This window comes from Hemicordylus capensis, chromosome 10 (genome assembly GCF_027244095.1).
Source record: "Hemicordylus capensis ecotype Gifberg chromosome 10, rHemCap1.1.pri, whole genome shotgun sequence".
Classification (NCBI taxonomy): Eukaryota; Metazoa; Chordata; class Lepidosauria; order Squamata; family Cordylidae; genus Hemicordylus; species Hemicordylus capensis.
The window spans coordinates 5232444-5304140 of record NC_069666.1 but is presented as its reverse complement, the minus strand read 5'-3'; the positions used below and the strand labels follow the sequence as shown (position 1 = coordinate 5304140).

Genomic DNA, 71697 nt, shown 5'->3' with positions numbered 1-71697 from the left:
TGTGTGGGCTGGTCACTCATCCTGATGAATGAGCAGCTTCAGTTAAAAGTCAGGGCTTTGCTCTTCTCAGTTAGTGTCTCACCAAAGTCAAACTTCGCCTAGGGCACCAAAATCTCTAGGGCTGGCCCTGACTGCACAACTGTCAGGGACATGTTTTCAGGTGTGTAGCAATCTGGCCCTTCCTTACCCTAAAGAGTTAACTGGAAGTGAACCATGTCCTGTTTGTCAGGCAGTGACCGCTAGAGATCAACCACTCAGCATACAGTGACCTAGAGGAACCTTGAGGCAGGAAGTGAAGAGGTTCTTTGTTCTTGTTCAGTTGGAGCCAGACAGGGGAAGCAACAGGTTGTCTGGTCAAACCATGGCAGCAACCAGGAACTCTACCATGGTTTTGGTGGGTTCAGGGAAGAAGCCAGGGCTTGGCTTCGGAGAAAGGTTTAGTCAGGGAACCATGTGTTAGGTAGCTGGCGTCAGATTTCTTTATTTGAGTGCTTTGCAAGTCCTTACAACTGGTTTATTGTGTTTTTATCTGTAATGCAACAAGCTAAGAGCAATACTAGCCTGAACCCTTTCTTTCCAACACGGGGGCTTTTGAATGTTCTTGCATTTATGTTCTATGTAACTGAGTAACCATGATTTTTAAAGTGTGCCACTCCAAAGAAACCAGCCAGAGTGCATTTTGGAAGTAATCTAGTAAAGTACTGAGTGTTTCTTTTTCCTGTAACAGAAGCTGCTAGAGCCTCAGACTGAAGGAGTCTGTAGTCTTTTGAATATTTTTTTCTCTTTTTATGCTTTGTAATTTCACCTGCCTCTGAGTGGATTTTTAACCCAGGAAAAAGGGGTTTTACTTTGGTGCAGACACGCCTGATGGTTAATTGTTCAGCACCCTACCAAGTTTTCTCACCATGTGTAGGTTGCACGTGGGAGGTTTTTGTATTTTTCCATTTGGTAAAAGAAAGAGTTTTCCTGGAATTTTTCCCACACCAGGGAGGGCTTAAACTCTGTTAAAAAGTGGGCATGGTGGCAGCGATACCAGAGGAACAACCATTGTTGAGTAAACAGGGAGGGAAAGAATCAGCACTTTTCTTCCCTCCACGTGGGTGGCTTTGAGACAAAGGCTGGGCTTAAATCCATTACAAGGTGGCACAGAGGGCTTCCTGGGGAAGAGGGACACATCAAAGTCTGCACTGCACAGGTGCCAGGGGTATAGGGACCATGGGCACCAGGGTCTGGGCCCCCATGTTGAGGCACCAATAAGTCCGCCATTTTTTATCCCCCCCCCCGTAACTGGCCCCAGACTGGCCTGGAGGATTCAGCTCAACCTCGAGCTGAACCAGGCCTGGTCTGGCTCAAGGGTGAGCCCTCAAGCTGGGCCAGTTTGAGTGCGAGCCGGCTTGACTTCGAGCCGGCTTGCATCTCCCTAGGGCCTATCAGCCACTGCTGAGCTTCCCTTCCCCGGTCAATGGTATGTTGACTCGCGAACTGGGAGCTCCTTTCCTTGCCTCCTCAAGACTTCACCCTCCAGCCGTGGCCAAGCTCCCTATGCCCCTGACCAGTGCAGTTAGTTATAAAGTTCTGTTGGGCTGCCCTTTTGCTGCACTGGTGGAACCCCTCTCAGTCTGACAGCCATCATTTTTTGAGGCCTCGTGCTTTCCAAGAGCAGGTACGAGTTTCCAGGGGCAGATTAGAAATCTGAATATTTGAATGTTCCCACTCCCCTCCTTCCCCCCTTTGCAGATAATAAGTCTCTGATGGATTTTGCTCCCAGACACTCTGCATCGTGGGATAAGTTGTGCCTGAAGTTGTGTATAATGGACCACACACTGGGATCTATAGTTCAGTGAAGCTGTCTGAGAATATAGAAAGGCTTAAAACAGCCAGCAGAAAAGATGGGTCCCCCCCCCCACCGCCTGCTCCTTTGTCCTTTTACAACTATGCAAAAACTCAAGAGGATTGGAAATGGAAAAATTCGAGCCCTCCCGTGCAAGGATTTCTTATGCCAAACAGACTTCCCCTACAAAATAGCTCTTCCCCACGGCGTCTCCTCTGTCATTATGACATGCCAATCACTCGGGGATTGGGGGGGTGGGCACAGTAATGCCAGTGCCTTGTGTCTCGTTCTAATCTTTTCCTTTTCTTGTGACGGGCATCGCGTTACCATTTCGATTTCCAAAGTGCCATCCGTGCGGTTCAATTTGGAGTTTATTGATGGAGCGGTTGGTTCCCATCAGCGGGTGCCATTGTAGGCTGGCATGCCGCTTCTGTCTAATGCAGCAGAAGAGAATAACTAGCATCCCTGCTCAGAAAAATGTAAGAAACTCATTTTCGTCCAGGTGGCTTGTTCCAGACTAATAGCATCACGGCAGAAGTGTGTCATTGCTGCAATGAGGGGCCCCTGGGGGCAATGAAAGGTCTTCCTCCAGGAGAGAGATGGCCAGCATCAAGCGAATGTGGACAATGCCAGGAGAGGAAGGCTTAGAAGAGCTAATAGGGTGTTGGCTCGAGAGCAGGAGGCAGAATGCAAGCAGGGGAAGCGTGAGTGAGGAGATCGGGTCTTGTGGTAGTGAGCATGAATGTTCCCCCTTGCTAAGCAGGGTCTGCCTCGGTTTGCATTTGGATGGGAGACTACATGTGAGTGCTGTAAGATCTTCCCCTTACGAGATGGGGCCAAAGCTCAGTGGTAGAGCGTCTGCATGTGTGCATACAGAAGGTCCCGGACTCACTCCAGGTAGGGCCGGGAAAGACTCTTTCCTGAGATCTTGGAGAACTGCTGCCAGTCAGTGTAGACAAGGCTGAGCTAGATGGCCCAATGGTCTGACTTGGTATACAGCAGCATCCTATGTTCCTATGAGTGCCCGAAATCAGGGCCCAAGGGGATCCTCTGATACCTATAGAATGAATCCACCTAGAATTTGGACCAAAGCAAGCTCCATTATAAGTGCTTGTTACTCAGGAAATGTTCCAGCCTGACCTGGCAGTATTTGTAGCCCTACTGGGCAAGCAAAAGGCTGCCTGGGTGGGCGGAGTCACACCAGCACTTGGAAGCACAGTGCCATCAGAGAACCTTCTGGCTCGCCATATGGGAGAGCATGAGGAGGCAGCTCTAAAACAACCAGCATCCAGCCTCAAGGGCCCCTTGCATGCGGATTCTGACCTGCTTTCTTTCCACCCTCCATGGTGTGGGGTACAAAGTGTGTTGTCGCTCAACAACATCTGGGGCTCTAAGACTGGAAATCCCTGCTGGATCTGAGTGGAAAGGCAAGCTGGGGATGAATGTATGAATTCCAAGGCAGAGGTGGTGAATCAGAGAACAAGACTCATCTGTCCGATAGGGGTGTGCATGGAACCAGCTGGTCCGGTTCGAGTCCGAACTGGACCCAAACGGGACCAGGCCAGTTTGGTCCGGCACCCCCTCGAACACCCCACCGGTCTGATCCGAGGTTTTTTTAAAATTAATTTATTTTCAAACTTAACCCCTCTGGGGGAGTTGTCTGAGGCGGGGTGGTGGTGTCCGCATCACCACCTCACCCCTCTACTGCGAGCCTTAGTAAAAAAATCGGCTGTTTGGCCATTCTTCGGCCGGTTTTTGGCCTCTCCCCCCCCAGCATGGTGGCCATTTTGGAGGCAGCTGCACCTGCACAATCAGCCTCTGTGTGACCTGGGCCTCTGCGTTTGACGTCAAACCTGTTTGCACATCCCTGCGGTCCGAAGGCCCCTGCCTTGAAACCCGCTGTGAGAGATGGCGGCCCCACACCCAGTTGAACACTGATGTTCTGCTTTTTGGAGCTGTAGCTTGTCTCTTTCGGAAGAGTGCTACAGAACATTTGTGTGTCCTCTTGTGGTGACATTGTGATGGCACTGTTGCTTCTACGACTGCTATTTAGAGACCGCTTTCCCACAAAATGTTATCAAAGTGGTTTACATCAAAAAGGATCATCGGGAGAACACAGGTCCCTGTTCCCCAAAGGGCTCTCAATCTAAGGAAACACGAAGTATTCACTAGCAAGAGGGTGCTGTGCTGGGGCTGGATAGGGCCCGTTGCTCTCCCCTGGCTAAATATAAAGAGTAACGCCACTTTCAACTGTGCTCCATTCCCCAGTTTTCTACGCTGGGGTATTGCAGAGAGAAGCCTATCTTCAAGAAGAGGTGGGCAGCCTTTCTGAAAGCAAGGAACATTTTGTGCATACAGTCATACAATTACGACAAATATTTATATACCGCTTTTCAACAAAAGTTCCCAAAGTGCTTTACTTAGATATAAATTAAATTAAATTAAATGGCTCCCTGTCCCCAAAGGGCTCACAATCTAAAAAAGAAACCCAAGATGAACAGCAGCAACAGCCACTGGAGGGGTGCTGTGCTGGGGATGGATAGGGCCAGTTGCTCTCCCCCCTGCTCAGTAAAGAGAAGCACCACTTTAAAAAGGTGCCTCTTTTGTTCAGTGAGCAGTTCCTTTGGCTGACTTCTTTCGAAGCTCTTCTGAGCATGAATCCTCTTTGGAACCTCGGTTGGAATGCGCAGCTTTCGTGAGCCTTCTGTGCAGGTCACTGGACTTCCTAGTGGGAATGCATGGCGATCCGTCCAAAACGCAGGCCAAGACAGAAAACAGGGACAGCTGGCCACAGCCATGGAATGGATCTGCCCTGGATTCCCCAGCCGGCAAACTTGGCCAACGAGTTCCTCTAGCAGATGTTTGTCCTAAGGCAACGAGAGCTCGCTGGACACAGCTTCTCCGCGCCCCTCCAGAACCGATGCCAGCGCAAGGGAAACGGCAGAGACGCTCGCTGGTCAACATAAAGGCGCATTGACCTGTTCATCAATTCCAGGATGCAAACTTGGACTGGCAAAAGAAGAGTGCCTAATGGCTTTTCATTCACCGGGGAGCTGAAATGAAAAAGGACAGTCTATAAGAAGCATTCAGATAATATTTGTCAGTGCTCGTTAGACACAGTGCCTCGACCCCCCCCTCCTTTTTGCAGTGTTTTGATCTTCTCCGGCATTTATGATCTGAACATTATTTTGTCTCGATAGCGTGCATTCTCATTTTTACAATTAGATATGCAAAGGGGAACAATGTGCTTGGGAGGGGATTGTGTGTGTGTGTGTGTATGTGTGTTTGCATCCGCGCATGTGTGTGTCCATGCACGCACATGGGATTGGGGAGGTGTGGGGCAGGGGAGCCTTATCAAGGGAGAAAATAATTATTGTTACACCTTGAAGTGCGTTAATGAATCCATTAATAATTGATCAGCTGTTGTGTTTGCTCCTAATACTCATCAAAATCTCTCTCAATCGGAGGTACCCGCGCAACATCTCATTACGACGTTTGCTCAAAAGCAAAGGGAGGGAGGGGGAAAAAAATCAATGCATTTCTAACTTATTTGTGTCAAAACTCATTTATTTCCACAATAACGTAGACTGTCAAACCCTGACACCCTGTTAATAACATCCAGCCCATTTGCATATTATTCAAATCTATCCCCTTTCTTTTATGAAATGGAGAGATTTTCTTGTTCTCTGTTAAAGCTCATCCCAGCTTGCATACTGGGCCACCCATCTTCTCACATTACCTCCGTGCGCACAGTTAGAGAAGGGTTACCTGTAGCAACTAATTATGCAGTACTTTATGCATATTAATTAGCTTGGTGAGCAGCCTTCGGTCTAGTCTTTTGGGGGAGAGTGAGGGGAGAATACCACGATGAGAGATCTATTATTGGCAAAAAGCAGACAAGGGGGAGATGGAAATATTTCAACCTCCTCTCTTTGATTTGCCCTAGGCCTCAAAAGCAGCCAATCCTAGGTGGGTAACCCCCCCCCCCATTTTATTTGGTTTGAAGTCAGGGGTTTTTTTGGTATGTAAAATAATCGTCCACTGCTGGCATCAGATAGCACTGATTTAATTATTCATATTTATTCACAATCTTGTTTCCCTCTTTCAGAGGGAAGATTTTGTTTTGTTTTTTCCATTATTGCTCTTGCAGAAGATGTCTTGTTTTAGGAAGGAAGCTGCCTTCTACTGAGTCCAACCATCGGTCCATCTATCTCAATATTGTCTACCCAGACTGGCAGTGGCTTCTCCAAGGTTGCAGGCAGGAGTCTTTCCCAGCCTTACCTAGAGGCTTTACATACAGGGCTTCTATCCTGAATCTGCTTCAGAGGAGAGTGTGTGCATTCACACACCAGCCAAACTTACCCGGATGTCCCTTCAAGATCCTTGGACCCACTCCACACACAAATCAGGCTGTGTGATGTGAATTCTAGCTTATCTCGATGTATTTCCAGATTTTTAAAATGCTGGTTTTAAGCTACTTTTTCTGAAAACATCGGAGCAAATAGGGAGAGGCACTGACATAGAATCATTAGCATGATAAGAGGGATGTCCTCCTCAGAAATTCAGATATCGCTCTTTTGGAAGCTCTCTCTCCCCCTCGCCCTCCATTGGCTAGAAGGAAAACATGGAGCATGCCATGTGAACTTGTTTCAGAACAAAATCCGAGAGCAGAGGGGAGGGGCTGCTTCCCTCAATGCCGCGAGTGTAGTTCAAAGTGGCTTTGCTCAACATTTACCCCGCAGTATGAAGCCAGGTGTGAATAACTCCCGAGATGTCAGGGAAGGAACTTGGAGCCTTCCGCATGCAAGCATGCAGGTGCTTTTCCACTGAGGAATGGTCCCATCCCTTAAGGGGAATATCTTACAGTCCTCACATGTAGTCTTCCATTCAAATGCAAACCATGGCAAACCGACAGACCTGGTTTGCCCACTGAAGGTCCCAGGTTCAATTCTTGGTATCAGAGGCGCTCTTACCCCTGGACTTCGGGGCCAAGGTCCAGGGCCTCTACACCCCCCTGACCAATCATCTTTAGTCTGTCCTGGTTGGTGTGGTTTGTGCCCTAAAGTGCCTACGTGTTAAAAACTGATGCTTAACTTGCATGGGGGGGGGCCCTCCAAAGGCCTTTAGGTCCAGGCTCCAAAATTAGCTAGGTGCACCTCTGCTTGGTATCTCCAACTAGGGTTGGGAGCCTGCCTGAAACCTTGGAGAGCTGCTGTGAGTCACAGGGCCTGACACGGTATTCAGCAGCTTCATTTGACCATTGTTTAGAGCAAGAACACATTCTTTGCATGCAGTAGGACTGGAGTTCAATCCCAACCACCACAAGATTAAAAAATAAAATAAAATAAAAGATCATGCTGGGGGACCCTGGACTTCTGATACAACTGCTCAATGTTATTTATATACTGCCTAGCTGGGCTTCACCGAGGCTGTCAAAGACGGCTTATTCCATATCACAAGGGTGAAAGTGGAGAACCTTGGGTTTTAAAAAATACTTCTTGCAGCTGGCCCTGTTCAGAGGGGAAGAATTTCTTTTGCATGTAAATCAGCAGGAGGTGTTTAGCTTTTTTTTTTTTTTTTTTTTGCTCTGCCTGCTTCAGAATGTAACCCTGCAAACTCCCACAATGCTTCAACCCACAATAGGAAGCAGGTCAGTTATGATGGCAAGAAATGATGGGGTTCCACCCCGGGGAGCTCCTGAGCTGTTTTCCAGCCATTATAAAAGCCAGATTATCAGCTGATAACAATAGAAGACACACACAGAGAAAAGGGGAAGATTGGATTTTTCTTTAAATGGAAGAGCAGATGTCCCTTAAGCAGTAACCACAGTGTCAAATAGAGAGACTAATCATATTTCAGATCTCCGATTAAAATTCAGCGAGACAATTCTTTGGCTCATAAAATGCAGCAGTCATCAGAAAGAGGGGAGAGGAAAAAAAAGAACGCACCATAATTAATGCAATTAAGACAGCCCTTTTATCTCGCTCTCTTTCTCTTCCTCCTCTTATTTTTGAAACCGTCACTGGATTGAACTTTGGATCCAGACGTGGAATTGTAAAAACCTTAGAGCTCATTCAGAAGAAATCTCTGGGATTGACTCCTGACACTCCGAAATAACTATGGGTGGTGGGGATGCCGCCTTGATTTGTAGATTTACTGCTTCAAGGATGAGGCCCCAAATTCCGAAATGACAGCAAACCCTATGGCACCTTAAAGACATAGAACCAAGCTATGGATTATGGTGGCAGATCTTTTTTTTTTTTTAATTTTAATATATAGTTCTGCCCCAGTCATCTATGCAGTGTGTGTGTGTGTGGGGCTGATTTGTGGTTCCAACTCAAATTACCCCCTCCCTGAAGCTATTACTGTATTTATCTGAATCCAAGACCAGGTTTTCCCCTTTAATGTTAGAAATGTGTGTGCGTGTGTGTGTGGGGGTCATCATACATTCAGATGCCTCTTCCTTTCAGGTAAATACAGGTATAACCTGTATTTAGTAAGGATCTCCACATGAACAGTGTGGAGAGAGCCTAAAGGGGGTTTGTGGCTGTCCCTGCAGATGAGCGGGGAGCACTCCCTGGGCAGCTGGATCGGCCACACAGACAAGTACCAGCTCCACCTCGGAGCTAAGTATAGTACCTTTGGAGAGAAAATTGAATTTGCCTGGAAGTTTCTCCCCTTCACAACTACCAGCAGTCAGGGTGGTCCTTCTGTGAGGCAAGGGGAGGTGGTCACCTCAAATTAGGCGAGGCTCTTCACTTAGGGCAGAGTGGGCGGTGCCCACCCCCAAATTTGCCCAAGTCAGCAGCTGCATGCGCCATTGACTCTGCTCTGCCCTGTCCCCTGCTTGTAGCCTGCCTGCTGCAATGCCTCTCCCATTAGCAGAGCAAATCCAGTTTGGGGAGAATTCAGTCAAGCAAGAGGCCTGGAGGTAGTTCTTTAAGTTTGAAGAACAACAAGGATTTGTTTAGAAGTTACAAAAGGATAGGAAAGCTGAGCTTAAGGCTGAAAGGGGAGAGAGACGAAACAAACAGCCACCTCTGGAGAGACAAAATTCAGACTACAATGGGAAGAACCAAAAAGGGAGGAGTCCAGTACTTTTATCCATTACCCTAACTCCTCCCCCCAGTGGTCACTATGAGACATTGCAGCTGAGACCCGATCCTGCCAGGGTCCTAGCTCCAATAGGTAGCACCATACTGAAACGCCACATGTTTCATTGGGCTCAAATTAGGCGAGGCTCTTCACTTGGGCTCTTCATTGGGCTCATTTAAATATTCACGAGACAGCAGTCAGTTCTCTGCATCTTCTCTCTAAGAGGCAAGGAAGAGGACTGACTCACTACAGGAAGTGTCTCACTCACTCAGTGACTTTCACTGAGTCAAAGCAGGTCATAAAGTAAGATGCAAGCAGAGACAGGTAAGGAGACCCTCACGAACTGCCTTAACTCCCCATGCCCCTAGTGATCATTAGGACAGTTGGTGCAAAAGGTCGGTGCACTGGAACTCCATCTCCAACAATTGCCTTGCATCTTGAGAGGTATACATTATTATTGCCTTTGTTCACTCATTTATGTGGATCAAACCAGTTGACCAATTTAAGAAAACCCATATAAATGAACATAAAAGCAAGATCAGGACAGGCAATCTGGAGACCCCCATTGACTGCACGTTTTCGGGAGTTCAGTCACAGTGTGGATGAGCTAAAGTTTTGTTTGCTTTTTTTTTTTTACACATCAAGTAAGAAAGGTATAAGCCACCTAATGGCACAGTGGGGAAGTAACTTGCCTAGCGAGCAAGAGGTTGCTGGTTCAAATCCCCGCCAGTATGTTTTCCAGCAATATAGGAAGATGCTGAAAGGCATCATCTCATACTGCATGGGAGATGGCCATGGCAAACCCCTCCTGTATTCTACCAAAGAAAACCACATGGCTCTTTGGTTGCCAGGAGTCGACACCAATTTGATGGCACAACTTCACCTTTAAGAAAGGTGTAGATCAAAATCAAATTACTTCAACACACAGACTTTTGAATTTTTTATTTGAATACTGTAGTTGCACATGGACTCAATGAGAGATTGAATTTTTCATCTTTTTGTAAGAACATATTGTGTTGTTGCATATATAATCACAATACATGGCTGCAGATGTCCTTGAAACATCACTTAGCATTGGGTAATACATCCCAAGCATTCTTCCTACAGCCATCTTAGTATATTCCAGCTGGCAATTGGCATACACGTTTCATATCTTGATTTTTTAAATTCACACATGCCAGTCCTATATGGACCTTTTGAAAAACTTGTTCATCATTATGGTGACAATTTCCTGGGTTCTGGTATATGTCCAGCATTGTAAAGCCAATGTTTTCAACAATTGTAAATTCTTTCAGGATTAGCAACTATCATTGGCAGTACACCTTCAATCTTGCAATCACAACTGATTGTCAGTGGGTATATAAGCTGAGTTTGAGATGGCTGATGCATGAGTAAGCTTTGTACCTGCTTGTTCAAGAGAATTTGCTAGAAATAGTTGAAGAGGTGGCATAAGCACTACACACGCTGTTGGCTTGATTTATTGGGATAGTTTTTCAGAAGGTTCTGATTCTGATGATGTTTTGTGCTTATATTTATTATTGAGTGTTTGTGTAGTTCAGAAATCTCTTTACCTTCTGGGAATGAGATAGGGGCATGTTTTCACTACACCTCACAATACTAGCAGTTTATACTGTATATTGTAAGGTTTGCACAAACGTTCTGTTTTGTTCATTACTATGTTTGGTTTATGGTATCCCTTGCTGGGGTATATTGGGGAGGTATACTCTCTGATGTATGTTTGAAGTTTATATAGTAACTGAGTTGTATCTCTCAGAAGATCAGGACACTGGAGCATGTTGGCCAATGTTTGACAAGATCAACTTCCACTTCCACGTGGCAAAGAGACATCTTGAAATGGAGGTCACTGTAGTGCACTCTTTCATTTATAATTCTACTTCATCTGCAGGAGAAAGCCCAGCAGCAGCTGGGCTTCTATTTCTTTCTTTCTTTCTTTTTAGGTAGGAAGGGTTTTAGCCATGTCCTACTTGCAGTCTAGGAGTCAACAGCCACCACTGCCTCAAGTGGTGGATTCTTGAAGGACAGGTGGGGTGGCAAAATGACCCTCCCCACACTTGCCTTGGCTGCCTCTCTCTGCTGGTTTCCAACCTTGGACCAGTTTTTTGCGACCAGTGGCACAGTCATCGCTGAAAGAGCCACTCTGAGATAAGCTTCACCTCTCCTCCTCCTGCCTTAGAATGAAGCCTCCCCTCCCTTCTACTGGACTTTTTATAAAAATGGTGGGAGGGGGGAGCTGAAGAGAAAATGAGGAATAACAGTAGAGTACTGGCAGTGCTCTATAAAGAGTCACCAGCACTCTAATGCCCTTTGCTAATTTCCCCTTCCTCTCCCTTTTCATAACCAGTCCGGTGGTGAGCGAGGAGGGAGGCAGGGGAGGGTGCATGCAGCAGTGCCACACAGGAAGAGGTGGCAGAGGTGTGTGTATACACATGGCATTTGGTGGGGCAGGAGAGTGTGCTGAAGGGAGTGGCAACATTAAGTTGTTGGCAGCTTTTGGCAGGCAGGGAGATTTAAGTCTGGAATCAGTGTGGAACAAGCCCCTGCTCGAGCCATAGCCTGATTCAAATTGGCCCACCCCATGGCCACTTCTTCCAAAAAGAGAGAATGATGTTGGGAGTTCCAGTAGCAGAACACCCATGTTGTGTCTTCACTGGCCATGAATCTCATGCTAATTTAAACATCATTTCTAGGGTTCCAAAGTCCTTACGGCCCACATTGGGTGTTTGGTTTCTTAAATACATCTCTCAAAATGTCTGTCAATCTGCTCCCGTATTAGCATAATGCAGACACATGGTGGGAAGATCAGCCAATGTATCAGTGCGTGCTGAGTGATTGAGAACAGAAGTGACATTTCCTGAATGAGAGATGGAAATGGGATTGGCCTCTAAAGAGGAAGCCATCCCGGCTTCCAGAGTTATCGATGCTGCGATTATTAAGACTCTTGAATGCTGTTGATATAGGTCTGTCTGTCTGCCTATCATACCCTGCAGAGTACAGAAAGAAAAGAGTCAGTTCCCTGCCTCAGGGAACTTATATCAGTGAAATCGACTGATAGATTCAGGACAGACAAAGAACAACCCACCCTTAATTGATTGAACTGGTTGCCACAGGAGGTGGTGATGGCCACTAGTTTAGATAGCGTTAAACAGGGAGATTGATGGAGGACGAGGAGTCTGCCATTTGCAGTTAGTCAGGATGGCTGTAGAGCCTCTATGTTCAGAGGCAGTATACCTCAGAATACCAGTTGATCAGGGGCAACCGCAGTGGAGGACAGGGAACAATCCAAGACATGTTGCTATCTGAGTCAAAGGGCAATATGATGACCCCCACATCAGCAACATGCAGGTGCTCAGCATTCTCAAGTCAGGCACTGGTGGATGGGACATCTCTGGCTCATCATGGGCAGGGGTGACAGCTAGTTTGGGGGAACAAAAGGGGTGACAAAGAAAGTTACTGGAGCGAGGATTTTGCTGTACATTAAATACTGAAAGAGGTAAGGTAATTTGATTTGATGTTAACATTAATTAATGTTAGTTTATTTACCTTATGAAGGCTGATCAACACTTTCAAACTTATTTTGAAAATGAGCCAGGTTCCTCTGAGAAAACACTGCATCTTTGGATTTGGCTAGTTTTCTCTTCCTGTCCAAGACCACATGGCAGGAAGGGCTGGAGTGGGGAGAGTGGTCAGTACCTGGCTGGCTCAAATCTGCAGGGGAGATGACCTTGCAGTCCCTGCACAAATGGTCTCGCCCTGCCCAGTTAGGTAGGAAGGAAGGAAGGAAGGAGCTGCTATGACCATTGGTCTATCTAGCTCAGTATTGTTTAGACACAGAGGTGCACCTAGGTAATTTGGGAGCTTGGACATAAAGGCATTTGGGGGGCCCCTTACTGCTCCTGCCACTGCCAATAGATAAGCTGCAATCCATCATTTTACACCAGAACATGCTCAGGGAAAGCTGGACACCCCCCCCCCATTTTAAAAAAGAAGATATTCTGGATAAAATACTTCCCACTGACTTGCAGAGAGATACCACATTTTGCATGGGCAATCCTGCCACTTAAATTAGTGGATTACTCAGCATTTGGAGGCCTGCTAGGCCAGCATTCGGAGCCCCCCCCCCGGGCCTGCAGGAGATTGGACCTCCGCCCGGAAGTCCAGTCCAAAGAGTGCCACTCTCTACACAGACTGGCAGCGGCTTCTACAAGGCTGCAGGCAGGAATCTCTCTCAGCCCTATCTTGGAGATGCTGCCAAGGAGGGAACTTGGAACCTTCTGCTCTTCCCAGAGCGGCTTCATCCCCTGAGGGGAATATCTTGCAGTGCTCACACATCAAGTCTCCCATTCATATGCAACCAGGGCGGACCCTGCTTAGCTATGGGGACAAGTCATGCTTGCCACCACAAGACCAGCTCTCTTCTCCAGTTCCTGTCCAGGAAGGAAGTGAAGAGGCTGGCCTGACTCCTGGGGGTCTGGAGGAATCTCCCAGCTACCTGGCAGCCCTGGCTTCTGCCACTTGTTCTGGGGCAGAAGGGTAAATACACGGGGCTTCTTTAAGCGGAGACCTTTTAAAACGCTTAATACTAGCTATAAGAGCAGAACGTGTGGTGATGGTATGACATTTTGCTGTGAAGTTCCAGTTTGGTGAGGGGTGGGCCAAAGTGGGGGGTTCCCACTAGTCCTTGCAACCTCTTGGTTATCTCTGCTCACAGGTGAGAGAGGGAGGGAAAGGAGAAGTGGTGAAGAGGGGGCAATGAACAGCATGCTCCGTGGGGTGAAGATGGTGATGGGGAGGCCTTGGGGTGGCACAGATGGTGGCAGAAAGCTGGCACTTGGGGTCCTCTGAGCCCTTCTTAGCAGCCATGCCTGAGGTAACCAGCTCACCCTGCCTCATAGAAGGGCCGCCCATGGACGAACCTTTGGTCTGATCCAGCAGGGCTCTTTATAGGTTCCTCCAGAAACGGTTGGACTTCTGGCCTGTGACTGAAGTGCCCAGTGGCCTCACCCCTGAAGCCATGGGGCAACTGGAATACAGCCCCTGAAAACAATAGTGTCTTTGCTTGACAAGTGGGAGACGTCATTGCTCATGGCATCGATGCCTTCCTAGCGTAAGGGCGGGTGGGGAAACCAGGGCACTGTATCTTCACAGAGAAGGAGCAAAACAATGCCATTGGCAGGCGGATGGGACTGGATTAACCCATTAATAAATAGGAGGTGAAGAGAGCAATCTTGTTGAATGTAATGTATGCTAATGAGGTGACCTGGCTAATGGGGCCCTTTTCTATATTCTGTCATTGCGCGCATCAATTATGCAGCTTCAATTATCGTTCTGTTTTTGTATCGCACGGCTGAGAAATGAGAGACTTAATAGAGATGTTTCACCCAGTAAAATGCCTGATTAGGTTATGAAAGCTGAAAGTCGGGCAGGAAAGTGGGGTGGCCGGGGGGGGGGGACGTATACGAGCGAAGAGGCAAAGGGGACGAGAAAGCTTTATAGCTTGATTTAATTAGCCCAAAGATACTGTTCTCAGCGAGGGTCTCTGTCGTCTTGGTCTTAACTGCTTTAAGCTCAAATGGCCGAGAAGAGCATGAAGATTCCCTGACCACATAGACAAGGCACCAGCAAAAACCCCTGAAAGCAGCACTTTCCCAGGGGCCGTTGTTGGTGTCTATCTTGTGTTTGTGCACACTTTGTTGAAAAGTGGTTCACAAATACTTGTGACGATGATTCGTAATTGCAACCTGGTCTTTAAATAACATGCATGTGCAACCTTGTGCAATAGTGAGCTCTCCTTTGCTGGAGGTTTTCGAGTAGAGGCTGGCCAGGCATCTGTCCGGGATGCTGCAGCCATATCCTGCACACAAGTTTGGTCTTAGCAACATCTGGCATCGATATGGCTGAGCAGTGCCAAGCCCACCCGCCAGTGGGCTGAAGACCCTGCTGAGGTGGTGCAAACCACACTGAGATTTAAAACACACCCAATGTTCTTTATGTTCCCAACACTTCAGCAGTTAGAAGAAGAGGGGAGGGGTGTGTGGCAGGCCTTGATAGCTTCACCAAATGTTTTCTGACATTCTTTCACACACGGGGCTGCTTTTTATCTTCGTTGTCTGGAGTCTGCCCAAGGCAGACATGCTGCTGGAACGAATGGCAAAACAATTTGCGTATCGAACCGGGAGATCAGGAACGCACCGAGCCCGTCTGGGATCCCGAGGCCGTTAGGATGGCATCGGAATGCAGGCGTCATTTTTGCCAGCCAAACCAAAACTGGAGGAGAAAATGTTAAAAGATGGAGAAGCAACAAAGGCCTTCTCTGCTGGCCTGCAGCTGATCCAGTGGTTGACCCAGGAATATAGGGAGTTGTTTTATACCAGGGAGGAGAGCTGGTTTTGTAGAGCTAGCAGCAAGCGTGAGTTGTCTCCTTTGCTAAGCAGGGTCTTCCCCCAGTTTGCATTTGAATGGGAGAATACACGTGAGCACTGTAGGATATTCCCCTTATTAGAGGATGGGGCTGCTCTGGGAAGAGTGCTTGTCTGCTTGCATGAATAAGGTTCCAAGGTCCCTCCCTGGCAGCATCTCCAAGATAGGGCTGAGAGAGACTCCTGTCTGGAACCTTGGAGAAGCTGCTGCCAGTCTGTGTCGACAATACTGAGCTAGATGGACCAATGGTCTGACTCAGTATATGGCAGCTTCCTATGTTTCTATGTTGAGTCAGGCCATTGGTCCATCTAGCTCAGTATTGTCAACACTGACTGGCAGCAGTTCTTCAAGGTGGTTTTTTTTTTTGGAGGGATCTCAGACCACCCTACCTGGAGATATCATATGATCCTATGACTACAACTCCCACCATCCCCAGCCACAATGGCTATTAGATGGGGGTGATGGGAGTTGTAGTTCAACATCTGGGGACCCATGTTTGAGGAATCCTGTTGCATTGAATTTCATGGCAATGATATGCACATCAAATATTTGAATGCACTATATAAAGTAAACCTAATGGTCGTCATATGCAACTCATTTGTTTACCGAATGTCACAGTAGGCATCGGTGTGATGCTTCCATGCTGGTTTGCATACATGCATCCAATGGGGCAGGCAGACGAGATTCCAAGGTTGTCCTTAATTTCACTTTACATGTGGGATATTATAGGAGGATTTTAGAAACGGTAAAAAGCAGCGTGAACAGGTGGTAGACATAAATACCCAGCTGTGCATTATGGTTGATTTTTACTGCCGTTTTATAATCTTGTCCGTGCTTATTTTATGGCAGTCTCTCTCCTGTACGCGACATTGCTGTAAATCTCATAGCAAAATAAATTATTAAATGCAGGGATGGAAATTATTATTCTCTCCCCTGCCCCCCACTCTAAGGAATTCAAGGATCAAGCAAACGTATGTTGGTGGCTGAGAGGGAGTCTCAATAAAAGGACTAGTTGAAAGCAGGGGGAAACCAACGGGCTAAATGCAGTGATTATGTAACAGCCCTCTTAATGCATATATGAACGTTTATCTGCCTGTCTGGGGATGCGTTTACATTCTCCACAAGGTGGCGCTGGGAAGAAATACTGAATAGCTTAAGATACTCTGTTTTGGTCCCAAGGGTACAGTTTTGACTTACAACACCTTAAGCCATCAGACAATTACATCATGCCTTCCGAATACTAGGTTTGGAATATTGCTTAGCTTGATTTTAACAAAGGTTTTGACCTTGCAAAGTTTGTTTTAATGTTCATGTGTTTGCATTGTATGTTTGTTGGTGAGCCACCCAGATAACATTTGTTATGACATGGCTATATAAATAAAGTTGTTAATAATGAAAAATAAAACAAAGGGGGAGACTCTTGCATTCAGTTGTCTCCTGCCACGTTTTGGTTGGCTTTTTATCTGAAGGACCACTGTGCTTTTTACAGCGATCTTTAATGTGCAGTTTAAAAAAAAGTGCAAAATAATTTTTGTAGAGTCTAAAAATGTAAAGCATGCAAAAGTTGTATAATGTTAGTGTGATGGCATGTACATTTAGGAGCTGGAGAGTGTGTCCTTGTTTGTAAATCTTTGTAGATATATGATGTACAAACAACCACTTTGTATATAATTGTGCTTTGGTAACGTACTGTATGCTTTGGTAGTTTGTTGGTTCAATTAAAAAATCTTGTCCTAGAAAAAAAAATCTTGTCCTATCTTGGAGATGTCCGGAGGGAACTTGGAACCTTCTGCGTGCAAGCATGCAGATGCTCTTCCCAGAGTGGCCCCATCCCCTAAGGGGAATATCTTGCAGTGCTCACACAGGTAGTCTCCCATTCAAATGCAAACTAGGGTGGACCCTGCTTAGCAAAGGGGACAATTCATGCTTGCTAGCACAAGATCAACTGTCCTCCCTGTTCAACAAGTTCTCCTGTGGTTGAGAGGAGAGCTCGTCTTATATAAAAGTAGAGTGTGCCGTCAAGTCGGTGTCAACTCCTGGCGCCCACAGAAGAGCCCTGCGGTTGTCTTTGGTAGAATACAGGAGGGGTTGTCCATTGCCTCCTCCCGCACAGTCTGAGATGATGCCTTTCAGTGTCTTCCTATATCGCTGCTGCCCGATTAGAAGTGTTTCCCATAGTCTGGGAAACATACCAGCAGGGATTCGAACCTGCAACCTCTGGCTTGCTAGTCAAGTCATTTCCCACATTAGCAAGCATGAATTGCCCCCTTTGTTAAGCAGGGTCTGCCCTGGTTTGCATTTGAATGGGAGACTACATGTGAGCACTGCAAGATATTCCCCTTAAGGGATGGAGCCACTCTGGGAAGAGCAGAAGGTTCCAAGTTCCCTCCTGACATCTCCCTATATTCCTATGACTATTCATCCATGTTGGCACCAAGCAGTGGCTTAGAATTATGTCTGAACCTCCCCAGAGCCTTCCAGCTCTCTCCTGCTCTGCTTCTCCAGGACCTCTTGCCCAAGTGCAACTTTCCCGAGCATGCAGCTAGAAATACGATCGGTTTTGTCTTACACAGAAGCTGGGAGGGGGCAGCAGCAAATCTTCCCACACAGATTGTCTTTCCCACACAGTGGCACACTCCCATGCATATTGTTTTCAATGGAATATACGTGGGTTCCCCCCGCCCTTCTTTGAAGGTACAGAGCACATTGATGGAAGAGCTGGGGCGGAAGATGCTGGAAAGGGAGGTGTGAATTAATATAGGCAATTGAATGCATAACACCTCTAGTCCTCCGGCTGCAGGAACAACCACATGAATAAGAAGTTCTGGGCCTGCCAGGAGATGGGTGTATTTGGTGGGAGAGCTTTAAAGGAAGCTGCATGTTGTAGTTCTCTGGCATGTATGTGTCTCATAACTAGCATGATCAGCTTTCCTTTGCTGCCGCTCGGGCCTCTGCCTCTGATCTGCAAACTTGAGCAGATGACAATTACACGGTGGAAGCTGCTGTATACTGAGTCAGGCCCTTGGTCTATCCAGCTCAGGGTTGTCTACACTGACTGGCAGCAGCTCTCCAAGGTTTTAGTCAGGGGTCTCTCCCAGCCCTACCTGGAGATGCTGCCAGGGAGTAAACCTGGGATCTTCTGTATGCAAAGCAGATGCTCTACCTATGAGCTACAGCCTTTCCACAAAAGATTATGCAAGGAACATTGGAATTTGCCTTATACTGAGTCAGACTAGGCCTGGTCCCGGAAGGCCGTTCTTATGGGGACTCTAAGACTAGGGGCGACATGGACATTTCACCCAAAAAATGACATAGGAGAGCCAGCATGGTGCAGTGGTTAGAGTGCTGGATTGGGAGCGGGGAGTCCTGAGTTCAAATCCCTACTCAGCCCTGAAACTCACTGGGTGACTCTGGGCCTGTCCCTTCCCTGTGTCAGGGTAACCTGCCTCACAGGGTTGTCACGGGGAGAAACAGAGCCATGGACACCACTCTGGGCTCCTTGGAGGAAGAGTGGGATATAAATGTAAATAAGTAAGATTTGAAGTGAATTTGGGGGTTCTTTCCAAGGAGGACCTCTGAGGATCATGTGCCGCATCAGGCGTACATATACACCAGAGCCTTTGGATGGGGCGGTTTATAAAGGTAATAAAATAAATAAGTAAGCCTTGGGACACGGGAGTTCTTTGCTCTCTCTAGATGATAAGTAGTTGCAGAGCTCAAGGGAGTTTGCTGAGCCTTGTTTAAAAACCGAGGCTGAAAACCCCAGGGAGCTGAATTCCTCCCTGAACACAAATCCGGCCCGCATTCTGTCCACCCGCAGAACCACCAGGCAGAAAGGCAAGCCTGAAAGCGGATGCCTCACTTAAGCCGGGCTCGCTCGCTAGATTTATGGGCCTTGAGTGCCTCAGCAGAGGGCCCATAGCACGCAAGCAATACCCATTCCCTCTCAGCAGCGACCAGAATAGCACATTAGACATCGATGCTTCATCACACGTGTTAAGGCGCGCTGAACACCACATTGGGTCGCTTTACACTCTCTCCTTGAGTTTAATGCCTATCATTTTCTGATGTTCTGGAAACCACATTATGAGTATAATGGGACCTGCCAGCTATGATTTGTCAAACCTAATTGTGCCTTTGAATACGGCCTTCACCCTTTAAGATGCAGAGTGTAGAACTTTAATCCCACCAAAGGGTATAGCTATATATATATATATTTTTTTTTTCTTGGGCTGGAAGAAACTGCCTCTTCAATATTTAGTAGCTTCTTTTACACTTCCTCTAGTCTCCCGACACAGCGAGATCCTGGTGATCGGAGGCTTCGTGCCTTTTATTATATTTCCTGTGCTCATTTGAAGAGCATGAAGAATTCTTAGTGCTTAGTACAGCCTGTAGCCTCGGCAATTGCAGATTATGCTTTATTTTCTATTATGTTGAATGGAGCGATTTTATTAGTCTATGATTTTCTGGTTTCTTTAAAAACAGCACCACAGTGGCTGGCTTCAGTGATGCCTGCTGGAATGCTACCTATGGAGCACGTCGTTGTTACAGACAGACTGGAAACGGCTGTTTCAGGAATACTTAAGGGACAGGCTGGGATTAGTTGCGCCGAGGAAACAATTCTGGGCATAAACTGGACAGGAAAGCAAAAAATATGTATCGGGCCTATCCATCCATCCATCCAGGGGCGGCCTTTTCATGAAGCAAAGTTGGACAGTTGCCTCAGGTGGCAGATTACTGGAGGGCCAGCAGGGTGGCAAAGCGCCCCCTACCATAGCCATTGGAGCAGCTCTTTGGGACCAGTTGACCCCTGCAAGCTTTGCAAAGAGCCCCTTTCCACACCCTCCTCGAACAGCTTACAAAATCAGATGAGGAGGTTGCTCGTAATCTTCTCTCTGCGATCCATGCGCTTAACTGCTGCGCCCGGGTAGGGCAGAGGGCAGAGTTGTGCGCTCAGCCCTTGAGAAAGGCATGGGGCCCCACCATTTTGGCTCCCTCGGCATGCGTCTTGGGCCGGCCAATGGGAGTGGGGGAGTGGCTGCTTAAGTGGCCAGCTCCCTTTGCATCTCCCTGGTGCTTTCCAGACTAGCTGCTCAACAGCAGCAAAATGCCTCCGTTCAGGCAAGTTGCATTGAAAATGTAAACAGCAGGGGGAGCAGTCTTGTGGAAACTAACAACCCGAAAAAACAGCACCTAAGCAGGATATGCCTTGGTTTGCATTTGGATGGGAGATTATGTGTGCACTATAACATACTCACGGGATGTAATAATCATAGCTCAGTGGAAGAGCAACTGAGGTCCCGGGTTAATTCCTTGGCATCTCCAGATAGGGCTGGGAGAGACTCCTGCCTGCAACCTTGGAGACCCGCTGCCAGTCAGTGTAGATAATACTGAGCTAGATGGACCAAGGGTCTGACTCAGTGGAATGCAGCTTGCTATGTTACTATGCTGGATCCTGACCCCTGCCTAGTTTTGGCTGTGCACTGGCTTCTGGGCTTCTGCTCATCTGGAATTGAACCTCTGCTTCTTCTGGACCACACATCTGCTGGGCAACTGTCCCTTGATGAGGCCTGACACCCTTGCAGGATGTGTGCCTTGGGATTTCATGCCAGCATCAATAGGCTCTGCCAGTCCAGGGGTAGGGGTATGGGAAGTCCAAATTGATACCTTCTGAAACAGCTGTAATTGTGTAAATAGGACCTTGGAGGCTCCACTTTTACAGGGGACAGAAGTGGGCCTTGTACGTCCCTTTATACCTATTTTTTCCTTTGATGCCTTTGATCGGGAAACGTTAAAAAAAGGAAAACATACCTGGAAGTATGCACCATCCTTCTATTCTGTGCACAAAAGTCAGATGGCTTGGTGCCTGAGCGCTGATAATCAGCAGGGAGCTAATTGGTACCTTCGCTATTTGCAGCTGGCAAACTTCAAAGCAGGAAGGCCCTTCTCTTTGCACCTAGAAGCATCATTTCCAGAGATGCAGATGGGTAATTTTCACATGTAAATCCAGGCGGCCCGGTTATATTATCTGAACTGCTGCCTGTGTTGTTTAAAGGGAGAATGCTGTCGCTCTCCAACTGTGTGAAGAAAGGGACACACAAGGCCATGACAAAGGAAAAGAGGAGGCAGGGGGAGAAGGGAGTTTTATAAAAAAGAAAGAAAAAGGTGATCATTTCTTCAGGTTTATTTTTCCGTGTATCAGAGGGCCTGTGTTTGAAGGAGAGAACACTGTTTATCTTTTAAGGGGGTTGTCTTAAATTCAGAGTCATCTTCTATTTGGGTAAATACAGTAGATAAATAGAGACTGTTTAACAAATATGATTTCTATCTATCAAAATATAGTCATATTTGTCAACACCTCTCTTTCACATTCACACACACACACACTCTCTCTCTCTCTCTCTCATTTGCCCCCTGACCCAACAATTGGAATTCAGTGGTATACTGCCTCTGAACATGGAGGATCCATTTGCCATGGGGGCTAATAGCCACTGATTGCGTGCTCCTCCTCCAAGAAAGTGCCTAACTCCATTTTAAAGCCATCTGGACTAATAGCACTCTCCATATCTTGTGGCAATGAATTCCATAAATGGACACTCTGCAGCATTCCGAACAATGCTTTCTTTCATCTGTCCTGAAGCAGTTGTCAACCAATGTCATGGGGTGACCCCTACATTCTAATATTTTGAGAGAGGGAGAAAAAAATTAGTTGTATCCATGCTTTCCTGCTATATTACAGCCTGTTATGTTCAGTGTTTGTATAATCTGTGCACAGTGAACTCAGGTATGGCGTTAGACTTCCTTTCTGTATCCTGACAAATGAAGACAGGTACAAGCCCTATTCAGACATTATGTTGTATGAGTGTCCATCTGTCTATACACTCATATATGTTTTTGTGTGCATGACTGAACCTGTTTTCATTTAAGAAGTGAACTGAAGTGCAGGCCTCTTAAGCGCATTGTACAGATAGGAAGTGAAATGCTGTACCTGAGTTCAACATAATGTGTGAATAATTGTATCTGTGTACAGGTCTGTACCTGAGTACACTGTAATCTATTCCATCATAAAACATGACCCATCGGAAAATCATGCCTTGGTGTTTAGATGTGAACAGGTACCTAAAACTTAGGGTGCGTCATTAAACATTATCCATCAGCTAAGCTTACCAGAGTAATGAAATCTGACAGGCAAATGGAAAATTATGGTCTAGCCCATCATTAAACATTACCTATCAGAAAAGCTTACCCTGGGATTAAAATATGAATGGATACTGAAAAATTGCTGTCTAGTACAGGTATATAAACATTACCCATCACAAAAATTATAGTCTAGGGGCTCCCAACTTGTGGAGCTCCAGAGGCGGCTGAACTACAACCCCCATCACCCCACTACAATTTATTGTGCTGGGGGATGATGGGAATTGTAGTTCAGCAAAACCTGGAGTACCACAAGTTGGGAACCCCAGGTCTAGTTCTTCATAAATCATTACCCCAGTATTGAAACCTGACAAGGTAAGGGGAAAGTATGTTCTTGTCCATCAGAAAACATTCCTTGGCAAGTAAAAATAATATTAATATATACACTGGCACAAACAGCTGCTTAGTGTGGCTGGATGGGGCTAACTCATGTTGCCAGGGAAAGGCCATGGACTTCCTTTGGGGAAACTCCTGAAGAGGCTATGTTTGGAGAAGAAGTAGGAACAGCAGCAGCTCACACTGAATTGCAAACAAACCCCCAAATGAAACAAATAAACAGACAAAAAAAAATCTCAATTGGGCTATTTGTTCAGATTGGTTTGGAGAAGCGGCCAGACCCTCTTTTCTTTTCCCCCCACGTCCAGAGTTTAGAATTAACAGCAAACACCTGTTACCATCTGTAATGCAATCCTAATTGACTCCCAGAGGAACCGCCCCCCTCCAGAACATCACCACCTTGTGATTAACGCAGCAGGCATTTCTTAAAGAAAAAAAAAGGAGGGGGGGAGCAAATAACAATTGATGATTAACACACATATTTTTTAGATAAGTTGCAGTTGTTGGAGGGCTTGTGTTCCCCCTCTGAACAGTCCCTGAATGGGAAAGCACAACAACTTAAAACATCCCATTTGAGAAGGGTCTAGTGACTCGGAGTTGCTGATGAGGGCAATTACTATCAAATTAATTCGGCTCTCCTGCAGAATGATCGAGGAAGGCTGCAAGGGGCTGTGAATAGCCAGGTGCCTGAAATCCAGGTGGACTTGATTATGAAACCATCTCTCTGGAAGCATGTGGTGCTCTGTGTTTGAATGAGGCATTCCTTTTCTCCTGGGTCCACAGATCACTCGCTCCCTGTCACGTTTCAAAATATGCCTTCTAGTCCAGAGCAGCTTGAATTCAACAGTGTGGTGCACTACAGATGTCCACAGCCAGACGGCTGGAGAAGCAAAACCAGTGTTGACCCAATTCACGCCAAGCAACTTTTCCGACTGGGGGTGAAAGTTGGCAAATTGCCACGCAGTTTCCCTGAGGGTGTACAATAAATCCTAATGCTGTGCCTGCGTTCAGGCTGGGTGACGATGAAGTGGGCACTTAAAACTTCTGGATGCTTCACAAATTCTCCTACTGCCACATTTCTCTCCAGATTTTGGAGTTCCTTGGATTACCTGGTTTTGTTTCCAAAGTGGAACGGATATGTTGGTCACCCTCTGTTCTGTGTTTTATTTCCAAATAAAAATTTTGGGCCCTGCATTGCAAGAAAAAACTTTGATTAATTGACTTGAATATATTTGGAAGAGGGCATGGAGATGGAGAGCAGTCTGGAAACGAAGTCCTATGCGGAGATTGAAGGAACGGGGTGTGGAGAAGAGAAGACCAAGGAACTGGACCTGTAGAAGAGAAGACCAAGGGGAGAGATGATGGTCATCTTCGAATATCTGAAGAGTTGTCTAGGGATGTGCAAACAGGTTTGATTCCGAACCCGTTTGACATCGAACCAGTTCGATATCTGACAGTACACCCTGGCCTGTTCAGGCAGCAGCCACACATACCCAATAAGTCTCTGTGTGGCCTCCAAAATGGCCACCACAATAGAGGGCAGGCCCAGAATGTGCTGAAGACCAATTGAACAGGGCCATTTGGGCATAAATGGATGCCGATGGGGGAGGGGGTACCTTTGGAGACCCTCCCAATGGCCATGGTAGTGCCCCTAGCAGGGGTTGAGTTTGTTTAATCGCGATGCCCCCCCCACCATCTGAACCGGGGTGGGGGGTTGGGGTGCCAAAACCGATCTGGTCTCGAACCGAGCTGGGCACCCTGGTTCTGTGCACACCCCTAGAGCTGTCACATAGAAGGAGAAGAATTGTTCTTTGTTGCTTTTGATAGGAGCACTAGAATCAGTCGATTAAAATTAAGGATGCAGATTCAGGTTAAATATTAGGAAGAATTTCCTAACTGTAAGAGGTGTTGTTGGATAGTGGGACGGCCTGTCTCCTGCAGTGATGGCCTCTCCTTTGCTTGCAGTTCTCAAAAAAAGGCATCTGCCAGAAATGCTGTAGCAGTTTCCTGCACTGTCTAATATTTGGCAGTGTTCTCACAACCAGAATGACCATGGTTAAAGAGTTAACCACAATTGGCCAGCCCCACAGAGTGTGTGGAGAGAACCAGGCATTTCCAGGCAATTCCAGTTAAATCACTGCACTTAACCAGGATCCAGTACTGCAACAAAGCAGTCTTAATGGCCGCATTTGCGTGTACCCACGGTTCTGCTCTCCTGTGCAGATTTGAATGAAGTTGGACGGCAGAATTTGGAGCCTGCAGTCAGTGGGACTGCAGAGGGGAGGGGGGCTGTCTGTCTGGGCTTCCTTCTTGCATGAAGGACAGTCTGCACAGCCAAGCACGGCCGGAGAGAGGGAGGAGCTTCCTCCCTCAAATCCAGCCACAGGGAACGCAGCCTGCGGTTCTGAATCTGGACATAATGCACATTTGACCTTGGGTTGTGGTGATGGAACTCACTACAACCTGAGGGTTCAGCTTGGAGTCCCAAGATGGAAACCTCAGGTGGGTTGCCTTGTGGAACCGGAGTTGCATGCATTTGGATGTGGAGGCTTGGCAACCTCTGGCCCCTTTAACTCCGCTTCCGCATTACGTGCAAATGCGGCCAATGTGATTATATGAATAGCCCCAGATCAGGGCTATCAAACTTGGGATCACAGATATCTCCAGCCACAATGTTCAAAGCTAGCTGTAGGCCCATAGATAAAGGCCAATAACACTGGAGGACTCAAGATCGAGAATCCCTGTCCTAGATTAAGTCTTGCGTAGCACTGTATCGGACTCGGATGTGCCTTTCCACGTGGCACAGCAGCATATGATGCCGATATGGCTGTGAAGCAATGTCTTTCCTTGCTTCCCTCTCCCCGTCAGACCATGATGAGAAGGAGTTGTGGGTTGTCAGGGGAGCTAACATAGAGGGCAGCCCTTAACCATGGTCGCTTGATGGAACTGCCACGCACTGAGGTAGTCTGTCTTTGAGGCGGAGGTCAAAGAAATGAGGGCCACCTTCATGGCTGGCATTTGAGTGTCTCGAGGAAATTGGCTGACCACCATTGGAGACTGTATGCTAGGTTAGGCTGGCCTTTGTGCTGCTCCAGCAAGGCAGTTCTGGTGAGTAGGCAGAAGGCCTTGGCACCCAACACAGAGGCTGATGAGTGGGGTGTGGTGGCCACAGCATGCTTCTCGTTGGATACACTGATCCATGCACTTTGCCCATGTGTCAGAGAAATGGCTGAGATAATCAGTGTTAACAGGGACGAAAGCATTCCAATTAACGTTGCAGTTTGGGCACCGGGCCATCTGAAGCAGGCATTTGGCGGTGATATGCACTCATCAGACACTTTGTTTCCATCAGCCAATTTCCTATCAAAGAGAAGGGCTCTGGCTTGGTACAGCAAAAAGGGCAGGGAAAGAGCCCGGCTTTGCAGAGCAAATGGCTGGATATTCATGGAACGAGGGTCTAAAATGTTCTAGCCAGTGTTTGGGCGGGTGACACCTTCTACAGATATTTGTGTGGTCTACCATTCTCCAGGCTCCCCGCTGACCACAAAACTTCGGTGAGCCTCATAATCGAGCAGCACTGCGTCGTCGTCTTTGGCTGTTGTGGTGGGGATGATGGGAGTTGTAGTCCAAAAGGAAGTCACACACACCTCTGGTGATCGTTGCAGGTGCTAGTCTTAGAGGCTCCCCACACACATCCCACTAAAACCCATGCTCCCTTTATGAGTAGTTCCGCAACCCACTGTATATTTATCCTTAAGCAGTCTGCATCCCTTTTTAGCCAGAATGGAACAAGAGAGCCTCCTTGCCCCTAATCTTTTTAATGATCTTCAGTAGCCTTCTCTGGCTGGCATTAGTTTGCTATTTCTATCTTATTCACCAAGGCTTAGCCCTGGTCCAGCCGGTTGCACTTTTGATCCGAGACGTCGCCCTTTCTACACCGAGCCCGCCCAGGGCAAAGGACAAAAGGAGGCAGGGGAGATTAATTGGTTGCCCTTCAGGGGCCTGTCCTGTCCGCATCACAAGCCGATCTTGCAATTCAAAACGTTGCCACAAACCTCTCCCCAGGTTGAACTGCGGCCTGGACAATGGCAGGGTCTGTGTCCCCCACAAACGAGGTGATGCAAGGGAGGAAAGCTGGTCTTGTGGTAGCAAGCCTGACTTGTCCCCTTTGCTAAGCAGGGTCTGCCCTGGTTGCATTTGAATGGGAGGCTACATGTGCACACTGTAAGGTATTCCCCTTATGGGATGGGGCCGCTCTGGGAAGAACATCTGCATGAATGCATCCCTTCGAAAGTACTGATCAGGTGAATTGCCCTCTTGTGTTTTATAGGCAAACCACTGCTGTTTTAATCCTGCTCTTCAGCTGATTCCCCCCCCCCAGTAACCAACTTTCGAAACCTGTTTTAAGTCGTGTATTGCAGTGCCAAGATAATATCCTACATTTGCCCAGTGGGAGAGGCAACTTTTCTCCACCTCTCTTCTCTCCATGCTTACTGGTGCTTCTTTTAAAACATTATTTAACAAGCATAATGGTGAAAATGTTCCCAAGGCACTGCTTGAATTTCTCTGTTCCTGAACACCCCGCCACCTCAATCTTCTCTGGAGCCATCCTGTGACACGGTTCTCATACAGCCTTGCCAAAGTTACAATTACACAGAGATTAAACAGTTTGGGTAAATACATGTGTGCTTTATACCACTCCAGATTTGTTTTAAGAGGCAAGGCAGGGGGTCACATTGGCAGGGAAAACAGCCCTAAATCAGCACAGGACATGGGGTAACTACAAAGTATTGAATTCAAGGGCACAGCTTGGTTTCAGTTAGGCACCAAAGCAGGTTCTTCTGTTGTCCCTGAGACCCAGGGTTGTACGGTGGTTAGTGTGTTAGACTAAGACCAGAGAGACCCAAATTCAGATCTCAGTTCAGCCATGAAACTCATTGGGTGACTCTGGACTAGTCCCTTATATCTCAGCCTAACATACCTCACAGGGTTGTTGTGAGAAAAAAAACATAACCTTGAACACCAGTCTGGGCTCCTTGAAGGAAAAGTGGGATATTAAAATGTTTTTTTAAAACAACAACCCCCCCCCCCCCCCAAAAAAAAACCCCTGCGATCATGATGTGACCATACAAAGCTGAAGGGGAGAGCTGCTTGGGTGAAACCCACAAAAGAAGTTCTCGAGCACTATATCTACCTGAATCCAAGACTGTCCCACCCAAAGTTCTTTGATTTTAAAAATGGGAGTACAGAGGGAGGCACCATCTTAAATTAAATTAAAAAGGAAGAGTCATCTTCCTTTTGGGCAAGTATAGGTATAACCTGTATTTAAGATCTAATTTTTTAAAAGGGGTTCATCTTAAATTCAAAGTTATCTTGTATTTGGGTAAATACAGTGTGTCATATCAGCACAGTGGCCTCATGCATGAAGATTCCACCATTATAAAAGCCGGGCATGTCCCTTTGTCTGGCTAGACGTCATTCAGAAAGTCAGCAGGAGCGTGTCTTGCATCATTTCCTCTTTCCTGTAATAGTACGAGTACTTTTTTGCTACTGTGCTGGTGTGTATTGCTGACATCACATATGTAAAGGGGCCCGATGTGGATTTTGTCTTTCCCTTCCTTCTCTGGGATCCATACTGAAACCTTCTCTCTCAGCCATGCAACAGCTCCAGGGAATTTTTCAGGTCTAGTGCTCTTCCAGCATGAACAGGGCCCTGAAATGCCAAAAATAGCTTGATTTACCCCAAGAACGCATCCAAAGCCATTATCAGAAAGGACAAGGCTTTTTGGTGTTCTAAAATCCTGGCGGAAACTCCAAGAAGTTCAATTAAGTGTCCACCCCATTGTAAGCTGCGAGTCAAGGAGATGATGGGGGGCCAGGTAGAAGACATTATAAATATTAATGAAGGGCAAGTAAGTTAACAGAGGGCTTTAAATTAAGTATTGCGGCCAGTTCTGTGGGAAAGAGAGCATCTCCTTTTCCTAGCAAGCCAACAATTTATTGCATTTTGATTACAGTCCAAATCTTACATAAAACATGGTGCAATGCAGTTGATTTTGGGCTCTCTCTCAACTTGGCCAGATAAAAATGGATGGCATTTTCCTACTCCAAGGTACAATTTTATTATATTCAATCACACTTAATATGGGAGGAGGGGAGCCAGTGAATCAAGGGGAGGAGAGCTGGTCTTGTGGTACTAAGCATGAATTGTCCCCTTTGTTAAGCAAGGCCTGCCTTGATTTGCATTTATCTATCATTTATTTATTGGATTTCTATACCACCTAATATAGAAATCTCTAGGTGGTGTACAGATTAAAACATAATATAAAATATAAAACAGATAAAAATCACAATAGATTAAAAAACACACACAATGATTTAATTTAAAAGCCTGGGAAGATAGGTACATCTTCAAGGTCCTCCTAAAAAACAAACAGAAGGAGATGCTTTTATTTTAGTAGGGAACGCATTCCAAAGCCTTGGGGCAACCACAGAGAAGGCCTGGTCCCTAGTTGCCACAAAACAAGTTGGTGGCAACCGTAATTGGACCTCTCCAGCTGATCTTGGAGAGGAGAGCTGGTCTTGTGGTAGCAAGTATGACTTGTCCCCTTAGATTCAAAGAGGGGACCCTTAGATGCCTCAAGAGATCCAAAAGGCTCAGTAGAATCACACTCCCTCTGTCAATTGCCAATTGGAGTTCATCCATCAGTCCGACCAAGGAAGTTTCAACCCCATAGCCCACCCGAAAGCGAGTTTGGAAAGGATCTAAATAATCGATGTCATCCAAAACTGCCTGGAGTTGAGAAGCAACCACTTGCTGAATCAACTTGCCCAACCAAGGAAGATTAGAGACTGGTATGTAATTAGCTAACTGAGGGATCCAATGCAGGTTTCTTCAAATAAGGTCTAATAATAACCTCCTTAAGACAAGGAGGCATCCTGCCTAGACCCTCTCTGATAATGACTGCCAGATGAAATAAGCCAACCTGGGCAAGGGTCAAGAGAGCAGGTGGTGGGGCGTACAGTCTGAAGCAGTTTGTTCACATCCTCAGAAGTAACAAAGTGATCCAATTCAATCCTACAAGAGGTATTGTTGGGCGCCTCTACGATAGACTCTGCAGCAACTGTGGAGTCTAGTTCAGCATGAAGATATTTTATCTGCAAAAAAGTTGTTAAACACATCACAGTGAGTGACAGACAGTTCCAAGTTCAAATTCAAGGCAGAGGGGGTATGAACTAGCCCCCTCACAACCCTAGACAACTCAGCTGGATGCAAATTTGCAGAAACAATGTAGGCAGAGAATAACTGCTTCTTTGCTGTCCGCACTGCGAGCATAGATCCTCAAATGAGCTCCGAGTTGCAACGTTGGATTCACGCCAGCTCCTCTACTTGCGCTCTAGTTGCCTACCTCGCCGCTTCAATTCCCGCAGTTCATCCGAATACCATAGGGCTGACTTCAGAGCAGGTTGGAGAGGACACTTAGGAGTGATTGTGTGTCTGCCGCTCTAGTAAGTTCATTATTCCCATCATTTGGATGGGAGATGACTTGTGAATGCTGTAAATGGGGCAATAGCTCAGTGGAAGAGAAGCTGCTTGCATGCATAAAGTCTAAGGTTCACTCCTGGCAGCATCTCCAGGTAGGGCTGGCAAAGACCCCTGCCTGTAATCATGGAGAGCTACTGCCAGTCAGTGTAGACAATACTGAACTAAGATGAACCAAGGTATATATATGACTTGGTATAAGGCAGCTTCCTAGGTTCCTAAGTTTTGTTTTTTGTTTTTAATGTTATCAGATATGAAAGCAATGTCACCACCTCCCTGTGCTCAGACACACAAATAAAGTTAAGACAAGCGTAGCATTTTGGCATTTTTATTAAGAAACAGAACCCATAGGGCTCATACTTCAAATATAAAATACAATCATTTTCCAGTGGGGTTTTTTTTGCTGCTTGGTTTTAAAACTATTTCACAGTAATTGCGAACAGACAAACCCTTGCATATTGAAATCATTGTGCAACATAAGCAGTTCAGGAGCAAGTTCTCCCTTAGGGCAGAACTTTGCTTCTTCGGTTTCAGACCGGTCCCTTAGAAGTCTACATCACACTTCTGAAGAAACTTTAGAAAAACACCACCACCACGCAATCTAAGGCCACAGTTTATCTGCAAGTAACCCAGAAGTGATCCCAAGATTTAAGAAGAGCAGGAGGAGAAAGAACAGCACCTTTCTTCTTTGCCAAGGGTTCATGCTCTTCTCTGGTACGACTGCAAGGATACTAACAGCCAGCTCTCGTTAGTATGATAGTCAGTCACTGTAAGCACCTAAATGTCATTGCTAAGACATGCAAGTTAACACAGCCACATTACTGCTATTCAAGTAATAAGAGAAATTAATAAGGAGAGTTATTTTGTTCCCTTCAGATGCAAATCCTGCACTGATTTCTGAACAGGCATCCTGTTAATCAGAGCAAGGCCTCTGAGATACCACTCAAAATTTGGTTGTAGCCTCAGAGACAGGATGACTAGCGATGGCTCAAGTGAGTGCTTTCCTCTCCTGGGCAAGCAGAATTGTTCAGACATATTGAGCCCATCACACCAGATCGTTAGTGAATAGCATATTTACCCAAATAGAAGACTCCTCTGAATTTAAGACGACCCCCTTAAAAACAGATTATACTTGTATTTACCCCAAAGGAAGAGGGCTCTGGATTTAAGACAACCCCTTGATTTCTAATGTCAAAGTACTTAGAAAAAATCTAGTCTTGGATTCAGGTAAATATGGTGAGCAGCACCTGCCTCAAAGCCAGTTCTCCACATTCTGTCACACTAGAGTGTGACCAAGAGACACAGGACTCATGATCGGGGCGTAGCTAGGGCGATGGGACTTGTGTTCGCCCCTTTCCCCAGTGGCCCCTCGTAGTGAGGGAGATAATGAAGAAAATAGGGAGGGGCCCCAGGATTCTTTGAACCCATCTGCTCAATTATAGCTACACCCCAACTCGTGATACTGGTACGCAGATAGCAGGGCTAGCTCTTGAGTGGCTAGAATCACCAAGGCTGAGCCATCTCAGGCTGAGCCATCCTCACTGCATCTTGAACACACTCCTTTACTGCTGCCCGCCGGAGTGAAAAGGCAGCCCAGTGCTCCAGGGCATTGCTGGGTCAAGGACAAACCCACTTCAAGAGGTACACCACAGCCCTGCCCTATTTTATCAGCAAATCATATCCCTGCATGACTACATACCTCAAGCACCCCGTCCCACCTCACTTTCCCCTCAGTGGGTGCTGTGCTAGGCACTACATGCACCCACACCCAGCTTTGAACATGCATTACAAGCATGTTTATAGGAAGACTGAAAATCCCTGCTGCATAAGAAGATTTTGACTGTGATCCAGCCCCCGACACGGGCACTAGAATTCCACCACTTACTACTGGCAAATGACATTTCTGTGCCAGCCCATATTTATCATTGAATTTTTAGGCTGCCCTTTGTCCTATGGAAACCACAGTGGCTTCCAATAATTGGAACAGAGGAACTCACTAGACATATTGCTTGTTCACCATGTGTTCAAAGAAGCTTTGAAGACATGGGGTTTCCACTGCAATTTCTCTCCATAGGAAAGCACTTAGAGTTACTCACCTCCCCAGGGATTACTAATCAGCCTTCATAAATGCAGGAATCCCATCAAATAATTCACCACGATTAGTACTTCCCCACCCCAAGCAAACTGCTAACCACCCCCTCACTAACAAAAATGCCTGCTCAGACATTAAATCTACTTTGAAGAAAGGCAACACGGCGGAGATGAAGGGCTGTTTCAGACACATTAAGATTTTTGGGTATACAACTATGATTTTAAAGAGATTGTTGTTAAAAGCAGTGCCTGATTTAAATCTGGCAGCAGCTTCCTTAAAACCTGTTTTTAAAAATAAAAGTACTTAAAAAGAATCACCAAGTGCCATCTTAGACGAGATATCTTCAAGATGGTGCTTGTTGTAAAGTGTGCATGTATGACCTAAACACTCAAGTATATTCCCCCCCGCCCACTCTTCAGTACGGCTTACTTTTATGCAAACAGAATAACCAGATTTCTAACTGGGCAGAGACACTCCTCTTAAACTAGCTGCTCTCATATTTAGTAGAGGGGGAGCAGATGTCCCCATTCCACCCCGCAAAGCGTCCCTTCAGTACCTGTTGCCAAAAAGGTGTTTCCTTTTTATTTTATTTTTAGGTTGTGAGACTTTTAGGTACAGGGAACCACTGTCTCATACCCTTTTTGCTATGTTAGCGGGTTTTTTTTGTTTGTTGGAAAACTGTATATAGAAGATTTTCAATAAAGAAGATTAACACCTCAAGGTGATTAATTGGTTAAGATGTCTTGGACTGAGCACAGTCGCTAGCATACGAATATACAGCACAGGGCTTCCGGCAATGTCTGAAGCAGCCCCAAGGAGTGGCTTTACCCTTAGCAGCAACATCTCACCAAATTCTCAGTGACCTGATGGAACAAATCAAAGTATATTGCACCCAAATAAGATAGGAAAGAACAGTGCCCTGATAAGCGAGCCCGACTGCTCTAAATACATGCGCAAGTTTAGGACATTCTTTTTCCTTTACAGCAGGGGCCTTCTAATTTGGGTCCCCAGATGTTGCTGAACTAGGACTTCCATCACTGCCAGCCACAAGGGCTTTGGGGATAGCATGGAGTTGTAGCCCACCGACAAACGAGGACTCAAGTTTGAGAAGCTCTGTTTTACAGCGAACTATCCTTTTGTCACATTAGGGTTCTTCCCCCCAGAACCCCAAATCTTCATACACAAAACAACTGGGCCGATTACATCCCCAGATCTTCATACACAAAACAAGCTGGGTCAGTTACAATCCCCCTGCCACCCCGTTGCTTTGACTCGTGATGGGAACTTAAATGGGGGCAAATCCAATTCTGCAGAATTGTTATCTCTTTTGGTCTTGCATCCCATATCCAAAAGAGAGGTAGGCTTAAAAAAAAAATTTTTTTAAGGCTTTTAGGAAGCGAAATTCATTGCTGGCAATGAGGTTGCTCCTTTCATCCATCTGCACGTACAACCCCAGTGATTAAGTGCTCAGCCGGCAGTGGCTCAAGCTGTGAGCAGCTAAGTATCAGCAGAGTGTCTGGCTGCCTTCAGCTCCTTGCTGAATTGTGCCCTGCAGTTGAAAATGCAGAGAGAATAAAGCAAGCCTACAGAATAATATAAGTGCTCGTCTAATTCTCTGCTTGAATAGAAAACAACCACCCCTAAATGCAGAACTACAAAAATCCAGCTGTCCAATGAAACTAATTTCTGCCATTCATAATGGAAAACATACCGCTTCATAAAGTTATACAGAGCACAGTATCTAGAATATCCCTCAAGATCAGTAGGAGTGTTAGTACCACCGCCTGATTCATGTCAGACGGGCACCTTTTAAAAAGGGACCTTTTAGGCTGAATTGAGCCAGGATTTCAGATTGCAACTTCAGCACCTGAGGAGGGATAAGTCACAACCCTTAAGAACCAACGGAGTGCATTCAGGAAGCCTGATCTTATTTCTGTCTGGTTTCTCCAAAGTTTGTTGTTATATATGCCTTATCTCTTTGACACAACCCTTCTGTATCTTCAGCTTTTTGGTGCGCTCGGAAACATTTTCCTTGAGATTCTTGTACAGTGCGCACCAATTTCCAGGCCTTCTTTCTTCTCTGACTTGTTCTACCTGCCCCAGGTATTACAAGGCCTGCCACCTGGTAACTCGACTTCACTGCTTCTTCTGCGCCAACTGATCCACAAGGCTTTCTCCCATTTCTCTTCTTCCCATAAGAGGCACAACATATTTCAGCTTCAGTTGCCTTGGTACCTCTGCCTGTTTCAACTTAAAGCAAAAGAACTGCTTCAAAAGAAAGGAAGAAAGACAGTTTTGTTGTAAGCAGAGCAGGAGAAAATAAAAAATTAAGACATTCCACTTGATCAAAACGCAGCATGGCATCTTCAAAATGTGAATGGAACTGGCTGATTTTCTTCTACTTCAGGAGGATGTGGGTCAATCTGCAGAGAAAGAAAAAAACCAAACACTTAATGCCTGAGATTTCAAAGTTAATATAAAAACTTTTCTTTTAGGAGATTTAGAAGTCTGGATAAATCAGCAGTGCAAAGAACAATTGGGATATCAGTTTACCTCCGAATAGAGAGGAGGGGGCTGAAAGCGGAATTCCTGTATGTAGGCAAACATGGGACAACATAACTGATCTTCACAGTCATTTGGTTGTGGATAAGCTGTGACATGTCGCGAGAACTCTTCCTCTGATACCACATCAGCATAATTAGGTGGTGCTAGGAAAGAGAAAAAAGCACATCCGTCAAGCCAGTTTAATAACTACTCCCCCTGTTCTCGCTTGCATACAAATCTGTTGGCAAGCCATAAGTATAGCGTAGCGCTCTGAAACACAGAAATAATAATTTCAACGTAAGACATGAAGCACTCAAGTAGTACTGGAATCCCAAGGGGGTGTAAAAGTTCCGTTTGCTATACTTGGTGGTGAGAAATTTCATGATTTCTATTTATCAGATTTGCAGCTTGTCATCCTTCCCTCAAAAGAAATCCAGTGTGTAATTTTCTTCTCATAAACACTCCGACAGATGTGGCTAAAAAGCTGCAATCGGCCTACATTTACCAAGAATATTTCATGGCTGAATGAGGATTTTAACTTTGTTCTTCAAAGCCCACCTCTCTCTCTGGCTCTTTTTATAAGAGCTTTCCCAGTGGATCTGACCTATTACCCCCCCCCCAACTAAAACAACCTAAACAAACAACGCCACCCAAATACGTACCTTCTGGATGTTCTGGCATTGTTAGTGCCAGCCAGCTCATATCCATACCAAACTGGCTTGCAAGGCTGGAGTTTCTGCTAGAAAATGCAGTACATGGAATTGTGCCGATCACCAGAGGCAGTTCAAGCATCAGTTTTTTAGCACCAGGAATATGGATGTACACCTGTCACATGAGACATGCAGTTCCACAGGATGTAACAGAACGGAGACAGAGTTACCACGCTAAGTGTTATTTTAACTTTGTGTTGTTGAAACACAGATTTTGTTTCAAACACAGCAAGACTAGGAATTTCTCACAAATCCAGCAATCAATGAGTACAGGACAAGGGAGTCAAGACTTCTCTCTCACTAAACCTTTTGGGGCCTTCAAACCAGATGTGACATCCAAAAAATTGTGGTTATGGTAACTGCTGCCAGATTAGCTATAGCCAAACACTGGGGGAAAAAAAAAATCAAACCTTGTTGATGGACATCTGGTACAAGAACCTATGGCGTATCACGATCTCAGAAAAGCTCACCCATATTATTTGGTCCTGTTCAAACCAGCCTACAAATAATTATTTTTGTTATTTGGTCAAACTTATTATTCTTTACACCAATAGGGAAAATTGTTGTTTTCCTACCACAGACAATATTAGAGTGTGGATGGATTGATGAATTGCGGTTTGTCTGTCTGTCTGTTTGTTTATTTATTTTTTAAATTTTATATCCCGCTCTTCCTCCAAGGAGCCCAGAGAGATGTGCTACATACTTAAGTTTCTCCTCAGAACAACCCTGTAGGTTTGTTGTATTATGTTTTGCTGTTTGTGTTTGGATCAATACTGTTTTACAATTTTAAAAAACAGCTGGAGTGCCAAGTTTGCCCACCCCTGCTCTATTCTACACTTCCCCCATAGCCTCTTGTTTCTGAGGAATCAACTCCAGAGCCAGAGAATCACTGTAACACTCTGAGGTCGTTCACATGACTGTAGCAGCGGCAGGGAGGAAAGCAGGGTTGGACCTACCTCCCCGCAGACGATCCACGGAATAACCAATGGGAGCCGCCATGAGCTGCACAGCATACTGGAGACGAGGCAAACGAGTCCCAGCCTCCAAGTATCCCACAATGCACTGCACAATGAGAGTGGTGCATTGGGGAAATCCCCCGTGAGTCAGGCACTCTAGGTGCCCAACTCTGTGTGCAGTCCAAGCACACACACAACCTTGGCCCTGGGGTTGGCACGCTCATACCCTCTAACCCCGGTTAAGGGCTAGAGGAAAAAGCCATGTTAGTGAGGGGCAGAAGGGAGCGGTTCCAGCACTGCACACAAGCAGCCCAATCCAGGCTGGGCTGCTTGTGTGAATAGCCTCTCTCTCTCTCTCCCTCCCATTCCTCTTTTGGAGTCTTAGCCTCACTTTAGATTTCAGCTAACAGCACTGCTATTCTTAGCAATGGCTAGAAGAGAGCCCTCTACCTTTACGGGTTTGCAGGACAGTTTAGAACAATATTAGATGCGGAGAACTGAGTCCATCATGCGTTCGGCAGTGCAATTGTGCAACTGAACTCAAGGAGAACGTCTACTAATGCTCTGAAGGTTTCTAAGAATAGGCAATGCCAAGACGGATTTAGGGAAAAACCAACAGGCCTGAATGTGTACTTGTTTCATCATATTACTGAATGAATCACAATATATTCTTCTACGTTAATGGCAAAAAGTCATACTCACAGCTAAGGAATATTCAACTCTGATAATACAGCAGTCAAGGATAGAAGGAGTTACAGGTGGAATTTTCAAAGCTTTCCCATTCCAGGTATCTGTGCTCCCTGAGGCAACGTGATTTCCTCGTACGTTGGCAACCATCTGTCGGAAAGTCTTTGTTTTTCCATTAGCCAAATAAGTCTGTGTTTGGAAAATGGCAGCTTTTGGAACAATTAAACGAGAGGAGCAATTCTCGATTTCTGCATAAATTGGTATCGCTTCACCTAAAAAACCCCAAGAGAGTAATGTGAGCTTATTGGGCAGGATGCTGTTCTTTGGAACGTTATGAGGTCGTTCACACGACTGGGTGGGTGGGAAGGATGGCTGAACTCACCTCCCCCCCCACCAGACGAGCGCTCTGGATCTTTTCGGCACACAAGCCGTGCGCCATGACCTGCGCTGCTGGGAGCAGCATGGGACGACAGAGGCCGGGACTCATTTTCCCAGCCTCCACATATTCCATAAGGCACCGTGCGTTGAACCCAGTGCCTTAGGGGATTCCCCTGTCAGACGGGCACTCTAGGCGCCCGTGTCTCTTTCTCCTCAGCTCTGTGGAGACAAGGAGACACATGAGCTTGGCAGCCAGGTTAAGAGAACACTTGCTCCCTTAACCTTGGCTAAGAGCTGGGCTGGGGAGCAGGGTTAGGCTAGGTGGGAGCACCAGGATCCACGTGGATCCCAGCACTCCAAATGCCTCAATATCAAATAACTCCTCTTACCATATGATGCAAAGAGAAGGAATAAAAGCATTTTGCAACTGAGCCACATTCACACACCCTGAATAGTTTAACAGGTTTTCTTTTAAGCTAAATATGTTTTTGTACAGACTGTAGTTAATAATGTTGTACAGCTGGAATAAGTGACTTGGACATTTAAGACTTCTATCACTCAGAAATAATCTCATACCCCAATCCTATACGTGTTTTCCCAGAGTAAATCCCACTGTGTTCAGTGGGATGCTCCCAGGTAATGCAAAATTGTACACAGGTAGCTTTTTGCTAACCCCATTTTCCTTTCATGCCGCAACACTCTGTGATATTTAAAACGGGACATTCAGAGGCTGGGACTGGATTTGGTGATGGAAGCATGGGACCCTGTTGCTAATGCAAAAGCACATGGGGCACTTAGTAGAGAGAACTGGTAGATGAGAGGGTGTGTGCTTAGCTGCAGTTCCCCTGCCTACTAATTTCCCACTGACTCTTGGAGACTGCCCTCACTGCATCCCATTTTAAGACCGCTTTCCCTTCAGCTGGCTCTGAAATTGGAAGTGAGCTCAGAAGGGGAAACAGCCTTTGGAAAGATTTGCAGAAAATTGGCAGGTGAGAAACAGTGTCCCTCTCTCTCCTGCATCACCTACTCCCTCCCGGGTTCCTATTGTCTCAGCAAAGCCACTGCATTTGCCAATACCTTAGCTACTGACAATATCCTATCTAAAACCAATACACTGCAGTGGACACTTGCCGTTACAATATCCTTTCCTCTCGATTTTGGCACTCAGAGAGACTGGGCCAGAAGTGAAGAACCAGCACCCGATCATCTTCTCCTGGCTTCGTCTTACAGGTGTCTGCAAAATAATAAAAAAATGTCACCACAAATACAGAACAGCAGTTTTCATACTTGAAAGCAGCAGCAGTCCACCTGTGACGGACACAATTTAAGACTTGGAGTAGTTCACGCTGACTGTGGGCTCAGCAGTACCCATGGTGTCAAGGCAAATGAAACAGATACATCCACCTATACGACACACCCAGTTCCATTCTGACAGGTAACTGCTGTGTATTGAGTGTATGGGTTTGCACTCTGACAGTTCCAAGGTGACTTGGTTTCTTTTTGGAGGAGGTGTTTCCCTTTCACAGCACTGCATCCCTCAGCAATGCTACCATAGCATCTCTCCAGGGGATGTTTCTGCTGTCTACCTTAGGTTTCTTTTTAGATTGTGAGCCTTTTTGGACAGCAAACCATCTTATTTATTTCTTATGTAAACTGCTTTGGGCACTTTTTGTTGAAAAGTGGTATATAAACGCTGGTGGTGGTTCCCATTTTATTCCAGCTGACAGCTCTATATGGCAGCATTGCTATACTTCCAGCAACGGTAGCTCTCTCCTTCAGTGACTGGACATCTCAGGTGAGCAATTCACAGTTCATATCCAGATGTTTGGAGCAATTACTATTATTGAAATAACATTATTGCCCACAGGTGCAAAGCACTAGACACCGTACAGTACCCAAGTTTGGGTTGCAATAATTAATTATAAAGAGAGCTGGGGCAGCCAAGTGGCTAAGAGACCAAGTTACAATCCAGGACTTCCTTGGTTTGAATCTCGTCTTAGCTGTGGGCTGAGTAGGTGGCATTGGGCAAGTCATTCCTTCGGAGCCTCAGCACTCCAGCTGTAAGATGGGGATAATAATTACTTTGTTGAAGGGTTGTTACAGGGACAACAAGGTAATGCACATGAAGCGGTTGGCATACTTGAAAGCACTATCAGTAAGTATTTTTTCCTGGAACAGGACAATGTTAGAGTAACCTACTGAGGCTATGTACATGTAGGGCTTCATCACTCACCAAGCACCAGGTGCATTTCCAAATGGGGCTTTTAGCTCACTTCTCCTCTGGAATGGAGGGTGTGCGTTCACATATCAGCCAGATTTACCCTGAAGTCCCTGCGAGCCATCGGGGAGCACTCCAGACTGAATTTGGGTTTTCCATTGCACAATAGAGGATAGCCCAATTTATGTCTGGGGTAAAAAAATCCACTTTTTGAGAACTCTTAGTAAAGTCTTGCGGTAAACCTGCGGTAAAGCCTGCTGTCTGGAAATGCTCCAGGAAAGGCATGAAGCAACAGCAGTTCCTTTGCCAGAAAGAGCCTTTTCTCCCTCCTTCCATTTGCTTTTGGCAAGATGCCTCCGAGGCCTCCATGTGCCTGGAGGAGCCGCCTTTGCAAACAGCAGGTACTTTTGAAAAGGGACGTTTATTGCACCAGTGAGGAATGAATCGGAAGACGACTCTGTGCGAGTCTGACAGATCATAATAGAGCACAACTGAAGATCTATGCTCTGGCAGTGTGGGTGGCAAAGACATGGCCGGGCCCACAATGGCTTGATCCAGACACAGCCATCCCAGCAAACCATGACTGATCACTGGGATCGAACCATGTGCCTGCATGCTTCCTCCATTCCACCTCCATTCAATACTTTATTCAAGCTGCAGTTTCCCAGTTTGAAAGATGCTGGAGTTTGTAACGAAACCAGAAAGTATGGAATGAAAGCGAGAGGAGGAGGAGAAGCAATAGGAAGTGTGCAGGCAAAAGGGTTGCTTTCTCTTCAACAAATCATGGCTGTTGGACAAGGATTATGTCACGTCTGAACCCAGCCAAGTTCTGTTTGTTCAGGCTGACATGTACATAACAAGAATGTTCTCCCTTACACTAAATTAGCCAACCAAGTCTAACTTCTGCTATTTAGAACGAACATAGACAAAAGCGATTGGGGAAACAGCAGCAAATGCCAAGATTACAATCTTGCTGTATCAGCATCCTGGTGAAGTGAACACAGTCTAAGCATTTCCCAGGCAGCAGAAATAACACAATCTTGATTTAAACAGTTATTGGGTTCTAGGCATGGTAAAACAGGGGGAGAACAAATGGCCCTGTCCAAACCTAGCACAATATTCCTCCAGTGGCTGTTGCTGGTGTCTATCTCATGATTCTTTTTAGAGTGCGAGCCATCTTATTTATTATTTCTCTATGTAAACCACTTTGGGAACTTTTGTAAAAAGTGGTTTATAAATATTTGTTGCAGAGGTAGTATAATGGAAGGTTTCAATTTACGTTTTGGTGACATGGGTTTAAAACACACATCCGGCTCATTTGTTTCCACCTTGCCTATTCTGTTACTTCTAACCTGAAATTATTTTCTCCCACGTTTCCATTGGTTCAGGGCTTTAATGCCACCAAACCTATCATAAGAAAATATGAAAAGATCCAAGGCAGCAGCATCTATGCACTTAATGCTGGAAAATGACATGCAAAATGGAAGGATACATAACATAATGACCAGAGCTTAAACCGCAGGCTAGGAATAATAAATGGTTATCTGTAATTACAATTCCAGAGCCTAGTATTACTGAGGGGTTTAGGACCGAGGCCTGATGCAAGTAGCTATTCTGATAAAAGTATGTCCTTTTCAGCTTCGGTGTTATTGTTATTAAGCCTTATTAATGCACTTCAATCCTGTCCCGACTTTTTGGCAGGAACAGCTGTGCCAGCAGGGAATGTAATCAATGGCATTAAAAAAAAAGCCACTGTTTGCAGTTCACCAACCTAAGGCTATTTATAGCGTAAGCTTAGAAGGGAGCTTACATGCATTGAGAAGTCAGCAAAGTGACAGACCAAAATATCACAGACCTGGTTATGGGCGGCGGGTGGGGGGACACACATACACACGTATAGCACAGCGAGATCTGCTCTTACCAGTAGAGTTGGTGAGTTGACATCAATGTGGCTGATAACCTGGAACTCTCTCTTCACAGTTTGACTGGGGGACCCTGGCCTTTCCAGGGTTGCTATGACACAGTACTCAATCCTGCCGTGCTTCCCCGTGAAGGAGGTGGCCAAGGGTCTGAATGAGAATCAAAAGAAATCCCCATTTACAAGTTTAGCACATTTCTCGGAGGCAGACTTAACATATGCAGCTGTTTACCAGCTTCTTGCTCAAACACCAATGCCCCAAGGGACACTCTAAGTAACCAGGAATGTTTAGGACGTGGTAAGTCATGATACACAGCCTTATGCTAGGCTGTACACATTCCATGTGCCTGTGAATGATTTATGTGCAGCAGAATTTGGTTTCCTACACATCTCAGGTGTCTTTAAGATAGCTTGCAGCCCTCAGGATTGTGGGAAAATATTCACGTATTGCCTGCTGAAGGCATGCAATGCAGAAGCATGACAGCTTCCCTCCCATCCTTGTGTCGTTCCCTTCTTCCTAGCCCTGCACCACTAACTCCATGCACACAGTATTCAAGAGTTCTGTGGAAAGCTATAACTATGCTGTTCTATTCTAATAAGCCAGAGCTCAACTCTTTCATCTTTATCTCAACTGCTAAGTCAATCAAATCACTCATGTGAATATATGAAGCCACCTGCATATCCCTGCTAACCTGGCAAAGAGGCACCTTTTAACGTGGTAATTCTCTTTACTGAGCAGGGGGAGAGTAACTGGCCCGATCCACCCCCAGCTCAGGACCTCCTGTGACTGCTGCTGGTGTCTATCTTGTGTTTCTTTTTAGCTTGTGAGCCCTTTGGGGACAGGGAGCCATCTTATTTATATATTATTTCTCTGTGTAAACTGCCCTGAGCCATTTTTGGAAGGGCGGTGTAGAAATCAAATGAATAAATAAATATTGAGTCAGTCTGTATTGTCCCATCTCTTGTCTGCTTTGACTGCCAGTGGCAAGCCAGTGTCAGAGAGGGGTCTTTTCCAGCCATACTTGGAGATACCAGGGATTGAATCCAGGGTCTCCTGCAAGCAAAAGATGTGTTTACCACTGAGCTGCAGCCTGGAGCTGCTGTTTTCTCCCATCCTCCTCTCCCATGAGCAGCTTGAACTCACCCTGCTGGAACAGACAAGACTGAATGCACCATTCCTACAGGGTCACCCATTAGAGTTCTGACGCATTTCCATTCTGCCTCCCTCCCACCCTCACATATCTTGCTAGCTTTAGCCAGTAGGGAACAAGCATGGAAGAGCCCTGTCTAAATTCTTACACTAGTTCCTTGCTTTTGATAATTAAAGTGCTTTTTCAACTCTTCATACAATGTAAATTAAACAAAGCTGCAGACAACTGTGTATAATTCATTCAGTTCATAGTTGTCCTATTTTCAAACAAAGTTTCTCTAAATCAAGAACTCTTGCCATAAAAACCAACATGCCACGTGATGTTACTTCACTTACTGCTGCGGGAGTTGAAAACTGAAAGGGAATTCATGTCTTCCAGCCTCTAATACGATCAAGCCCTCGTCGTCTGTAGAAGAAAGTTTTATTGACACAACTCGTTAATCATGACAGAATACGGAAGCAGACATTGTAGAGCCAAACTGCCCCGATTGTGTGGCATGCCATTCAGAAGCAGGCTGTCACTGGGTCCCATCGATGACCACAAGCTGCCACTGAAGTTGTGGCTGGAGACAGAAGCGGCTTTGCTAAGGGCACCAAGGACTGGGCTTAATTCACATATTTACAATGTGCCATCATTGACAGCATGAACAATTACTTGGAAAGGTTTTTTAAAAAAAATTAAAATGAGCAAGTGTAGGCAATAAAGAACTGCTCTTGCTGCTGCTTTTGTAGACAAGACTCATTCTGAAATCTGACCTAATGTACTTGCTAGCAGATGCCAAGCTAAGGCTTTTGTCATTTTCTAGAAACAGTCCTTAAACAATGTGTACACTTCCAGATAAGATTCAAAAAAAGGAAGTGCTGGTGGTGGTGGTGATGATGAATTCAGTCAGGTGGTGCTGATGCAGAGTGAAATCAGGGTCCAGATCTCATCTCCATCACAGATGCAAGAACTTAAACAAGTTATTCTCACTCAGTCTCACACCATGTTCAGAGAAACAAGTACTCTGATTTAATGAACATGCTTTAAGGACTGTTTTTTCTCTCTTTAAGGTCTTGGGGTAGCAAGCATGACTTGTCCCCTTAGCTAAGCAGGGTCCACCCTGGTTGCATATGAATGGGAGACTTGATGTGTGAGCACTGTAAGATATTCCCCTTTAGGGGATGGAGCAGCTCTGGGAAGAGCGGAAGGTTCAAAGTTCTCTCCCTGGTGGCATCTCCAAGACAGGGCTGCCTGCAACCTTGGAGAAGCCACTGCCAGTCTGTGTAGACAATACTGAGCTAGATGGACCTATGGTCTGACTCAGTACATGGCAGCTTCCTATGTTCCTATGACTAATGTCCTTTAATTCCCTCTGCTGTTCACACCAAGAGTTACCGTATATGAAGACAGAGCAGGCATGTAGACTCCTTTCTCAGAGTAACACTCTGACTCCTCATGAGAAAGTTGCAAGACTGCCTGCTCTTCCTCTTTCTAGGATGCTACAAAGACTATGATCAGTAGAACTATAGAAAACAGACTGCAGAATTTTGAGATAATCCACATGTCATTGGATACGATCTTTGGGATGGGAACAGCATTCTATATGCCTGCTCCCATAACATGAATACTAGAGAAGTAAATCAAGCCCTTTTACAGTACCCCTTACAGAAAGCTATAGCACTGTTTGCCTCATGAGAACACAATGACATTTAGCAAATTTAAGTGCTACATAAAACATCTAGCAGAACTAGACACGAGATAAACAGAAGCATGGACAGTGTCAAACTGAGCAGGAGGCAAAGCAGGGAGGAAGATTTTGAGAACTCAAAGTTATCAAGATGCAGCAGCTGCTTTAGGTATTCCATTCTGATATTATAACTAAAGTACCCCAAACACAGCCCAGCCCAACAGAAGAGGGATGTACAAGAATTGGTTCGGTGCTCCTTTTCTGGAGTGCCGAACCAGTTTGGAAGTTCAAGTCCAGCTCAAGCTGGTTTGGAAGAAGGGGTGGGTGAGTGTTCCTATAAGGGACAGGGAAGATGCCCTTACCTGCCTGCCGCTTTCCCCCCACTGGTGCTCTCCCCAAAAGCGTACCTGCTTGCAGCCCCAGTGAACATAGTACTGGAAGTGGCCGACATGGGTGCACATGGTGCGCACATGCATCATCCACTTATGACGCTCACTGGGGCTGCAAGCAGGTACGCTTTTGGGGAGAGCACCGGTGGGGGGGAAAGCAGCGGGGCAGGTAGGGGCACCCTCCCTGCCTCTTAAAGGAAACCAGTTTGTGCACATCCCTACAACAGAACGAAAACCATAAAACACTTAGCAAAATTAGAAGTACTATGTATGTTTGGCATAACACACAATTCTGGACCAGCTGGAGTAAAGCTGCCAAAGAGTAATTTTAATCAGCTATATTTTAGTCCTTTATATTTATATTTTAAAGTAGAGCATTTGCCCCAGCTAGTGGGCAAATTCCCTACTTGGTTTTATTGTGACCATTTCTAAACCAGCCCTGCAAAAAAAAAAAGGGGGGGGGGAAGAGTTATAACAAGGCAATAAAAAATAGTTCACCAGTCACTGCAAAAATAGGGTGGTGGTGAAGTACCTCACAGTCCACAACACATGGCTGTCTGCATCTTGGTGGGTTGCGGGTGTGTTATTAGCTGCCCCAAGCCCCTTGGAATGGGACAGTTTCAATGTTTGTGACAGCTCACCCACAAGATCTGCCTTTTCAGATCTGCTGAGCAGTTCATCCTGCCTTTCCTTGCTCCACTATACGCAGAAAAGTGGCTGGCTACTCCATATTGCCTTGCGCCAAGCCAAGAAATGTCCGCTTTGAAAACAAAAACTATCTACTCAAATATCTTTGTCCAAGACAAAGGCTCTAAATCGGTTTACATTCTCTCTCCATGCCCTGCCAAATGTCCCAGGGGGAAACAAAACACAAAACAGTTTGTTAGGTCTTCCAGCAGTAATTGAACACCAGCCTACATATGGTCATGCGAAAACCTCACAGCAGTAGGTAAAAGTGTCCAGCCATAGTTCCTAAAAGAGGAATTGACAGTGGGAACCAAACCATTGTGAAAAATAACCTAATAATGGTTACCTGCCAGTAAGTCACCCTCTGCTCCACCAAAATGTGATTATTCTGTGCTGAGAGGGGGAAAAGAAACCTCCAGGTGTCCAAAGGCAGTGTTTTCACATGCTAGGACTGCCAACTTTAATAGGCTGAAATTCAGCAGGTGGAGTTTCACATGCACCATTTCATTTCCACACTAAAAAGGAAATGTCACCTGCTGTTGAGAATCTATCCTTTCCTGCCAGCTGCAGCCTGTGTGGCACGCAGAGACTTAGCAGTAGTAGGAAAACAACATCTCTAAGGTGAAACCCTGGAAACATTCCAGAAGGGAAGTTATGTTTACCTGTTGTAGCAGAAGCAAGGAATCCTTTGGCACCTAACAGATGTTTTATGACATAAGCTTCTATGGGTCAAAGAAGTGCCCTCCTATTAGCAGACAGACACACAGGCATATATGTGTCATAGAGAAAGCTTTACCTACTTAATTTCTTCCATCCATGTTTAAAGTATCAGCAATCCTGCCATGAAAAAATAAACACTCCCCACACCCTCTGCAACTCTACTTAGAGTTGGATAAAAATCCCAGGGCTTGGCCTCCGCCAGTCACAATCAAGTAGTTTCTCCAGCAAGCAGTATCTTCCCCAGTCCTAAAGTCACATACTCTTGGGTCTAATCAAACTCATGTGCCTCCCTTCTTTAATTATCCTCTCTCTTCCTTCTGCAATTCCAGCTAGGCAATTCCTTTACTCAATCCTGGTCTTCCCACATCACCTGTGTGTCACTCATGATGTCAGACTTTTCTCCTAGTGCTGGCTAATTATGTCCCAAATCCTGAATCACAGATACAATGACAATATGACATAAAGCAGCTATTAGGATGCATAGCTTCCTTCTAAATGGCCATGGAGTTTCCAAATGCTGTGTTTGCAGCCAGTCACAGTGGCTTAATGGAGTCACCTGGCCTTCCAAAAGGAACTCGTGCATTCCAATGGCCACTTGTCATTCTTTCAGCACATCCCCACTGTAGCCACACACCCTGCTCATCTGCCCTGCCCACAGTTCCAGACAGGCCATTCCTCCAGTCCTGAAGCCATACTCACTTCCCGCTTCAGCCAGCTTTTCTCATAACCAAAATCCTAACCTTGATCCACACAGGCCATATTAAGAACAGCACCAAGAAGCCACCGGGCTTCATCGGTTCTCTCTGAACCAAGGGAACCTGTTCCCTCTGGTCATGCGGACTGTGATTTTTAAGCACTGTATGTAATCCAAGAACTTCAGCTAGTCCCATGCATTCCAAGGGCCACTCAGTGCCACACTTTGAGCACATCCCGATTCTTTCGGCCACAGTTGCTTCCTCAGAGTTCTTGCCCTTCTTCTGTGACCTTTTTGTCCCCGCAATTCTGGAACAATTCACTCCCAGCTGCAGTCACCACCCTCACCCAAGCCATCTGCCTGTCCCTTGCTTGCCCAAGCCTCTCCCAATTCCAACCAAAAAACCACCAATGGACCAAAAACTAATAATTTTACTTAAAATTAAACACAAATGCTAGGGCTTGGCCCTGCCCGCCCTTAAAGTCCTGAAGACACCCAAGCCTGGCACCAGTCACCCTTCCATTCTACACCCCCCATCACCACTCAGTACCCCCAACTCTTCCCTCAGTCCTGAAGCCATACCCAATACAAACTCCTGCCACCCCACTGCTATTTACCCAGACAAACCATCATTACCACCCCACAACCCTTCCCCATCTAAATGGATAATTCCTCCCTCCCCAAATCCTGAAACCAACCAAAGGGGCCTCTGGCCTCTCCTTTCCTTCCCCACTTACCTGCCTTTTAGGATGCCAAACTCCCCTAGCCTAGAACTTAATGCCCTGAGTATTTATTCTGTCCCTTCTCTAAAGGACCTCAGGGCAGTATATCCAGTTCTGCATCTCTTTACTATCACAACCCTGCTCCCGTAACGCAGTTTAGACTGGCGGTTTAGATAGCCAGACTTACAGATAGCCATACGATGCATTTTTAAGTCTATTAACCCATTCTACTTCTATAAGCCATTTTAGGGGCCCTTAATAAACTGGCCCCAGATCACCCACTTTAGTGTGATGTTCTTAACCTCTGTACCAAGAGTGCCCTGTTACTTCAAACAACTCTGCCCTCTCCCTCATTACACCTGGGTTCAAATTCTCACTAGGAGATTCTGGGCCATCCCCCCCCCCACCTTTATCTTTCTCCTTTCCCCCACTAATTGGATTTTTCAGTCCCTTCCTCCCTGCCATACATTTATTTACATTAGCTAGAAAGAATTCTGGCTTCTTTCCCACTTTTAATTTGCTCATATTTGGCTTATCTTGCCTCTCCTTCAAGCCACTTTGCTCACAACCCCCAAGACACCCTAACCGCCCTGCCCCCAAATTGCCCTGGAGTCTCCATGAAGCAACATGAGTCTCCAGGTGGACCCTTGAAAGCCACCCTGGAGATGTTCACGGCTTCATACTGCCACCTTGAATTAAGGCATATGAACTCGATCGGAAGGAAAGGGTAAAAAATCTGATGACCTGCTTGGATGATGATGATGATGATCATCACCACCACCATCGGCCATCCCAGGTCCTTGGGAAGGACTCGATGTCTGGATAAAACAAACCAGTCAATAACACCTGTCTGACTGTGTAAACAAGAAATAATAATAACAATAATACAAATATGAAGACGGACATTTCTATGCTGCTTTGCAACAAAAGTCCTCCGACGAGTTAATGTAGATATAAATAAATAAACAAAATTCCAACAACAATGAGACGGCGGCAGAGATATTGGGGAAATATTTGAGAAAACAAGAATACGCAGCAGCAGCAGCGGGGTGCAGGGGTGTGTGTGTGTGTGGGGGGGCTCAGGAGTCACAGAAGGCAGCCTGGGGGGGCTGCCCTGGGGCCTTTCCCTCCCTGGCAGGCTCATCTTATATGCCTTCTTTCAACAAAAGTGACCAAAGCAGTTTACATAGATGTAAATAAATAAAAAGACTGAAACAACAACAGCAATGACAACGACAACAATAATAAAAATGAAGGTGGTGGTGTTGGGAGCATATTGGAGAAAACAAGAATACACAGCAGCAGCGGGGTGCAGGCATCTTGGGGCAGGGGTGACACAGGTGTCTAGGGGAGGGCCAACCCTAGAGACCCTCCCTGGCGGGCTCACCTTATATGCTGCTTTTCAACAAAAGTGACCAAAGCAGTTTACATAGATGTAAATAAATAAAAAGACTGAAACAACAACAACAACAACAACGGTGAGGGCTCCCACGACAACAAAGAGGAAGAAGAAAATATTGGAGAAAACAAGAATAGGCAGCAACAGTGGTGGGGTGCAGGCGGGGGGGGGGTGCACAGGTGTCCTAGAGCCCCTGCCTGGTGGGCTCACTTTATATGCCGCTTGTCAACAAAAGCGACCAAAGCGGTTTACATAAATACAAATAAACCAACAGACTGAAATAATGGTGATAATGAGGATAATGGTAAGAGGTGTGTTTGTGGGGGGGGGGGGAGGGCATGGAAAAACAAGAATACGCATCAGCATCAGCGCTGGGGTGCAGTGCAGGCATGGCTGGGGGGACAGCCCTGGGGCCCCCCCCCACCCTGCCTGGGGGGCTCACCTGCTGCGGGCATCCCCGGGCTCGGCTCCTGCAGCGGCTGCGCGAGGGGCTCCTGCCGCACGTCCAGGTAGGGCACCTCCGCCTCCACCCGGGCCCCGCCACCGCCGCCTCCTCCTCCTGCGGCTGCCGCGGCGGGGGGCGACGGGGCGGGGCCGGCGACGGGCCCTTCGGCCCAGGCGGCCCTGGCGCGGCCGGTGGCCTGGAGGCGCAGGGCGCGGGCGGGCAGCAGCAGCGGCGCCGCCAGCTCCAGCACGACCCGCCCGGACACCGTCTCGCCGCCGCAGTAGCCGCCGTCGTGCGCCAGCGCCAGGGACAAGGCCAGCGCGGCCGCCGCCGCCCCGGCCGTGATGGGCGCCGCCATCGCCCGCCTCATCGGCCGGCCGCTCGGCTCTGGGCTGGGCTGGGCTGGGCTGGGCTCGGCGGGCAGCAGGGAGCCTGACAGGACTCCTCGCGCCGCCCGCCCATTGGCCGGCCGCCCGCGCCAGGCGGCGTGATCGCGCCGCTCCCTCCAACCGCCGCGCGGCCCGCGGCGCGTGGACAGGGCTGCGATTGGGCAGCGCCCCCGGCCGCCGGCCAATGGGAGCGGGCCCAGGCCATGTGCACGGGCTGTGTAGGTAAACAGGGGAGGGAGCGGCCGGCGACTGGACGCCGCAGAGGTAGGGCAAGGGAGGAGGGAGTCACGCCCATGAGCCGTGTGGGGGCGGTTCCGGGTTCTCAGGGCGAGGCTTGGGAGAAACGGACTCTGAGTCGGAAGCCTAGGCGGCATGATGACATTTCCAGCGGGGTGGGTCATCGTCTCGGAGCAGAATGGGTGTCGCGGCATGTGACAGGACTAGCCAGAATGATTGCAGCCTGGACTTTCGGGGCGTGTGTTCATGAATCGTAGGCACACGTGTTCGTGTTCCATATGTGTGTGGTGGTGGTGATGATGATGATAATTAATAATTAATAATAATAATGCACATATTTGCAAAATGTGTGCCTATAATACGGTAGCAATACTGTTATTGCATAACACACTGGGCAGTTATAGAAAGTCAGTCTTCTATGCGATATTCCTACCAACAGGCAATGCAAAGTTAGTCTTTGAGGGGCCACTAGATTCGTTGTCTCCCCTTTAACTAGATTCGTTAAGTCTCCAGCTGCCTCCCTCCCCTTCCCCCCCCCCCGGGAGTGGGGCGGTGGGGACACATTGCTGCCCCCATAGAAGTCAACGGAGAAATCTGGAATCTTAAGTATAGCTAAAACATAAAAAATAATATAGCTCTGATTAGCAGCCGTGTGCTCGCCTCTCCTGGCACACAAAGAGGATTAGAAGTGGTAGCGGAAAAGAGATCATGCTCTTTTTAATGTAGATCTTTGTTTTTCGGGTGAAGGGGGGTGGGGAGTCTATGGCACCCCTAGAAGAGACTCACGGCACCGGCAGGATTCGATAAAGTTTCTCCGGAATTTCAGGAGGCGTGTATGTCTAGGCTTTTCCTACCGCTATGCTGCTGCCTTACTAGTGGAGTCTTTGGTGTTTGCTTTGATTGGCAGAAATCCCTGCCTTTTATTTAAAGGGGATTCCCTGCCCTTTTCTCTCATTCCTTAAGGTTCTTTTCCCGCCCCCCACTCCCCATCTTATTAGAATAGAATAGACTAGAATAGACTAGAATACATAATTAAAGACCCAGATTATAAATTTAGAGGCAGGAGAGGGAAATATTAGAGGTTTTGATGGCAAAGATTTTCTGATCCTACTTTCTATAATTGTGTGCATGTTAATATATGCTAATGATATTAATAAATATCATTTATTATTTGCTGGACATCAAAATACAACTGGGGCCTTGTACAACAGAAGCTAATAGTCCTATCTGCAAGTTTTTGTGTGAAACTGAATCTATCTATCCCTCCCTTTCTCCCCTCCCTCCCTTTTATTCCAAAATAAAGGAAAGGAAAAATTGTGACATACTGTTGACTCCAGCTGGCAACCACAGAGCCATGTGGTTTTCTGCAGTTGTATTCCCAGCGCTAATTAATACAAAAACAAAGCTAAACAAATACGATGATACTCTCTATGAACTAGTTTAAAAAAATCTATACATACGTGCTTCTTGGCATGTACAATTGGAAGGACTCTGAAATCTCCTTTTTAAAGAACGCAATTTAATACTGCTTCTAAAGTTGTCCTGGTTGCAGTGTCTCTCACGTTGCATCCTCCACCACCACTCCCCCCACCATTCACCCCTCATTTAGGAATCCAGCTTTTGCTTGCAAGGGCAGCAGGCAAGAGCTGGAGGAGAGAGGTAGCTCATGTTCTACTGTGGAGCTCTGGATAATTTGCAGGAGATCAGCCAAGGTTTCTGCCTCCCAATAGTTCAACCATAAGCAAGTAATACACACACAAATGAATTAATTGCAGAATGGCATAAATTTGTAACGTTTTCCTCACATTTAAGACGACCTGGCAGTGTGAAAAAAACAAGTGAGTGGAGAAACTATTGAGGCATATATGTCGAGAGCCATTTACACTTTTTCTGAAAAACAAGGGGGTGGTGGTGGTGGCAGAAAATCTGTTGCAAAAGGCAGGCTCCTTTTTGCATCCTATCAAATTAAAATACAATAAGATCATAGATAATCTTGAGGTCATGCCCTTATAGAGTCGCCATGCCCTCCAGAATTCTGCGTTTCACCCGGATTTTAAGCATCTCACCCAGATTGCTCAGCCCACCCAGATTTGCCCTGATTTCAGCTTTCTTTCTTTTTCTTCTTTAAAAAGGTAAGCTCTAGCCCTTGTAGAAGTGGAGTTATGGAGCAAAACTATGTGCGCACTATGAGATGATTCCTAGGTGGGGAGGTGTTTATCCTCCTCTCACCTGACACTTCCTCCCCATCCAGAGCACCCCCACTGGAAGCTGCTATTCGGGGGGGGGGGGAGAGATATCTGTGTTTCTCTGATAAGCAGGGTGACATTTGAATGTGGTTAAGCAGAGGCAAGAGGTGCTTGCCCCAAAGTCGGGATAAACATGCTGTGCCTAGAGCTCCTGATATCTGCCCAATGACAACATGCTAATATCAGCGATTGTGCCACTAAGTGCAGTGCCCAGTATCTTTGCAAAGACAAATATTGAGTGGGTGGCTGCTGGGGTATTGAACGGGGCCCATTTTTATCTAGGCAGGTGTTTGTTCTCATGGGACTTGTGACAAGTTAATTTTAGAATCCAGAAAACAATAACCCTCCCCTCAATGTTAATGCAAGGTTAAGGGAATGGACTGCAGGCTGCAAAGGCTCAAAGAGTTCTTTGCAGGAGGAGATAATTTCTGCTCAGAAGAAGAATGCTAGCCTGAAAATTCTCTTAGGAGTCGTTTGGGCGAAATCGGACAGGTCTGGGGGCAATTCTGGGGAGTGGAGAGAAATGCTTGGAAAGTTCCTTGGAAAGTTCCGAAGAGAGTAACTTGTCACAGTTTGACACTGTGCCAGGGGCATCATTGGGAGGGGCCCATGAGGTATGTGCGGGCCCTCAATGAATTGTTCTCAGAGTCCGAAATCCGATCAGTCCCATCTCTCCTCCAGGACCTCTTCCAGCAGTGGAGGTACCTGCACAGAGCAGGCGGGAGAGCTCCTGGCCTCTCACCTAGCACTCTGCTGCTTCTGTTTTCAGAGGTGCTGATAATATTAGAGACCTTTATAAAGCATAAATAAGCACTGCTTAGGATGCTATCCCAGGTGCATTCTGGGAATAAAATGGTAGCATCTACCATCTCAGTAGGCTGAGAAGTTTCCCAGGTTTTCTCCCAAGAAAATGCTGAAATTGACCCCATTTTCACCACCTGAAGATATGATGGAGGAAATGAGAGGCGCATTTTGGAGATGTGAGAATACAGTGGGGAAAATGGGAGACGTATTTCCGATCTGCTCCATGGACAGAAATCATTTTAGGATTGCCGTCTTTCCTGGCCCTGTCATGCTTTTGTGCCTTAGTGATTTGTTTAAAATTTACCCTGCCTTTTTTGTTTGTAGTCTGTAACCCACAGCGGCTTCAAAAGAGCAAGGAAAACAAACAAAATAGAACAAACACAAACAAACGAAAGCAAAGAAATCCTAGCTTAAAACATCCTGAAACCAAACCACACACACACAAACCCCATTTCCAACATCAAAGACCTTGAAGAAAACCTAGTCTTGGATTCAGGTAAATGTGGTACTTAACAGGAGGGGAGCAACTGGCCCTATCCAGAACAGCACACCTTCGGTGGTTGCTGACATCTACCTTAGTTTTCTTTTTAGGTTGTGAGCAAGGGTGTAGCAAGGTTGAAGTGGCCCCCTGGACCCCCTGCTTTCTTCTCCCCTCATCCTGCGCCCTGTGTCTTTGCTGCAGAAAAACTATATGGATAGGCTGAAAGACAAAAGAAAACCATGGTGTGTGTGTGTGTGTTACCATGGCCTCCTCCCTCACAGTATGAGATGATGCCTTTCAGCATCTTCCTATATCGCTGCCGCCCGATATAGTACCAGCAGGGATTTGAACCGGCAACCTTGTGCTTGTTAGTCAAGCATTTAAACCTGAGCAGGATCTAAAATTAACTGAGCGTTCATTCTGATATTCAGCAGGCTTGTTCACATAATGATAAACAGGATAGAGAAGCACCCTATGTGAGTTGGGGTGTTGTGCACTCTCCTGTTTTCTGCTTGTGTGGGGAAAAAAAATAAGGTAGGAAGTACCCAGCTCTTTAGCAAGGTAGGAGGAAAAGCCTTCCTATCCAGTTGCCACTTAGGGACAATGTAGTGTAGTATTTAGAGTGTTGGACTAGGAATGGGGATACCTGAGTTCGAATCCCCATTCAGCCATGAAACTCACTGGGTGACTCTGGGCCAGTCACTTCTCTCTCAGCCTAACCTACCTCACAGGGTTGTTGTGAGGATAAAGATAACTATGAACACCACTCTGGGCTCCTTGGAGGAAGAGTGAGATATACATTTTTAAAAAAACAACCTCTTAACTTGGAGGGTCTATATTTCAATTGTGGCCAAATTTAATTTGTGTGTTTGTGTGTGTGTATGTGTGTGTGTGACATAGACATGCACACACACATATGCAAGCATTTTGTTTTGTTTTCTTCTCTCTGAATGCATCGGGTTACAGGAATCTGCAAATTCCTTCAGGCTTGGCTGATAAAACACTCCCTTCATTCTTTCCTGGGATGGTGTTTCGCAAACTTTACGATGGAAAGAAACAGCTGGGAAAGTGGGTTCATGCAAAGGTGAAGGTAATATAGACATGGAAAACAAGAGGATAATGATTTTAAAAGGGATAATAGTTGTAATAACACCATTAACCTCTTGCTTCAAATTATTGTGTGTGTAGTCTTTTCAGGAAACTAATCAAAGCTTAGCAAAGGCAGTGTCTGAGCCAATATTACCCCTCGCTCCCTTTTATGGCATTTTTCTGATCAGAGGTTTGAAAAGGAATGTGGCCATTGAATCCATGGTTTAAAAGAAGACCGTTGACTTGATTTCAGAGCCCTTTCCCCTTGCTCATGTTTGGAAAGAAACCTAAATTTATTCCAATGACTAACCAAGCGGGTTGAAGAGTGCAATCGGGGGTTTGTGTTGTAAGAATCGGTTTTGCAAAGGAAGTCAAGATTTCATCACTGATGCAATTCGGAAAGAGGACACTTCTTTAAGAAGTAGAAACCAATCCAGGATTCAAGTGGTTGCAATCTTTAAGACCATGAACAGAGAAGAGGCAGAATCAGCCCGCCAAACCTCCACACCTCTCTCTACCAGGTGGGCTACTGTGTGGCTCAACACCTTGTGTACATATTTGTTTTCTGGCTTTGAGGGAGAAAAAAGAGTTGATGAATATAGATTGACTAATTCCTAGCTTGAATGCATAGGGTCATCAGAAGTTGAACGAGATTCTTCTTAGCAATTGAAATCCTCTTCCCATCTGGAGGCTTCTCCTCGTGAGGATGAAGCCACTGGCTTGGTCAGTGGAGCACATGGTGAGCTTTCCAAGTACTTCATTTTATGCCAAAATGCAAATCTGGATGTCATTTTTAAAAAAAATCTGTCTGCCTGATAGTTGTGGGGCAGCAGTGACTCTGTCCAGAAGAGGGCACATGAGTTGAAAGGGCACCAGGAGTCCTTTCCTATGGACCATGTAATCACCTGGGATCCCTCCCAAACTGAGGCAGACAGTTTAGGACAGGGGTTCCCAACAGGAGATACTAGTACCCCTAGGGATACTTGTAGGGCTCCCTGGGGGTACTCAGAGCCCCCCTGCTTCCCCACACTGCAGCCACACTAATTGTTCTCCATCTGAAGATTGCCAGCTGGAAGCCGATGCTTCTTCAGTGGTGTGTCCACTGCCGAAGGGGAGGGCGGAGGCTGAAGTCCCTCCTCCTCTGCTCCTGATTGGCTGGCTGCATGCTGAAGCTCAGCGCATCCCTCGTCTTAGCCTGACTGACAGGCTTCAGAAAGTTCACACTGAGTACTCCCATTGAAATTAAAGGGGAAAGCAAACTTCTCTTCCGCACGCTGAAAATCTCTATGGGGTACCTGAGCAGAGGGTTTGTGGCAGAAGGAGTACACTTGTTTAAAAAAAGGTCGGGAACCATGTTCCCTCTAATAAGGATTCCCAGATGTTGTTGACTACAACTCCCATAATCCTCAAGCAAAAGCCGTTGCAACTGGGGATTCTGGGAGTTGTCGTCAACAACATCTGGGAATCCATGTAAGAGGGAACACTGGTTGGGAACCCCTGGTTTAGGGAATGAGACAGGGTGGGATGACCTGACAACACAGGTGACCCTCTACTGCTGTGACCATCGCCCCCCACCCAGAAGTGAACCACCCCTGGTAGTTAGGTTTCCTACAGTTCGCGGAATTCATATTTAGTATAGGAACCGCAAAGTGCTGAGGGGGCAAGATAAAGACCAGACCGGCCCTCTGCTTGCACAACTAATTTATGACCTAATGCCAGACCCATTTCCAGACGAAAGGGGAACTAACTATGAGTTATGGCCTATGACATATAACTGTTTCTTTTTCTGTATCTATCTGTAACTGTTTTCTTAAGAATGCTTTGGTGTATACATGTGCTGCTTCTGTATCAGGTCTTCGTCCTGCTTTGAGCGCGAGCCAAGCAGCACCTTTGCTACTTAAGGGCAAATAAAACTTTGATCTTAAGTCCTCTCGTATGGGCTGATTATTGGGCTCCATCCGCCCAGGAATGAACCCCCCTATTGGGGTCAGGGGTACCCCGATACTTCAGAAGCACCACCAGAACCAGAGCCAGCATCCCTATTGCGATCCGAGAGCACTGTCTTGCTTTCATCCTCTGACATGGAGGAGTCCCTTGAGGACCTGCCAGCCCCAGTAAAAGTCTCCCAGTGCTGCTAGAAAATTGGACAAGGCCCCTATACACAACTGAACCTTCCTCCGGAAAGGGACATGGCCAATCTACTCTATCCAGGTAGCAGCTCTAAAAATCAGCAGTAACCTCCTAGTTTTTGCTGGAGCAGCACCCATTTCACATAGCTGAGCCATGATTTGCTCAGAGCTGTCCAGAGTCCTGACTGCTTTCTTCTTGGAGCTGTCTGGGGCCCGTGTCCCTCCAGGATCTCTGTTTTGGCAGAGGACCTGGCTTGGCTTGGAATGGGATAGCACAAGGTCCTAGCCCTATTCAGACATTATGTTGTATGAGATTACAGATGTCCTAGGTTCACTCCCTGACATCTCCATTAGGGCTAAGAAAGATTCCTGCCTGGAACCTTGGAGAAGTGCTGCCAGTCAGTGTAGACCAGTGATTCTCAACATTTGCTCCCTAGATGTTATTGGACTTCAACTCCCATAATCCCCAACCAAAAGACACTGGGGCTGGAGATTATGGGAGCTGCAGTCCAATAACATATGGGGGCCCAACACTGAGAATCCCTGGAGTAGGCCAAGGCTGCTCAGTTTTGGCCCTTCTGCAGACGTTGGCCTACAACTCCCATAATCCCTGGCTAATGGCCACTGTGACTGGGGATTATGGGAGTTGTAGTCTAAAAACAGCTGGAGGGGGCCTAAATTGAGCAGGCTTGGTGTAGACAAAACTGAACTAGATGGACCAATTATCTGACTCAGGATAAGGCAGCTTCCTAGGTTCCTAAATTTGAAAGTTTTCAGAAAACTAAAGCAACATAGTTCAGTGGAAGAGCATCTGTTTGCATGCAGAAGGTTCCAGGTTCACTTTTTGGCATCTCCAGGTATGACTTGGAGAGGCTCCTGTCTGCAACCTTGGAGAGCTGCTGCCAGTCTGTGTAGACAGTACTGAGCTTGACAGATCAAGGGTCTGACTCAGCACAAGGCAGCTTTCTATGTTCCTGTGTGTTCCAATCACGGAACCCCCATGTTCAATCTTGCTTGGCCGTCTCTGTAGTTGGAAGTTGTGGTTCAGTACTTGCAGGTTGGGAATATTCTTGGAGAATTGCTGCTTTGTGTCCAAGTGATTGATTGATTAAGTTCCGTCAAGTCGGTGTTAACTCTTAGTGACCACAAAGAGAGATTCTCTCCAGGATGCTCTGTCTTCATTCAACTTGGCTATGAAGGTCTCTCAGTGGTGTATTCATTGCTGTCGTAATTGAGTCCATCCACCTTGCTGCTGGCCGTCCTCTTCTTCTCTTTCCTTCAATCTTTCCCCAGCATGATGGACTTCTCAAGAGAGCTGGGTTTTCGCATAATGTGAAATAATGTGAAGTATGATAGATTGAGCCTGGTCATTTGTGCCTTGAATGAAAATTCTGGATTGATTTGTTCTATGATCCATTTTTTTGTTTTCCTGGCTGTCCATGGTCTCCTCTAGTTCAAGTACCTCTAGCATATAGTTGTTGGGAACATTTTATTTTTGTAACAACAGCCCAGAAACCCATACATGTTGTGAGTTTGTGCGTCTCTTCTCCAGAATGAGCCATTATTTTTTTTCTCTCTTTCTCAATGCCACTTAAATAGCGACATCCTCTTTCATGCTCAGTAGTTTGAGTAAACTACCAGGCCCCTTGCTTGGCAATCAACCCATTAAATCATCTTAAATACCATGTTTTAATGACAATTTGATGCCACCAGCTGCGTTATGGCAGATTTAAAAACAAAAATAAAATGTTCTTTTCCCTCCCTGAAGATATAGCGGTGTGAATTTTCAGCTTACTAACGTGCCTGAGCAGCTGGTAGCATCCGGGCGCGTTTCCGACTCTCAGCCTTGTATCTATCAAGGGCTAAGTTATGGCTACCCTGGCTGTGGTAGGGAGAAAACTCCTCTTTCATATAAAGACATTTTACAGAGCTTAAGAGAAGAGCGAATGCAGGCCAAATTGAGCCACATGGTTTGGGAGGTTCTGGGATTTTGCTGCTTCCATGCCGACATAGGAAGAGGCCTTATACTGAGTTAGACCATTGGCCCATCTAGCGCAGTATTGTCTACACCAGGGATTCTCAACGTTGGGTCCCCAGATGTTATTGGACTTCAACTCCCATAATTCCCAGCCAAAGGCTGGGGACCCAATGTTGAGAATCCCTGGTCTACACCAGGCCTGCTCAACTTTGGCCTCCTCAGCTGTTTTTGTACTACGACTCCCATAATTCCCAGCCATAGTGGCCAGTAGCCAGGGATTATGGGAGTTGTAGGCCAACATCTGCAGGAGGGCCGAAATTGAGCAGTCCTGGTCTACACTGATCAACAATAGTTCTCCAAGCCCTGCTTGGAGCTTCTGCCCAGGGATTGAACCTGGGACCTTCTGCATGCAAAGCAGATGCTCTTCCACTGAGCTGCAGCCCTTTCCTGACTTTGCATATCCATTACTCTTAACTACTAGGGATGCGGGGACTTTAGCCAGGAATTCCATGGCCAGGGACTGGAACCTAACTCTCTGAAAATAGCTTCACCACATCAGGAAATCACCACATGCAAACAATACCGGAGATTGGTAGGCAATATCAAACCTCTTGATTGGCCTGGTTTGGTATCAGCTCATGCTGGCCCAGAATGCTTCCCTCATTTTCACAGCCCCTTTCAGAGGCTGCAAAAAGTGAGGACATTTAGGTGTTGTGTGTGTGTGTGAATCTCAGCTGCAGCAGCAGTGCTATCATGGGAGGCTGCCATCTTTCTGTCCCAGAAGGCCCCTCACAGCAACACTACAGATAGTTTGTTCTTTTCACCCTGCACTTACGTCTGCTATTATCATGAGTAGAATCTATGAATAAAAGAAATAGAAGTGCTATAAACAGTCCATTTTGTGAACAATGCAGGGGAAAATATACCATCTGTGATTTAGTATCAATCCCGATATTCCATCTGCAGTCTAAGAGCTGCGTCTTGTAGAAGCCTCAATCCTGGAGTCATTTTGTATGATAAAGACGCTCCTCTAGGAGGAATTGTGTGGGGATGTACTTCTGTCTTCAGGAATTTACATCTTGGAGATGAGGCGTAACGCCCCCAAGGACCCATTCTGCTTTCACTTCAGTGGGGAGTTCTGGAAGGGGGAATCTGGCTAAGGTATCCCTCCACATTTATTTGTTTAAGAGTCTATAACATTTTTCAGAGGGCTGACCAGGCTGTGTCCATAGATAGATCCAGATAAATGAGTGCGTTTACAGCATTTTTAAGCATGAACATTTGATGTGGTGTTATCTGGCTGCAGTGCTTTTAAATGCTACTGAACAACTGTGCAAAGGGTATGCCCATAAGAAGCATTTATTGGTGCCCCGGACTTCTGAGATACATTACTTTCAAGTGTGTGTGCTGGCATCCTCCTAGGTCGTAGCTGGACCAGGCTCTGCTGGTGGTAGAATCCAGGAGAAAATAAAGAAGGATGAGAGAAAGCAGCTGAGACATCCACGGATTAAAGCAGACATTTGCAATGATGGGCGATTTCTCTCGACTCAAATCAGATTGGCTAGAGTTAAGCAGAGCTATTTGTGTCCTATCTATCTATCTATCTATCTATCTATCTATCTATCTATCTATCTATCTACCTATCTATCTATCTATCTATCTATCTATCTATCTATCTATCTATCTATCTATCTATCTATCTGGAAATCGGTTGGCTTAATTTGTGCCAAACTAAATTCAGATCCCCCTTGTACCCAGCCAGGCAGGGTTTACGTTCCTGAGCAACAAATCGGAGGACTGGAATCAGATGCACAGTCAAAACAAATCAGGGAGGTTGGTTGAAGACCAGCATTTGAGTAAAGGATCAGGACCTTGGGCAGTATCCTCACACTGGAGACATGTTATGGGGATAGGAACATAGGAAGCTGCCATATACTGAGTTAGACCATTGGTCCATCTCGCTCAGTATTGTCTACACAGACTGGCAGCGGCTTCTCCAAGATTGCAGGCAGGAATCTCTCTCAGCCCTATCTTGGAGATGCTGCCAGGGAGGGAACTTGAGATCTTCTGTTTGCAAAGCAGATGCTTTTCCCAGAGCAGCCCCATCCCTTAAGGGGAATATCTTACCGTGCTCACATGCCATCTCCCACTCAAATGCAAACCAGGGCAGACCCTGCTTAGCAAAGGGGGCAATTCATGCTTGGTCCCACAACTCTCCTAGAACTATAATCAGCAGCTTCTAGTTATGGTGAATAGAATCTCAACCACCGTGTTAAGAGAGTGCACCTATCATAATCAAAGACAGGAAGCCGGGGAAGTTGCGAATAGCACCTCACTTTCTCTTCTTGCTCTTGGGAAGGAATAAAATCCTCTGGTTTGTCACTCGAGGGATTAACGAAAATTGGCGGCTTTTTGGTCTCCCTCTATCTTAATGGCCAAATCGTTTCGCTCTCTTTCCTCTCCCACATTCTAATCAACTCCCGGCTCTCTTAGGGAGACGAGGCGCGTGCTGCTGTTCCATTAAATAAAATAATAACGTCCCTGCTTTTATTTTTAATAGAGTGTGACCCCACAGTTCCATGGCGCGTGCGGTCCCGCTGACACACAACCTTACTGAAAGCAATTTCGGCGTGCCTGCATTCTTGGCGTCTGATGGCACATTACGCACCGCCTGTCTTTTCTGCGTGCTCCGCGGCTGGCTTCCTCTCTGCTCTTCAGTGCTAAATGACACTAGAGCAGTAGGGTACTCTAAAAAGATTGAACTCCAACAAGAGAGCCAATCATCCCTTTCCCAAGGATCGGTGGCTCTCTGAAGCCGAGTGGAGCCCCTCCTGTCTGCAAACCAGAGGGCTTCTTGCAGTGAGGTGTGCCACATTTTTTTTTTGGCACGGGCCCCTATAGAACAGGAACCTTACCTGACACAGGGAAATTAAGCAGGTGGACCTTTTCCTGTCCTTTCTGCTCCATGCTAGCAAATGCTCTGCTGACTAAATTTCTTGGTGGCAGCCTGTTGATGAAAGGGCCGGAAAATGAAGGTGGCATATTTCTGAGGAACCCGGGAGGCGAGGGTGTTGGTGGCGATGCTTCTCCCAGTAGCTTTTACTTGGCAATCACAACTTTCCCTCCCAGAATCCCAGCGCTGATATGATGCTATGAGGCCGTTCTCATGACCAGCCTTACCCGGAGAGGAGAGCTGTAGGCCAGGTAGGGCTGGTTGTGAAAACTGCCGGGATCAGTCCTGATCCTAGCGCTCCTCCCCCCGGGGTAGCCCAAGTTTCAAACCTGGGTGGAAAGTGAGATAGGAGGGCACATGTGTTTCTCCTACCAACCTCATGCCTCTGTCATGCAGAGGTGCACCTAGGTAATTCTGGAGCCTGGACCTCAAGGCCTTTGGAGGCCCCCTCCCCCCTGCAAATTAAGCATCATCACACTCCGCTGGGTGACCACAACACCCAGGACAGACGAAAGAGGATTTGGGGGCCCCCAGGGGCTGTGGAGGCCCTAGACCTCAGCCCCAAAGTCCAGGGGTAAGAGTGCATTTGGTTTCATGTGGAAGCTTGGGCTTCTGGCTGCTCTTCTCGGGCAGCCAGCTCCTCCTCCTGGGCTGCCAGCAGCCATAGCTTCCATAGAGTTGGGGGGAAGGAGTGGCCAGGCAGTACAGAGCTCTCCAAATGCACCATGCTCCTTGAGTGGTGCATTGTGGGATACTAGCATACACAGCCTGGTTCTCCCACTCCCTTAGCTGCTCTGGGGTGGGTGCTGGTTGTGTGGGTGCATGAGCTGCAGCTGCAATTTATTTTATTATTTTATTATTTATTTATTTATTTGATTTGATTTGATTTGATTTATTTATTTGATTGAAGCAATGGCAGCTTCGGGTTGTCTGGGGAAGGAAGGAAGGAAGGAAGGAAGGAGAGAGGGAGGGAGCCTTCCCCCACCAAGTAACCTGATTTTGGCTGTGAGAACAGCCTTTATGTCTAAAGGGTATTCTGGGTAAACATGGTGGCTCTCTAGAGCACCACTACTATTCTGTCCATGGCAACAAGAAAGGTAAGCTGGCAGGGGCTGGGTCCAGTGACTGCCTCAAAAAATGTCAGCGGAAAGTTCGCCTTGGAGAACTTGAAGAGAATTTTCTCTGCGGACATTCGTGCTCTAGGTTGCATGCATATTATTTAGTGGCCAGTGATCCCATTTTACAGCCAAGGAACACTGAGGACGTTGAAAAACATGGCTGTCCTAACTGGACTAGTACCATGTGAGTTGCATGTGAGCATTAAGCTCTTGTGAAATGTTGCTATCATTATCCTGCTCAGCTGACAATCAGTCTCAAAAAGCTGGTTATCGCCATCACAAAACTGGGCAGGGCAAGCATTCTATCTGGTTTGGGGAGCTGTGCAAACCCGTGACGTTTTGGACTTTTGTCAGCAAAAACCTGGGGTGGTGGTGGTAATGATCGTGTGGGAGGCGATGATTGTGTGGGAGGCAGGCATAGGCTCTAATGGTGCCATCCTCTTCAGCTGGGTAAGATGCTTTTCTTGCTCAGTTTACCATCATGAGAACAGCCCTGAAGTTGCAGCAAAGAACCGTTTTGTGGTCCTGTGCTCCAATCCCCTTTTCTATTTTGTCACATCCATGTAACAGACTCCCGGATCTTTGGCTTTAATGTCTTTCCCCCATCTTAAAAGGCTGAGGCACTCGGAGCAAATCGCTCGGCTTTGATCCGTATGCACCGTTCCCCCACCCACTGCCGAGGAAAATCTGTGCACGGATTGAGGGCACCAGATGGCATGCTGAAATTATGCAAGTTGCCCATTGCTGTGTGAAAGGCAAGGAGAAAGGGGTGGGATCTATAAGCTGGAAGTGTGATCTTCCTTTTTCTGATGCAGCAGTCTGGCAAATGCAAAAGAAAAAAAGGGTTCCTGTTGGGAAGATGTTGCTCTGTTTCCCCACCAGCAACCCCTGTTTCATTTAATTTCCTTTTTAAGAAGAGTTTACCCCAAACATTCAGATGTTCTTAGCATATTTTGCAACCCAGCACAGAATGTCAAAGTCTGCTCTCTCTCTCTCTCTCTGACTGTTCTATCTAGACAGTGAGGCCAGAGTTTCCTTCTGATGCTCAGTAAAGCTTCTAGGGATGAATCCTCTTACATAAACGAGGCCAACCTTCCTTGCAAACAAGTGCCATCTAGTGCTTGCCTGGAGGTATAACTATCAGGAGACTTCTGCTGTTTTACCTGACTCAAACTGGAATGGTCAAGAAGCGTCTTTGCCTGTGCCACCATCTCCTCTGTGTCTCACAAGCTTGGAGTCCCTTTCCTGAACAAAGCTCAGTGTAGAATGATGGACAGCTTTGGCCAGATGATGTGTTATGATGACAGAAGCCGGTGAATCGACTCATGGACATGTTTTCACACATGCTCCTACGGCAGGTAATGGCAACTAGGACTTTGTGATGTCGGATCAGAAATGTCGGAAATGGCCCGATATTGGCCATTTCGGTTGGAGAGGTTCCCGATCCGAACTTGGGAAGCTGATTTTGGTTCAGACTTCTCTGACCCTGTTTGGGGAAAATTGGAGCATTCTGAAGCTTCAAACAGTGGCAGGAAGGAGTCTGTTTTTTTCTTCATTATCACAGTTGGCAAAAAACCGCCCCCTCTCCATCTTCTGCCCTCTTTCTGCCCACCTGGCTGTGTATTTATCTCATTATAAAAAAGGTTTTTTTTAGAGAAGAGCTGGCCTTGTGGTAGCAAGCATGACTTGTCCCCATAGCTAAGCAGAGTCTGCCCTGGTTGCATATGAATGGGAGACTAGAAGTGTGAGCACTGAAAGATATTCCACTCAGGGGATGGAGCCGCTCTGGGAAGAGCAGAAGGTTTCAAAGTTCCCTCCCTGGCTTCTCCAAGATAGGGCTGAGAGAGAGTCCTGCCTGTAACCTTGGAGAATTCGCTGCCAGTCTGTGAAGACAATACTGAGCTAGATAGACCAATGGTCTGACTCAGTATATGGCAGCTTCCTATGTTCCTATGTTCATTTAAAAACTCATATTTTAATAAAGTAGTTGATTCAGGGTCCCTCTGATATTCTCTGATGTTATATCACTTTCCCGCCAATTTTCTGGTGTTACATTACTTCCAGGTTTCACAGTGAGTATTTCCTGGTTCCTTAAAAAAAATTATTTAACAATATTTAACAATCAAAGGATGGTCTGGAAAAAACCCGACCCCGACCCTTATCCCAAACCTGATCCTGACATTCTGAAGAGTCCAAAGACCCTGCACTGACATTTGTGGGACTGGGTCAGATTGAGTTGGACTTGCTTCCTGCATTTGCAAAGGTGCACAGCCCTAATGGCAACCATTCTGTGGAATCTGTTGCCTAGGATGGCTTGCTAGGACTGCTTGTTGAGAGCTTTTGGAAAACATGGTAAAAGCTTTTCTGCTGCATTGCTTTGTAGCAAACACATCAGAACCTGGTTGCACCTTCAAGACTAATGACTAGGGAGCATTAGGAAAGGGATTGAGACTAAAACTGCCAATATAGTAATGCCCTTATAGAAATCTATGGTGTTACCACACTTGGAATACTTCATGAAACTCTGGTCACTAGCTCACTGCTTCTTAAGAAGGATATTGTAGAGCAGAAAAGGTGCAGAAAAAGGGCAACCGAAATGATCAGAGCGTTGGAACAGCTCTCCTATGAGGAAAGAAAGACTACTATGTTGGGGCGTTTTTAGTTTAGAAAGAAGGTAGATAAGGGAGGACATGATAGAGGTGTATATAACCATGCATGGTGTGGATCAACTGGAGAGAAAGAGAGACAGTTTTCTCCCTCTCTCATAATATTAGAACCCGGAGACTTCCATTGAAGAAAATGCCGGAAAATGCCAGGATTCAGAGCAGATGAAAGGAAAGACTTCTTTACACAACGTGCAGTTAAACTAGGGAATTCGCCGCCACTGGATGTGGTGATGGCCACCAATCTAGATGGTTTTAAGAAGGGACTGGACAACTCCATGGAGGATAGGGCTATCAATGGCATTAGCCTGGGTAGCTGGCTGTTTCCATCATGATCAGAGTAGGGGTGTGCATGGAACCAGCTGGTTTGGTTTGAGTCTGAACTGGACCCGAACAGGACTGGGTCAGTTTGGTCTGGCACTCCCTCAACCCCCCCTGGTCCGGTCCGGAGGGGTTCACAAGCTTTTTTTGGGGGGGGGTCATGCCAGGCCACGCAAAGGCCCATTGCACATGTGCAGCAGTCTCCAAAATAGCCACCGCACAGGTGGGGAGAAGGCATGAACGAGCCGAATAATGGCTGAAACTTAGATGTATGGAGGCTGCAACAATTCAAAACATCAGCAGTTGGTGACAATCTTTCCAAGTTTCCTTGATTCATCAACACCAGTGAGATAGGAAACTATTATCTACATTCAAAATGAAGCATATAGAACCAAATTCCTCATAAATTCTAATCCAGCATCCTGGAGTCTCTCTTTGAAATTTGTTTAGGATCTTTTACTGGTTGGTAAAAACAGAGTAAAGGAGGATCCATAATAGGTTGGTAAAACCTGAGAGAAGGAGGATTCCTAATAGGTTGGTTAAAGCAGAGCAAAGGAGGATCCCTAATTGGTTGGTAAAAATCAAGTGAAGGATCCCTAATAGGTTGGAGAGCAAAGGAGGGTCCCTGATTGGTTGGTAAAAAAAAGAGTGAATGAGGATCCCTAATTGGTTAGTTATAATACATCTTCCATCATCAGAGAGCATGTAGTGTGGCCTAGTTCAATGGCAGAACATGCTCTTTGCCTACATAAGGTCTCAGGTTCAGGTTGGATGATCCCTAGCATCTCCAGTTACGAGATCTCAGGAAGCAGAACTGGGGAAAGTGTGTTTTGGAAGCCTTTGGAGAACTGTGGCCCATTGGTGTATATGGTACTGGGCAAGCTGGACCAACGATTTGGCTTGGTATAAGGCAGCTTCATTGGTCCATAGAACATTGTTCATTGCTCTCACTCTCTTGGGTACGCCGATAAAAGCTCTAGCAAGAAGCAGCATATGCCCAAACACTGAGCACAGCATGTGCTGGAAGAACTCGAGCTGGGCTTTGTGTACTGCCATGTACTCAGAGCTGCAACAGTTGGGTAGCTATCGCCGTGAAACTGGAGTGTGAACGCTGACGGCTTAATGAGTCACCACAACCTATTTCCCTTCCAGGCCACCTGTTGGTCAACTCATGGGACAGCAAAGGCTGTGTAACTGTCAAGGGAGCCAGGTATCCACTGGAGAGCTTGGCAGCATCGCCGTATCATTCTGGTCGAAATGATCTGTCTGTGGTTTTGATTTGGACTGCTCCTCACCGAGTCTGTTAGGAGAGCTTCGCTTGATGCATCACAGCTGCCCATTGCAAATGGGTACCTTCTTAACAGAGCTGGTCTTATGGCAGCCAGCATGACTTGTCCCCTTAGCTAAGCAGGGTCCACCCTGGTTGCATATGAATGGGAGTCTTGATGTGTGAGCACTGCAGGATATTCCCCTTAAGGGGTGGAGCTGCTCTGGGAAGAGCATCTATGATCCAAGTTCCCTCCCTGGTGGCATCTCCAAGATAGGGCTGAGAGAGATTCCTGCCTGCAACCTTGGAGAAGCCGCTGCCAGTCTGTGTAGACAATACTGTGCTAGATGGACCTATGGTCTGACTCAGCATATGGCAGCTTCTTATGTTCCTAACTGTGCACTCAGAAGAAAATGTCACAGGGCAGGAGACAGAGGATCAAGGTCTTTGCTCTTGCAGGGTGAATTTGCTGTGGCCCAGAATCCGGGATATGTAAAGGCCCATTCACACGTTATGTTCAACACTTGAGTGTACAGTGTACACAGGTACAGTTCTGTACACAGGTCCAGTCACCTGCACCTTCTGTTGAACACAGGCACAGCATTGCACTTCTTATTTGTGCCGTGCATTTGAGGGCCCTGTACCCAGGTTCACTTAACATGCACCCGGGTACAATCATTCGCATTCAGTTAGAGCGCTGAGTTTATCTTTGCCCCTTTGATGCAAGGGCAACGGGAAAAGCATTCTTCTCTGCAACAATATCACACCAGCAATGCCGATTAATTGGGGGGCGGGGGAGGAAAGGAGGGGCACAGCCCACGTTAGCCTGGATCCCTCCGTGAGCCGAGTACAAGCCGGGGGAAGAACAAAGAGATTTGCATCCGAAGTGATGCGAGAAACAGCCGACGGTGTTTTAACGTTCCGTTTGGTCTGTGAAGCCTTCAACAGGGCACTCAAAGGCAACAGCTCTGCCAGCCGCTGGTTCCCGGGAGCCTCTCAGAATCCTGTTTCCATGGCATTCCTCGAGGCTCTACTCTAGGCAGACAGTGCTAAAGTGGACCCCGACAACCTGCTTTGAACGATACCTCTGATGCAGGGCCCCTGAGCATCAAACGATGCAACAAGAGAAATAACCGTTTGGGGCTGTTTACGAAAAACACCCCGTCTCCTTTTTCCGTTGCTAGTGGCTTTAAGACACCCACTTGGCCATCAGATTGTGGTTCATTTTTTCAATTTATTTTTTGACAGGGAGAGGATGCACAGGGTTCCAAAAGGGAAATCTGGTTGCATCGGCAATCTTTTGGACTCTGTTGAGGGATGGCCAGTGAATTATTTAATTTTTAAAATTATTATTGAAACTATTTATATCCCGCCCCTCCTGTACTGCTTGGGGAGGCTCACAATAGTAAAGCAATAATGGTAATATAAAATTTAACACAATAAAACAAATAAAACACACTGGGGGCTATTCTCACGATCAGCCAAAATCAGGCTAGGAGAGCCTAGCCTGATTCTGGCTGATCGTGTAAACCACCGGGCTTGCAGGCAAGCCCCGGTGGCTTACAAGCAGCTAGCCTGCTTTTTTAGCCCTCCCTTTAGCCCGGGTTTGTGAAGCTAGTACTCTGCAAACCCGGGCTTTCCAATTGTGAGTAGCTGTGGCGCGGCTCTGTGGCATGGGCATGGCTACTCATGAGTAGACCCCGGAGGGGAGGTGAAAAGCCACCTCCCGGCTCCAGGAGTCTCCCTAGTATGCCCTGTGCACACGCTCAGGGTATACTGGAGCTTCCGGGGGCCGCGTGGCCCTTGAGCTCCCCAGCCCCCGCCGGCTCCGTCACGGAGCCGGCAATCATGTGGGTGGCCAATCCAGCCACTCAGGGCTCCCGCCGGGATTGTCTGCGGCGAGAGCGGGCTCAGCCCTCTCTCCCCGCAAAAGCGGGTCTCACTGATTGTGAGACCCACCTCAATGTATGATAAAAATGAAACAAACTTAATTAAAATTTAAAACCCACCAGGCTGTAGCAAAACACATTTTAAAAGCCTCTTTAAAAATATGTTTTAAGATCTTTCAAATCAACAACAACAATACCACCACAACCCAAGGAAGGGAAGCTCGTCTGGGAGGGCATTCCAGAGCTGAGGAGCCACAACTGAAAAGGCCCTGTCTCTTTGGGCCCTGTGAATGTGCATCACAAAGCGATTAAGAATTAATGAAGTTTCATTATTTATCCATTTAAAAGATCTAAACATGCTCAAATGGAACGCCCATCTCAAATTTTACATCTGTTTCTGAAAGAGCTGGAAATGTTTTAATCCTTATGGGTGCATAAGCAGGGCACCTGTCGGGGATATGGAAGTGCTGGTAGATTCATGGTCAATTCAGTTTGAATTGAACTGGGTTTGAACTGAACCAGTTCTGCAGACCCTTGCTACACACAAAATCTTCCATTGTCTCAAACATCATGACAATTAAATCTCATCAATTTCAATGGGAGTTGGATATAATGAACTAGGTCTGGATGGGGCCAATTCTTCTGCATTACATATACACACTCAGTCACATGGATTAGATGAAGAGGCACATATGCTATGCTGACTTTCTTTGAGAAAGGACAAGATTAAAAGAGAAGTTCTGGTAAGAACTAATCTGCCTACTTTCCTTCCACTATAACCTTAATTGATAATTATCATCTTCAGAAGTTAGCCGACTTCCACCTCAAACATTCATGCATCTGCCGTCTTGAAATGGGGTGGGTGACATCATCACAAATGACGCCATTGAGGTGTCCCTATATATCCCACAGCTGTATCCAATTTGGTCCCAATTGGGCCAGGCATTGCAAAGTTGATAGAGGGGGAAAACACACACACACACACACACACACACACACACACACACACACACACACAGCTGGGTGATCTCATAAGCTTACTTTCCTTAAGGGAAATAGGCTAAAATGAGTAATAGACTAATAAAATAAATTGAGGCACAGGTGGTGACATATTCACCAGTTGGCGCAAGGTGATGATGTCATTATCATGGTGGACACCCTCTCTAGAGGTATATGAACAGAGGCTGGATGGTCAGGGGTGCTGTAGCAGATGCTTGCACTAGGCAGCAGGTTGGACTAGAAACCTCGACGGTCCCTTCCAGCTCTAACATTCTGTGATTCCATGAAATGGCAAAATGACTATGAATCCTCTCCGCAAATTCCAAGTTTGTTGCTTACTCGATGCTATACTTTCCCATGGCATACTTGAAGTGGGCCTTGCATTGGATACTTTCAAACCCTGGAAATGCTTCCTTCTCCAATTTCACAAGAGAGAAAGAAAAAAGTATCTTATCAAAATGGAATGATGACAATTTAGCCCAGTGTTGGTGGAAAAAAGAAAAAAGAAAAAAAGAAGAGAAAGAGGGAAAAATCCACTCAGACTGGTAATAGGTTTGCATCAGTAAATCCATTTAATAATGAAAAAAACCCCACTCTGCTCAAATTGTGAGCACAGCAAACTGCAAAGTTATAACTAGGGAGTTAAGAGAGGTCTGCACATTATTTAAAAGAAGGGTGAGTTCACACTGACCCAAATCTCAGCAGGGTTGAATTAATCTGGTGGGCAAAGTGGCTGCTGCTCATTCTTATCTAAGGCTTCCTCTCAGGTACAGGAGTGTAGCACTGGGCCATCCAGGGGCTATTCCGATCTATCACAAATAGCAACTGCTTGTACTTACAGGACTGCATTAGCACAAATAGTTTAGCACCCAATTTTACCTGGGTTGGATATGCAGGTAATTGAAAAGCTGACGTGTCTCCAATATTTGCCTGGAGAAATTCAAGCAGTGCATTTTGGGGAGGAGAGAGCTGGACTTGTGGGAGTGAGCATGAACTGTACTCCTTGCTAAGCAGGGCCCACCTAGGTTTGCAGTTGAAGGGGAGACTACCTGTGAGCACTCTAAGATAATCCCCCTAATGGGACGGGGCCATAGTTTAGTGGAATTGCATCTGAACGTCCCACGTTCTATCCCTGGAAGCATTTCTCCAGGCAGGACTGGGAGAGGTTCCTGCCTGTAACCTTGGAGAGCTGCTACCAGTCAGTGTGGACTCTACTCAGCTAGAGGGACCAATGGTCTGACTCAAGAAGGCAGCTTCCTATTTTCCTAATAAATGTTATGGGTCGGCAATGATCCAACAAACATGCTGTAAATGA

The 71697-nt window shown here is 46.4% G+C and overlaps 1 protein-coding gene across 3 annotated transcripts; it reads right to left on the bottom strand.

Annotated features, from left to right (window-relative positions):
• Positions 1 to 30752: 30752 nt before the first annotated feature.
• ARRDC4 (arrestin domain containing 4) lies at positions 30753 to 50221 on the bottom strand. 3 transcript variants are annotated; one of them, XM_053272910.1, is made up of 8 exons: positions 49817 to 50221; positions 43430 to 43499; positions 41947 to 42094; positions 38939 to 39041; positions 37445 to 37701; positions 35739 to 35901; positions 35086 to 35240; positions 30753 to 34955 (listed from the first exon to the last, which is right to left on the bottom strand). In XM_053272910.1, the coding sequence occupies exons 1-8, from the start codon at positions 50187 to 50189 to the stop codon at positions 34899 to 34901; spliced, it is 1326 nt and encodes a 441-aa protein (XP_053128885.1). In that variant the 5' UTR covers positions 50190 to 50221; the 3' UTR covers positions 30753 to 34898. The 3 variants fall into 3 exon arrangements, with proteins under 3 accessions (XP_053128885.1, XP_053128887.1, XP_053128888.1); XM_053272912.1 differs by having other exon boundaries at positions 37445 to 37638; XM_053272913.1 differs by lacking the exon at positions 35739 to 35901.
• Between the last annotated feature and the right edge of the window lie 21476 nt (positions 50222 to 71697).

Coding starts and splice junctions, on each gene's coding strand:
- ARRDC4 (XM_053272910.1), bottom strand. CDS start 50,189: ATGAGGCGGGCGATGGCGGCGCCCATCACGGCCGGGGCGGCGGCGGCC. Junction 39,042..41,946: donor TCAACTCACCAACTCTACTG/GTAAGAGCAGAT, acceptor ATTATTTTGCAG/ACACCTGTAAGACGAAGCCA. Junction 35,241..35,738: donor AATGCCAGAACATCCAGAAG/GTACGTATTTGG, acceptor TCTCTTTCCTAG/CACCACCTAATTATGCTGAT.